Raw genomic sequence first — 72,089 nt, 5'->3', positions numbered from 1 at the left:
GTACTCAGCACTGCTTACATGTTTGTCACCATCCAGACATGCAGGCCTGTTGTTCAGCTGTGTCAGGGGCTTCCTGAAGGGAGACACAGGGATTCCTCTCATCTCATTATCACTTCTCCGTCTTTTCTCCTGTGAAACAGCAGTACATCTTCCTCAGGTCCCACACATTCAACTCAGTCATTTCAGTGTTTCACTCACCAAATCCAGCACTTTTTTTTTTTTTCTAAACAAGACAAACTTGTTATTGTGATGACAAACAAAACGCACCCCCCTCCAGCTGTACTCCTGTTTGTGCTTTGTTTATCTATGAACTACACATATCATTCATGTTCCACCTTTATGTGAAAACTTTGCTCAAACTGTAGGAACTCATGGCAAACATTCAGCAATTCATTCTTTAAACAATCTGCTTTGATAAGACATTCTGGGGATTATAAATACAGCAGTTATTAAAACATTCTTCGCAGAATTAAAGCCTGGTGAGTTTGTGAGATGATGCTGATTATAGTTCACAGTAAACAGTGTGGACACAGTAACAAAGAAAATATTTAACTGTCAGATATACTAACTTAGTCTCTATCCCTCCATACAGACCACACAACAACAGGGTTGTTCTGCCCTAATCTCCACATGCTTTCTCTTTGAATGTTTCATATTCAGAGCGGCCAAGTTTCCTGAATTGACTATGAGATTCACACAATTGAGCACCTCATAAAGTCACATGCTAATCCAAATATGTCACACCGTGAGAATCATAAATTGAACCTTTTTATATTTTCCCCTGCAATATATTTCCTTGTGTGCTGCTTGTCATACTTAGGCCCTATTCTGCCTCAATTTGGCTTACCCATATATCAACTCTAACCAATCATCAGTCCTAAATCTAACCAATCCAATGGAAGGCAACGAGTACCAACCAATCAGAGGCAGAGTAGGGCAGGCCATGCCATCTAATCTCAGGAGGAGAAGAAAACTTTTAGGCTGCAATCAAATTCAAAAAATATTGTGATCTGAATTTTGACCATCTGTCAGCAGAAGGTAACCATCTCATTTTGATATGAACTATGTTATTTTTCTAGATTAATAAGATGCTTCCTAAAAATGTCACCACAATTTACAGACCATGGAAAATGATAGCGAAACCGGACAATAATTTAAGTAATACAGATGATAATAGCTGCTACTACACAGAGGAACAGTATAATGAAACCATTAACCCACTTAAACTGCAGCAGCTTGAATGCAAACTCAGTTTACACAAACGTTCTACATGATTGCCACATTTGAAACTTGGATCAACCCTGATGAACAACACATTTTTAATTAGAACAATAGAGTTATATTAATAGAAAAAAATAAGAGTCGAGGAGGAGAGGCTATAAATGTAGACAAAAACCTGGATTATACAGTGCTTGAATAAACAACAATTGTGGTGGAGAACGCAGAGAGAAAAACGAAATTATAGTTAATATTAGGGCTGGGTGTCACCAGGTACCTCGCGATACGATACTATCAAGATATTTTGCCCACGATAATGATAATATCACGATACAGCGATTCTGCGATAATCGGCATATTGCAAGAAATTTCATTCACAATACATCACGATATCTGTGTCACTGAAGAAATTCAGAATTTATTGACTGCACTGAATCCATTTCACAGGAATTACAAAACATTGTCAATCAATTTCACATGCATGACAGCCAAGTAAACAAAGAGTATATTGCACAGTGTCTCTTCTTAACACACACACTGACTACAACTATCATTAAATATCTATATGTGTGGGTTTCAGAGCTGCTTAAACCATTTTTTAAAATTTTATTTGGTTGTATACCTATGTTTGAATAAAGATAAAGCTGTCCTCCGAAGAGGGGTGGTGGTGGTGGGCCAAAAAAAAAAAAAATTTACATTTTCAAATATCGATATTTGGCACCAGTGTATCGATAACGTACCTCAAGACGAAATATCGCGATATATCGTAGTATCGATATTTTGGCACACCCCTAGTTAATATAGTATAATTTTAAAATAATTAGTTGTGTATATTAGGGCTGGGTATCACCAGGTACCTCGCGATATGATACTATCACGATATTTTGCCCACGATAATGATAATAACACGATACAGCGATTCTGCGATAATCGAGATATTGCAAGGAATTTCATCCACGATACATCACGATATCTGTGTCACTGAAGAAATTCAGAATTTATTGACTGCACTGAATCCATTTCACAGGAATTACAAAACATTGTCAATCAATTTCACATGCATGACAGCCAAGTAAACAAAGAGTATATTGCACAGTGTCTCTTCTTAACACACACACTGACTACAACTATCATTAAATATCTATATGTGTGGGTTTCAGAGCTGCTTAAACCATTTTTTTAAATTTTATTTGGTTGTATACCTATGTTTGAATAAAGGTAAAGCTGTCCTCCGAAGAGGGGTGGTGGTGGTGGGCCAAAAAAAAAAAAATTTTACATTTTCAAATATCGATATTTGGCACCAGTGTATCGATAACGTACCTCAAGACGAAATATCGCGATATATCGTAGTATCGATATTTTGGCACACCCCTAGTTAATATAGTATAATCTTAAAATAATTAGTTGTGTATATTAGGGCTGGGTATCACCAGGTACCTCGCGATATGATACTATCACGATATTTTGCCCACGATAATGATAATAACACGATACAGCGATTCTGCGATAATCGAGATATTGCAAGGAATTTCATCCACGATACATCACGATATCTGTGTCACTGAAGAAATTCAGAATTTATTGACTGCACTGAATCCATTTCACAGGAATTACAAAACATTGTCAATCAATTTCACATGAATGACAGCCAAGTAAACAAAGAGTATATTGCAGTGTCTCTTCTTAAAACACACACTGACTACAACTATCATTAAATATCTATATGTGTGGGTTTCAAAGCTACTTAAACCATTTTTTAAATTTTATTTGGTTGTATACCTATGTATGAATAAAGATAAAGCTGTCCTCCATAGAGGGGTGGTGGTGGTGGGCCAAAAATTTTTTTTTTTTTTTTACATTTTTAAATATCGATATTTGGCACCAGTGTATCGATAACGTACCTCAAGATGAAATATCGCGATATATCGTAGTATCGATATTTTGGCACACCCCTAGTGTATATACACCGATCAGCTACAACATTAAAACCACTGTCAGGTGACGTGAATAACATTGATCATCTCATCACAATGCGATGTTCTGTAGGGAAACCTTGGTTGCTGGCATTCATGTGAATGCCACTTGACTCGAACCACCCATCCAAACACTGTTGTTAACCAAGTAGACCCCCTCATCACAACAATACTACCTGATGGCAGTGGCCCCCCAGCAGGACCTTGTGCCCTGACACCCTGCAAACACTGCTCAGGAACAGCTTGAGGAACTCAATAGAGGGCCCAAGGTGTTGACCGGGCCTCCAAATTCCCCAGATCCCAATCTGATATAGCATCTGTAAGAGGTGCTGGAGCGCGTCTGATCCATGGAGACTCCACCCCCCAACACACAGGACCCAGTGGATCCACTATAAAATACCCTGGTAGCAGTCACCACAGGACTTCCTCAGAGGTCTTAAGTCCATGTCTTGACAGGTCAGAGCTGTTTTGGCTGCACAAGGGGAACCTTGACAATATTAGGCAGGTGGTTATATTACTATGCCTGATCAGTGTATATACAGGGCACAAGGGTCTAATATTAATTCTTTCATGGACTGGATGGAGCAAATGTTTTCAAAAGTACGTCAGTGCTTTTCATTTGTGGGGGTTTCAATGCTGATCTATAAACAAAGACTAGAGTAAGATTTATTGGCACAGAAGTGGGATATATTACAAAAGGAAAAGGATATTGATGGTGCAGATGAAACATTCTTAAGAATATTGAGATCGTTATCTGATTCAAATTGTCCCATTAAACCATCCTGCAGAAAACATAAATATAGAGATAATCCATGAATCACCAGGGGATTACAAAAAGAACAAAAATACACTATACAAAGATGTTATAACACGGAGAACTAAAGGAACTAATATCATAAGATGCAGGAAAGATTTCTACAGTAAAAATATTCGATGATAATAAAAAAGAATGCTAAAGGACTATGGAATATATTAAATAGTGTTATCAGAAACGGCTCTAAACAAATAAGATAACTTCAGTAGCTTAATAGCTTTAATACATTTTTTGGTGAGTGTTGGACCAAACTGATCCACCGGTGACAACCAAATAAATGAATGATTATACTAGGGAAAGGAATCCCGGATCTGTTTCTGAGAGCAGTGGAAGAGAGAGAAATTAAAAATACTGTTAATAAATGTAAAGACAAGATGCATACCGACTTTAATGAAACAGATCACATGACAGTAGTGAAAGGGGTTCTTGGTGGGAGACTTGGCAGCCCTGAAGTTCATCCTGATGTACTCACAGTTTTACATGTCCACTCATCATCTTCACATGGATCTCCTGACTGCTTCCGTTTGGCAACCTGACTGGGGGCCAGACTCCGTCTCTGGGATTAGTAATTCATACGAAGATGGTGAAAGTTGGTAGACAACACCTGAATGCAACCTACAGCATCATAGTAACAGTTCGGCCTGCTCACCATGGTTCCTGTTTCCTCGACGTGCCTGTTCTGATTAAGCTGTCCGTAATGTTAGCCTCCTCTCAGCTAACGTTCAGTTAGCAGCTCTGCCTGCTTCATCTCCACAGCACAGCTCAGAGCAGCTATTGGCCGCTGACTAACACACAGTACTAGCAGCAACACTTACTGTCGTCTCATCTTCGGTGACAGAACAGTGACAACGGCTGTGCTTTTGGTTGAAACAGCAGTCTCCTCTCGGTTCAGGTCCGCTTTGTAAGTTCGCGCTAAATGTTGCACAACACTACGGCAAGCCGGTAAGGTCGAACAGAGCGCCGTGTGAGTGCAGAGCAGCAGCGCTTTTCCATCCATTCATGTCCTCGCTGTTCCCACTGGACACGCAGGAAATGCTGTAAATGGATGTGAAAACTGAAACGAGGCTATAACATTGGCAAGAATGCCCAAATATCAAACTCTCTGTCGGAAACAGCGCTTCTCGAAGTTTATAAGGTTCCTCCTAACTCAACAACTGACTAAATTGAGCGATTTTTTAGCGGAAGAGGACTGGGCATTTGTTGCTGACTGTAGTTGATACTTTGATCTACAGTACGTCGATGTTGCCGTTTACAACTTGCTTTGGTGCAAAACGTTGTCAAATTGATGTGAATGAGCGGTTAGCTAATGTTATCCTGTCACTGACAGGAACATGCTGCCAGCAGCAGCCTGCAGATTGTGTTGCTTGGATTGTGTGCCACTTCAAACCAGTAGTCCAGTTCACTATAGAGGACAATGTTGCACTTGCCTCCTCTCCATTAATGAGTTCAACATCAAATGTAGGCTACTGTTATGGATAAAAGTACTCAAATTGTAGGCTACATAGATTGCCTCAACCAGCTACATTGGGTTTGTTAATCAACCTGTGATTTACCCAAACATTTGAAATGATGCTTGCTCAGAGTTCTTAACATTCATTCCCCACAGGAGCCTGCATGTTTCAGACTCATATTTTCCATTTTTCTTTTTGTTATTACATGTAGTATCAGTATTTTAATTGCATTGTTTTCTGCAACTTTACTAGGATACAGTTTCCTCTTTATTGTATCCTAAGTACGTAACCCCCTTGTATTCTGTATTCATTTACTGGCCCAGCCTGCAAACAACACAATCATTTACTTGTGAAGGGATAACAGCCAAATAAAGAATTGCAGTCATGGTCATTCTTGTCTTCTGTATCTTGTAGCTACGTACTCATTTTGTTATTTAGCTCCATAGTTTTCTTATTTTCTGATGTTAACAGTCTTGAAACAAATAACTATTCCCCTTTTTCCCCATCAAATTCAATGGATCCCTTTTAAACTGTGTATTTGAGTTTGTTTAATGTTTGATAAATTGTGTCAAACAGTAGATGGCAGTGTCTCCTTTCTTTACATTAAGGTTTGTGTACATGCTGTAAGGTGCATACTGTGATGTTATTACCAGTAATACACTTTGTTCTGCAGAGGAGAGTGAAACTCTGTTTTGTGTTAACATCCTCATAAAGAGTAGCCATGACAAAGAATTCATTGTGATGACTGTTCAAAGGGATGAGGAGAGATAGTGCAGTCTGCTCTTTTTCCCATCACCATCATGTTGAGTTATAACATTGTGTCCTCTTCAAATGCAAGTTTTATGATTCAATGTCTCCTCCACCCTCATACCAGGTAAAGTTACACGAAATAATCAAATGCAAAGGTCCCAAAATGAAAAGTAAATTATTTCTGGTAAGGATGAAGAATGGATGATTTTTCTATTTTGCCCTCTGTTGGAACATCCTTTAACATGTTATTTGTGTAATAGATTACAAAGGACAAAAAAACAAAAATGGCAAATCCATAAATTGTCAAACCATAGAAACAGCATACTATCTGTGTAAAACTATATATTGTTGATGAATGGAAGATTTAAAAGGCCTTAATGAAAGCAAACTAAACAATTAATACAATTAAAATACTATACAATTGTATGTAAAGAAAAACAGGGTAAGAGATGCCAATTTTTACATTTGATGATTTGACTGCAAAATAAAAGTGTATTTGTTTTAAATAATAGTTACTATATATACCTCAGGTGGTTGTGTGCCCATGAAAATTAAAGCAAGTTATCTAACTATGATTCTTAGTTTCTGAACTAAAACCAATAAGAACAAAAGAAAGGAGTCGCAATCTGCTCCAAAGTGGGGTTAAATTGGGTATGCGTCATGGTAAATTGAGCCCTCTAGGGATAAACTGCCAATTATTAAATTCTGATACATAAATGACACAAAATCAAACAATTTTGCGATCATTTTAAACTCTTTTGATGGCATCGATTTAATAAGGACAAACTCATACTTTGTTAAACATGCTGTTTTGCTCACCACTCTCTCCATGCGCTTCAGTCCAACATTAATTGAATTATTTTAAGTATCAAATCATCAAGTTCTGTCTGAAGAAATTAAAACCTGTGTTGACTGTCTTTCCACTCATCCAGACTCATTTAACATGTTACTACAGCAAGTTGTTGCACCATGCTAACCTCAAATTTGTTTACGTCTGCTTCCTTGTGAAATCGCGTGTCTGCTCTGCTTAAGTCTGCAAAGCCATGAGGACAGAGTGCTGAGGCCACGCCCCCGTCGCCGCACAGAGCAAAGATCACTGTTTATTCCAGATTTCATAATGTGTCATGTCATATTGCACCAAATTCAACACCGCACCTGGGTCTCAGAAACAAACATGCCAAGTGTGAAGCAGATCAGATGAACGGACAGATGGACAGACACATTTAGCAGAGCCAGACAAGAGACTGTTCAAAATGTTTTATTCTGTATAATGTACAAAAGTAGTGGTCAGAAGACATTTTAGAAAACATTGTGAACAATTCTGAATATATCTGAGATAGTACAGTACTAGGACATAAAGTCTATGAACATCTGTTAAACTGACAGGCTCACAGAAGAATACCTTATGTCTTGTGTAATGGGTCATGACATACAGTACAGGTCAAAGTCACCATGTAAGAGCAGTGCACTGCAAATAGTGAATCAGAGAGGACTGTGGGTGCAGAGCATTGGCTATGTGGAGCCTCAGGAGGCTCAGGCACTCCTCACTGGGTGGTGGGACATGGAGCAGGACAGGCTGGATTACAGTTAAGTCTTTAACCCTCATCAAAGCTGGTCAAGTCCTATAGGTGAAGCCCTTCTCAGTGACACTTTTTTTGAAGCTGACTCATTCAGGATTATGAGACATCATATGGGACACAGTTTAGGCCTTTGATAAATAATTGTAATTAATGTAATAGTAAATCAAAATATTGTCTGATAAATATAAAAATTACATACATACATTCTGTACAAATGCATGCATTCATATTTTAAATGACAACTAAGTTATAACATTTGAAAACAGAATAGCAAATACATTCTGAAAAGTTTTTGACATTTTGTTGTTCCCTGTCATCCTGTTCCTCCTCCTACTTTGCTTTTCTTCAGTTGTCTCTCTACAATGTAAAGATGTATCGGCAGTGTGGCAGCCGATAACAGGCAACCGACCGAGCAGCAGCAAGGGGTGATTATATTAAGTTCAAATGTTTTAAATGATTAGAATATAACGCTGCCTAACTGTTATAGTGGTGGCATGCTCCAGACGGTTCATAACCATCATGCTATGAGACTAATGTCAAATCTGTTAGCAAGAAATAATACATTGATGGGTACAGTAGCCCAATATATCTACATAAATATAGAGGAAACTGCCTTCTGGGTGTCTCACAATGTACTTCAGGTAAAGTGTTACTGTCTTCTGACAGGTCCAGTTTGTAAGATAGTTGAGAAGGTCTCATTCCACACTCATCAAATACCAATGCTTTTGGTGGCCAGACTGACCTTTAAGCCAAAGTATGTGAGACTCATCAATCAACTATCCTACAAACTGGACCTTTAATTGAATATAGAATGTAGCAGAATATAATGACAACAGAAAAAAAGACATAGGTATACATGGCTACTTCATTAATAAAAATATACTCAGAGCAGGTTTAATGCAAATTAAGAATAAATAAAATAATTTAAAGAATAAATAATTGTATGTACATTAAGGCAACATGATGCATAGCATCTAACAGAGGAGTTTGGACTTGAATGGTGACAGAAGGCCTCAGACATGATGTTGCTAGTGATACACTGCACAGAACCCCATTCGACAACTGTATGTACACAATCTGACAGCAAGGTGTGTGTGTGTGTGTGTGTGTATACGTACAGTAGGGTCGAATAGTCTGAGAACACTAGAGAAGATACTTCAATTTGCTTTTGTTTTGGATGTAAAACTGTTTTTCATTCCAAATGATAACACCAGTTTAACCGTTTCAATGAATAATCCATGTTCCCCTTTATGCACTAGAGTTGCTTGGACTCCACAAGTTCATGTAACACCTGCTGACTCATGTTATCCCAGCATGACATGACAGTGTTCCACAAATGTTTCTTGTGATGTCACATGATTGATTGTGAGCCCTAACACACCTCAAAGCTTTGATACAACTACTGAAGGCTAAAGAAGACCAAGGAGCACTGAATGTCACTGACTTTCCTGCACAGTCATCTGACCTCAAGCCCATTCAACATTCGAGGCGATTGAAGGTAATTTCATATCTACACAGTGTACTTCTCATTTGCCTTATTTAATGTGCCCTGAATCATCTGTCCTCAGGTGACACAGAAATCAATGGATGGCTCACTTCTCTTATTTATGTTCTGAAGAGAAAGCTGTGAGGAGGCTGCCTGAAGGAGGCATGAGTGACCATACAAGAGACAGTCCTTCATGGAACTCTTTATTGGACTGACTGTCTTGTATCAGTCAAATGAAGGGAATGAGGGAAATGAAGACCCTGTGATAGAGATAAGAAGTAGCCCTTGTGCTTCTTCACACAGAGCAGAGGGTTAAATAGCCTAGCTCTGTAAAAGGTGACACGAGTCCCTTTACAGTGCGTATATACATAATGTATCGTGTGCATACATTTAATGTGAAGCTTTAAGTTATAAATACAATAGTTTAAATTTGTGGAGTACTACTGTAGTACTACTACAAAACTATGTAAGTCCAATTCAGATATAAATGCTTTGTGCAAAAGTGTGGACTAGAAGAGTAGTGTTGTGTTGTTTAATTAGAGAGGTTGTTTGTGGGAGTGTTCTGACCATTAATTGTGATAATTTTGTCTCAAGAGTCTCCTGAGAGTCTCTGTTTTGCTTCTAAGTAGTACAACCTCTATCTGCTGTCATGAGAACATGACTCAGTTTAATTGAAAGCAAATGTGAGATTTCATGCAAGCTTGGCTGGGGTCCGTTTCACAAAGCAGGTTCAACAAACTCTGAGTCTAACCCTGAACTCTGAGTTGATCTACTCTGAGATAGGAAACTCTGAGTTTTCGGTTCCAGAACAGCAGATTTGAGTTAGTTTGATCAACTCGGAGTAGTTTAACCTGGAGTTAAGCACGTGCACCACAAGTATAAAAAGACAGCATCAATGGAGCCCTGATTCGACGAGTCACCATGGCAACGGGGAAGAGGAGGGCTACGTTTTTCACCCCACTGGCATTGGAAATATTAATGCGCTCATACGGTGAGTTTGAGCACGTTTTTAGAAGGAAGTGTAACACCGCTGCAGCAGCAAAAGAGAGGGAGAAGGCTTGGGAGAACATTGGCGCTCGGGTCAATGCGTAATTTTAAATGTAGTCCTTTGCAATCACAATAATATTACAGGGGGAAACTGCTTGAGTGGTAGCCTATTAATTTATTTAATTTAGGTGCAACCCTGGCTGAGAAGCGCACTTGGCTGCAGCTTAAGATGAAACATAAAAACATTGTTCAAACAGGTAAGACCTCGGCATAATCTCATGGGGGTAACTCATTTTGATCATGTTTTACATTGTAAATATTAAGTGGCTGTTTGACTGTACAGTTGTTTTATCCCCAACACAATGCTGTTTTCACACACATAAATGTCTTCTCATCTATATCATGTTCTGTTAAATAATTAAGCCTATTTAAACTAACACAGACTTCTACTCAGACAACAGAAAGAAAGCAGATGCCCGTACAACGGGTGGTGGCCCAGCACCGCCACCTCTAACGGAGGCAGAGGAGCTGAAAATGATAAAAATGGGTAGTAGCCGTTTCAGGGCGAGGCACACTTTTCTGACCGCTCTGCATACAGTTGCCTTGCTCAAGTGCTCTGCATCTCCGACGTTGTATAAAAAAACTCCCATTTGCAAAAAAAACGCAGCGCAACACACAATATCTGCTGGGATGTGAGAGCATGACTTCGGTTGGTAATGTTGGAAATGTAAGGACGGATTAGGTTGTGTATGTAAATGATGGACTGTGACGTGAAACGGTACCGCTCAAAAAGATAACTGTCTGGAAATGCAAGAACATCTATGTACGGTCTGATAATCATCTCCCGACGAATATTTAATTCTCTGCGCAGTAATGCTGCACCTTCATCCACGGGATCATTATCAAAAGGACATGCCATGGTAGTGAAAATAGTCGCCACCTAATATAACTTCTAATGTAGCCCTACTGACTGATATTTGCAATGATTTTCTCAAAAAACAGACGGCAGAACTATACTACGCCAAAACTCGCCTGCTGACTGAATGAATGAGGAAATCAAATAGCGTGTGTGGCTGAAAGAGGGCGGAGACTGAGAGAAACTCGAGGTTTGTTGAGAGAAACCTGGTCCCGACCAGGTTAGTTTCACAGAGTATGTTACCATGGTAACTGACCGAGAGCTTAAGTTACCTCTCTCTGTGAAACAGGCTGGAGTTACCCCTCTTTCTCTGGTTTGAGTTACCTCCCTTTGTGAAACGGAAAACTCAGAGTTTCCCTCATTTCAGGGTTAACAGACTCAGAGTTTTCACTAAACCTGCTTTGTGAAACGGACCCCTGGAAGCATTCTTCACCTGATACTTTTTAAGAAAAACAAAAAGAAGAATGTAAGTCTTTACTGAGCACAACACTGTGTGAGAGAACCACCCATAGTAATCTTAATGGAGGAGGTGCTCTGTTATCTCAGTGTTATGTGCAGGAAACACACACTGGACAGATAAATACTGCTAAGACACAAAACAGCTGCACTTGGACATTTTACACTACTTCTCAATTCATCTGACACAAAAAGCATAAATTAATACTGACTGAGAACAAAATAAATATTTCATCATGTGCATTTGATAATTTTCCAGTGTTTCGGATCCAAATCCTTCTTTTATTGGCCAGATGTGGAAGGACTGGAAACTGAATGCTGCTTATCATGTCGAGGTATATGTGGTCTACTCAGGTTTGTCTCATAAATTTGTGCAGGACAGAGGGCTGGAATAGAGTGAAACAAAGCTTTCAACAAATGCGCTGATGTGTTGCAAAGATGACTTTAAGAGTGTAATCACTGCATATCAAACCTGTCAGCTGTCCCAATGAAGTTGCGGAGTTTAGCGAAACTGATAACATACAAATACTAACTGCAAATAGTGAAATAAAAAACATGTAATCATCTGCATATACAGTATTGTTATCATAAATTGTTGAACACATTATCTAATGGCCTTTTGTGTATTGTGTATTATATGTAAGAATTTTTGATTGAACACTTCATAAACTAAATTTATCAACAGTAAAGAAATCAATTTTGATGATGTCCAAGTAATGTGTTGCAGAGATTTCTCTTGAAGTTAGCATGCTAACGAACTAGCCCCTACACATGTTGTGCCTCTAGAGGTGACAGTAAACACAGCCAACGCTCCGCTGTGTTCTGAGCTCCCAGTCAGGGCGGAGTCAGCCAGTACAACTGCTAGCTACACTATTACCTCAACTTACTCGCGACAGCAGCTACAGTTAGCAGCAGTTAGCAGAAATGCTGTCCCTTATTTGTTTGGAGTATGAATTTGACAGGTGGCCAATTCTTACATTTTGTACCTCAAGTTAATACATTGTGATTGGTATTACTTTATAATATTACCATATTAACAAGAAAGTTTGTGATATTAAGCTAAAATAAGGGTACTTATTTGATTCATGGATACTTTTCAACTGCCACAGATACGGATTTGTACAACCAAAACTGTGTATTATAACCATGATCTTAATATTGCCAAAGTTGTGTCAGGCAAATGTTTTAAAAAATATTCTGTCACTGATGGTAATCTGGGTTTAGTTGAATCATTCAATATCAAAAACTGCTCTTTTTGTTTTAGTTCAAAACAGTATCAAATTCATATCATACTGTCAGAATTCACAGCCATCTGCTCTGACACTGATCAGTTGTAGATGTGTCCACATCACACGCAATTAGATACACAAGCACTAGTAATGACATTCAGACTGACTGTCTAAACTCCAGGTTGGGTTGCTATGAATGGTATCATGTCACACCTGATCTGAAAATAGAGCATGTGGTGAAAAGCTGTCACTCTGAGTGATGGTTGGCTCATGACTATATTTGTAATGGCATCTTACAATATACCATTTACAATGGATGTAAACAAGCTCTGCTGAAACAAGCTCTCCAGCGCTGCTGCGGCTTTTACAATTAGAGGACAGTGTGTTGTTATCTGATGTGAATTTTGAGAGCCTCTGGTATGTGTGTGTGTGTGTGTGTGTGTGTGTGTGTGTGTGTGTGTGTGTGTGTGTGTGTGTGTGAGCGTGTGCGTGTGCGTGTGTGTAAACAAGAGACCTTGAAACGTGAATACAGTTGCTGTCATATTGAGTTTTCCTTGACCAGTTGTAAGTTTTTGAGCTGCCCTGGAAAGAAAGGTAGAATGTTATCACAAGGTGAATGCAAGTGTTGGTCTTATGAAGACCGTTATACTTTACTGTACTAAACAGAAGAGAAAAAACTTCTAGAAACTTGTAAGTTGTTAAAAGCACGTCTTCACATAATAGACTTTGGTCTTAAAAGTGAGTTTTTGGTTGACTTGTGGTTGTCTTGCTGTATTTACTTTGTTTTAATGGAGGCTATGGAGACAGTTCAGGAAAATTATCCAGAAATCACATTTGGCTCAATCATGGAGGTTCACTGAATAACTGGTGTTTGGCAAATAATGGAATATAAATATTATCGGCTATAAAACAACCGAGCAGGAGAAAAAGATCAACATGTTAACAAAGCCATGGTGTGGATGTTCAGTAGGACAGTGATGTTCAAACTATAGGAGATAAGGTAGACATGTTTAGTGGGAATACAGTGATTACTGTGACCTGAACACAGGCTTTTGGCTTTGTTAGATAGCCAAGTTGTCAGCAGGCTAACTGTTACTGTTTCTCTTTTACATGCAGACATTTGAAGCTGATCATTCATAATTCAAACCATATTAAAACCAACCAACTCTCTCCATCTTTAAATCTAACTCTTATTTTAATTTAATGGCCAATTTCGAAGTAGCCAATATATTTCAGATACGGTTGTCATTGGACTGTTGCATTCCTTTCTTCTTTTCCAATAAAAGTTGTGCCCTCATATTCTGTGAGCTAAGCATGTTGATCTGTCTGATTGATATAGACCAAATATTTGCTCATATTTGTAATTATTTACACTGTGTTTTAAAAATTCTTATTATCTTCTAGTTATGTTTTTATATTGTTTACACTCCAGTCGGTTCAATATCACTGGTACTGGGACGTTGCTATGGAATAGTCTTTATTGTCATTGTACAGGAGAGTAAAATTTTTTGTATTGCAGGTACTATCCTTGTTTTAACTCATCTCAATATTTCATTCAGGGTTCTGATAATAATATGTTGTTTTAATGCAGCGATTGACAATCCATCTCCTCCACTCACAGCTGGAGGCCTTAGTATTTACAGAGACAGGTATCCAGAATCACAAGCGCTACTTTTAGTGAAGCAAGTATCCAAAAGAGATACAGAGGACAACAGCTGGCACAGTGGAGGTTGGCTGTTAGACGTTTCTCTGGCAATAACACAACAGCTGGTTTGTGTCTGTGCTGGGAGGTTGGGGATGATGGGAACTTTTGGTTAACCAACCCAAACTCTTTTTTTCCCCAGGTGTGCACTCATACACACAAAGTATCTTCTTCTGTTGGTTTTCCATGGCGCACCCCTACACTTAATACAATGAATGCATGAAGTGTGTGTGTTGTGGCTGACAATATTTTAAGGGGTCAAATTTCCCTGTTTCATACATACAGTATGTGGGTAATTTGTACCATCAAATAAAATGTGTAATTGGATTGGTGTTTTAGCCCTCCATGTTCACTCGAGTGAATTGTAAAAGCTGCCATAACCTGTAATCTGAATAAGCTGCCGACTTATTTATTTGGATTTTGGATTAAGATAAGTTGATACATTTTTGGGTTATGATTGTTACCTTTGATAACCCCTAAAGTTGAAGAGATAATGAAGGGCAGTGTTTTTTGGACTGTTTATTAAACGGCACAAATTGATAATTTTTTTAACACAAATAAAGAAAATATTCCCTGTCTGTATACTTACTGGAGCCACATATGTCTGCATGCAGTTTTCCTCTTTAAACGTTAGCTTCTGCTTGAGGAATAGCTAACATATTTGTTAGATAACAGATCTGGAATGATCTGCCGAAAAACAGACTACTGGTGGAGTAAACAGCCCCCAGTCAAAATAACAAGGGACTTGTTAAGGAAATATTCTTAATTACGTGAAATAGTGACACTGGTCATCAGTGAGCTTATTTTGCTGAGGGGCTGAAGACCTCAAACATGGCTGCTCGAGGGAAAGCCTTCAGTGGCTGAATGAAGGAAAATCCACTATGGACTGGAACAGTGCTGACTTCCTCCTCTATGCTTATTGCTGGTGGCAGACAACCTAGTGTCCTGCTGATGGCTTAAGACCTCTGTCTGAAGGCTTGTGAACCTCCACTAACAACAGCCAAGTGTTAGTGGAGGGAAGGACCTGGACACTGCACTGAACCACGGTTACGTCCCCCAATATGGAGATCAGACCTTGGTGCATCCTGCTCTTTCACACACACTCTTGTGTTTGTGTACTGCAGATAGACACGTATCTTTGCAGTCAGCCCACACAGCTACAGTTGGCTGCTGATAGCCACCGAATTGTCTGCCATGTAGTCGTGGTGTCCATGAATGACACAGTCTCATAGCGTGTCGGACGACAGCAGGGGTGACTGCTGACCTTCTTTTCTGAGATGCTCCCGTTGTCTATAAGAGCTTTGAGGGCCAGGTCATAGTTCTTACGGGAGCTGTGGCATGTGCCAACACAGTACTTAAAGAGGATGATCTCATCTGAATCGTAGCCAAGGCCGAGATCCCGTACCCGCATCTCCTTCCTCTCCAAGTGGCAGTCGTGACTACTCTTGGTCTTCTTGCGGTTCCTCCTTGATGTTCTGGGCGAGTTTGGGTCACGAGGAGAGCGTCGCCATCTAATCTGCTGGACCTCCTCTTCCTGCATCAGTGACCACTCTTCTACAAGACGAAGGAGAAACACAGGACATCTAGGTGGTCAACAATATTGTTCCATGTGTAGTATTTGAATAAGTGTGACTTCTGTTGCCCAAACCACCACACTACAGAGCAGCTTGTTTCATGGGCTGGTCATTGGCAATAAAAACGATTTATTTATTCATAAGATAAAAGGAAAATGTCTGGTATGCCAGAGCCAGTCTTGTGCTTCGTAATGAGAATTGATATTTCCTAGGATTTGATATTACTGTGTTATCATAGTATTGTGAGAAAACTGAAATATCCTTTCCTGGTCATACTGTCATGATTTTGATTTTTGGTGTGTTTTTTCATCTTTTATTTCGTAGTTTTATCGTCTTGTGTGTTGTCCCTTTCTACTCCCTGCTCACTTGTGTTACCAATGTTCTGTTTCCCTCAAGCATTCCTGTGCCCATCCCCAGCCTAGTTTAGTATATGCTTGTATTGTTCCCTCACTCTTTGTTGTCTGTTTCCATCCATGTGTCTCCTGGGCTGCCGTGCCTGTTCCCCGGTCCTCAAGTGTTCTCTGTGTTCCTGATTTGGTATTTGGTTTTCAGGTTTGCCTGTTTTTTATATTTTTCTTTAATTTTACCTATGACTTTCCTTTATCTGAATTTTGGTACTTGTTTTTGGACTTTCACATTGGACATGCTTCAAACCTTTATCCACCTACACTAAATTTCAAACTGTTTGGTGCTGCTGTTTAGTAAACATGAAGGTTCAGTCTGGAAGTCTGTATGAATTGAATAGTTAGTCCCCATTATGGTAATTGTGAGGACTCCTGTTGGCAAGAGAAGACCCTTTGTGAACACTTCATCAGATGTGTGCTCTGGCCTTTAGAGACTGAAAGGTGAAACACTTCTCACACTTTGTACCGGATTAGAACAGAGTTTTATGACCCAGCAGATGAGCGCATGTGTGATTAATTTGAAAGCAGACCTCCGCCTCTGTTTCTAAGCTGAGTGCTGCAACACATACTGTCACTACGTGGGTCATTACCAGTAGGGGAGCTGAGCCACTAGTCAAAATCCAACAGGAGCTGAGGTTGTTTTGTCAGTTGCCAGGAACGTTTCCAACATTTACCAACATTACACTGACCCAGGTGTTGGAATTTTGCTCCCTGACCTGAGGATGGCTTTTCCCTGCACTTTCTCTGATTGCCCCCATGCAGTCATTTCCCCTGAATGCCTCAGTACAGTAATTTCCTCAGGGGAGAGTTAATACCACTGCACAGTGTTCATTCACCTCCACACAGGCACTTGTCAGCTCATGCCATTGATGTTTAAAAAATCATGGGAAAAAATGCACAGAAATATTCCTTGAGGCAAACAGCACAGGACCATCTCAGCTACATATTCAGCCATGTTAAAACATGCCACAATATTTCATGTAATTATACAACTATTCCTGGTTACAATTGAATTGGGCAATGCTCAGACAGTCATGTCTATCTGTACTAAACAGTGTTGCCTTCAGTAGTGCAGTCACAAGAAAATCTTGTGTGACGCTTTAATGTGTCAGTCATCTTCCATCACAGTCATGAATACAGTTTTAGAAGGAAGAACAGAGAAAGAGAAACAGAACATAGGTTTGCCTGACAGCACTGCAAAATACCGTCAATGATTGAAACAACATTGCAGAAATGCTTCAAGCACTACAGTCACTGTACAGTAACCCTGTGTTTGTCCCTCTGTTCTGTTCAATTAATAAAGCCTTGGAGGCATCTCATATTGGAGTTAAACAAAGCTGTGCTTCTCAATGAAGGTAACGATAAAGAAACAATTTTACAAAATGACTGACAGATCTTCCACACTCTGCTTCCCTCATCTGTTCTGCTCCTGTACAGTCACAACATCCACAATGCTTAATCTTTACATGAGACCACATCCATCTTCTAACTTGTCTTTCATTTCAATCTGAACTACAAACTTATAAAGTTTCCTGACTGAATCTTGCACGGTTTTCAAACTGTCATAGTGAGAAAGACAGAAATTCAAGTTATCAAAACTGCTTCTGTTTTTGTTCCCATTACAGGTGTCTACAGCAGGGTTCCATGTCTGAGCTCCATGAAATCAGTAAAATCCCAGGACCGTATAGGTCGGTGATGGTGACACACGCTAGTTTGTGTGGTTCACTATTCCTTGTCTGCAACATTTTCCACTGTACTCCATTCAATTTCCATTCAACAAGAAATACCAGCCTTCAGGAATTTAACAATAAACAACAAAAGATAGAATTTAAGTTTGTGACAAACAAATGAAACAATCCCCAGTGTCCTCCTGTACCAGTCAGCTTATCATCTTCATCACACAGGAGAAGAGTCTGGAAGTTAGCTGCAGGCTAATCTGGGACACTGAATGGATTATTTTTACCCTCATGTACACAAGGGCCCCTGCTCAGTTGACCAAGGCCATTCTCAGTGTTGAAAAGTAGCAGGCAATTTTCCAGAGGCTATATTAGTCATCTGGGAGTGACACACTGTTATTTTATGTTCATATGGTCTACGTTTCAGATTTACGAGGCTTTGTTTTCAGCGACTGAGCAGCACATAACTGAGTAATGTCAGAATGAAGGATGAAGATGAAGAGCTTATACAAGGCCAGCAGTAAGTGGCCAGGCTAACATGTCCCCTGTGCACAAGTGTTCCCACTGGGCATGTCTTACAAAGGTCCAAACAAACTAAATAACACTATGGGCTCTATATTCAAACATCTATTTCTGTATTAGGAACTTTATGTATGTCACTTTCAAATGACATGGAATGAATTAAACAAGGTTTCGGTGAAGTTCTCTTCTCTGCAACCCAGTCGCCATTAAAAAATGTTGGAAGTCAACATTTCTGCAACCCACAGACGTCTGTTTGTGTTAAAAGCTACATACCATATTGACATTTTAACTAAACTTGTCTTATCACATTCTCAGTTTGTGTTTATTACCTGACTTAGTTATCAGTAGGTAGAGTGGATGGTGGCGGAGTTACAGGTAAGAAGACTGTCAAGTGGAGTTTTTAATGGCGACAGTACTATAAAAATTGCTTTACTCTATTGCATTATTTTTATTCTGTTGGTACAGATCAATTCAGACACCAACAGGGTCTTGCAGAGTTTTGTGAAAGTATGCAGTAAACAATTACAGATCATTCCCATTGTCCCTTTCTCATGTATGTTTGATTAATGACTTTTATATTTACTCCAAGCACCAAGCAGCAGGGGTACAGCTGCATATCATTATTTGTTGGATTAGCAAGGTAGACAGCATCATTCATTTGTGAGAATAAAAACACATAAGCAACTTAGTGACTTCAAAATGAACAAGGTAGGTTTCTAGAGGTTTCAACTATTACGGTGAACACCGATTTGAATTCTTTCTTCATTGGTCCCAAAAAACAATGACTTGTGCAGGGCTTTTGGCCATGACCTCCACCATTTTGTAACAGCCTAACTGAACTGTAAAGGTGACGTCATCATTTAGTTTGGGGAAAGAACTGCAGCTAGGCGCCCAAACAGTCCTGACTGTAATGACGTTTTGAACATACTGTTCTGAACACAATTAACAGTGATTGAGAGGTGGATAAAGATGTCGTTAGACACATTGCAGTGACTTACACTCTCTGGAGATTTATCCTGTCCTTTGCCAAAAAGTCTTCACCCAATCGGAACATTTTATCATTTACGCCTCTCCAATGGGAGATGATATTTAGGTTATGTATACTAATAATAACATCAACATAAGGATTTGAAACATAACTGGTTTATAGGATGTTTTTAGGATACATATCTCTCTAACCTCAACTTGCAGATTATGAGGCACCAGCATGTTTAAGTGAGTGAGGAAGATTAATTTCACAATAAACCGGGGCGCTGTTTAGCTCAGTTGGTAGAGCGCGCGTCCCATGTGCCGAGGCTCTGCAGAGGAGCCGGGTTCGACTCCCGGCCTGGGTCCCTTTGCTGCGTGTCACTCCCCCTCTCTCTCTTCCTGTTTTCTGTCATATCTTCAGCTGTTCTATCAATAAAGCCATAAAAGGCCAAAAAAAATCACAATAAAACCAGCTCAAGTTTGGTTTGTTCAATCTCAATAAATTGATACATTTTCTAAAATTAATCTGCATTTTATCATTGATGCGTGTTATTGTCAGCTTGCCTTATTCAGCACTGACGGTCTACCCCCACCTCATCACATGTCTTTGCAGTAAATGTGCACAACTGACCTGCCATTTGATTTCATCAGAGTTGATCAGTCAGTCGAGTCGAGTTTGATCATAAAAAAGTAGAACAAGAAGTCTGCTGATATCATGCTGATGCAATAAGAAGATGAGTTACTGACCAACAGCTTGAGGCCAGGGTGTATGGATGCTCCTGTCCTCTACCAGACCCTCAGCAGGAGACCAGGGCTGGCTAAAGACACGCTGGAGGTCTGACTGAGCCTCTTTTTTGTCATCCTCAGAAAACACTTCCACCAGTGTCAGCAATGACGCCACCACCCACAGCATCACCTGACAACATCAAGAAACACATACTGGAGTCACTTTGGTCAGCTGGATGGCAGAAGGTGCCAGGAGATTCAATGATTCACTTGTGCTTCATAGTTAATCCTATCATCAAACAGTATAAAATCTGCAGCAAAGACAGAGTGAAATGTAATGTTTTCACTGGAACACCTAAGTGCTGAGGGGGCAAGAAACTTTGATTCTGTGGTACTTTAGCAAGGGTAAGGATGCCAAGTATTCCAATGAAAAGCCTCTGCCTAGGCACAAAAAGCACTTGTGGAAGAACTGAAGTAATATATCACAGTATAAAAATTACAATCTAACAAGTAATTTTTTTTATTGTATTATATCTCCTGATGAATGAATATACATTCAGCTAATTCTAGATATGCTCTGTACCAGAAGTGGAAGTCAAGTGATTTGAATTGAGTTTGGTCACTGGGTTGGATGGGGAGATACTGCTGGCTGTCGTCTGCTAAACAGTTAAATGAGATATAATTTTACCTAATGGAGGCATAGAGATGGAAGTCCATCAAGTAGATCAGGATGTATTTAACCACCAGCTAGTGCCCCAAAGGTCTCTCTAGAGATACTTTTTTTTCTGAAATGGTTCTGATACAGAAGGCTTTATTGTAGATTTGAACCGCAAGATCATCTGTTGTAAAGAGCACAAAACAATCCCTGGATCCAGCAGGGTATGGGTTGGCTTTAAAGTAGACCACCAGTGAGGTGTCCTTGAGCATGATGCCCCAGTGGAGCTGCTCAGTTGCTGGCAGGTCACACTGTGGTTGTAAAGAGCCACTTCCAGGTGTGATTGTATAACTGTGCAAATGTGATCATAGCGTCCCTAAAACACATAGCATTGTTCTTAGTGAAACTACCCTGAATAATGATCATTTTAGGAGAATGGAAGCTGTTTTTCATTGAATGTGTAACTTGTAAGAACTAGACTTTAAAAGCAGCTCCAAAACTTTAGGGGGCAGCAAAACTGCTAACTGCAGCTCATTATACTGCTGTAGATTTTTTTGGCTACAGCAACTAGTTGTGCAACTAAGTGGCCCTATTAGCTGACGGCAGCAACACATCCTCATAATTTAACAACTAAATAGGCTGACTGTCAGCGTCTCCCAAAACAACACCACTGTTGCAGCATACCAGTGACAGGCCTACCAATGCTTTGTTGTACAGTCACAGTTCGGTTAGATTTAGGCAAGAAACCTGCTTGTTGAGGTTTAACATTACATTGTTGTTTGGGTTTAAATCCTGACATCACTTCTGTAATTTCAGTTACAAACATATGTACGTTAGTAACTTATGTTTTAGGACGTGTACATGTTCACGTTCATGACAATTGGAACGATCGCTTTGGGATTTGGAATCTTTATGCAATATTGGAAAATGAGAAAGATCGCTACTGAGCAGACCAGTGCGAGGGCAGACAACGCCAATACTCGGAGTGCTGTGGTCGGGATACGCTCTGACATCTCAACAATCCGCGAGTTCGTGATACAGATGCGAGTTGATGTAGCCACCAATCGGGAGGACATGGCGAAGCTAACAGCGATGAAAGCTGCAGAGGAGAATGATGATTAACATAAAAATGCATTAAAGGGCTCTTACACCATCCCAACACCATCTCAACGAATAATAAATACACTGGACTTTTGCTCTCTGTCGATTGGACATTCTGACTTTGTGGCAAGCCTGGCTATAAGATGAGGCTATAACATGAGACTGTTGTTCACTCATGATGGACTAATATGGACACATGTGCAGACACACACGTAATCTGTATGTACTGTCTAAAGCTTGAATTCAGCTCTGTATGCTACTGCTGTAATATGTTTTGTCAAAGGTCATAACAAAAGAAAAAAAGAGAAGAAAAGAAAAAAGTAAATTGCAAAAGACAAGAAAAGATCAGGATGAAGATTTTATCCTGTGGGTAATGGGGGCGGGACTTGATAAGCTTTGGCTTCTCCCGCTTTTCCCTTTCGGCCATGTGTGTTGTATTATTTGAACAATGATGAAATGTGATGTTTATGAATTGACATGCCCGAAATAAATAACATAAATAAATAGATAAATAAATGTTATGTTATATACATGACGTAACTAAAAGAAGTCAGCGTTGACTTCTGGTTTCACGCTGGACATGAACAGCAGTCTCCGGAATGAAAGTTCTCTGCTTGTTTAACCTGACCACTCATCCCTGACCTTCTCCCTATAAAGGCTTTTCACTCTCTTAACTACTTCTTCTCTACTTACTACCTCCTCCTTTGCAGATGTAATAATTATTTGTTACTATAGCCGCTAGAAACCACTGCCTAGCAACAAACATAGATATGGGTCACAATTAAGGTTGGGTAGGTCTGTTTGGTCTTGTGAACAAACTTCACCCAGTTTGATTTTGTGCCAATCAAACTTTGAGCATTTGTCAGGTGTTACTTAAGGTGGAGGTAACTAGCAGCATGTGGCTAGTTAGCAAGAGCCAGGAGATAGCTGATTAGCTTAGCTCCACAGGTAGTGGAATGCTTATGATTTGTTATGGTGTAGTAAAGCTGAGATTTGTGAACACAATGGCCCTCATTTATTAAAAGAACGTACGGCAGAAAAACGTGCGTACGACCATTTCCACGCAAACTTCGGCATTTATCAATTTGGACGTGAGCGGAAGCTACGATCAAATCTCACGTCAGGTCTGAGATCGTGTACGCAAATTTGAGTCTGTGGATTTGCGGTGCAGCACAGCAAAATCTGGCTGAGTCTGAAAATAACAAACCTCAGCTGTCATTAAGCATAAGCAGTCACATATTTAGACCAGATCAAAACGGATTCTTAAAACGAATAAAACAAAAACATTTTTTTAAAAGCCCACGTTTTTACTGAAAGGCTACCACTTTTTTGTAATATAAAATATAGGCTAAATAACCTTACGTGACAACTAATTAATGGAATACCTAATAACCCCGCTACAGAGCAGGAACGCAGACACAGTAGTGCGCACACACGCACACGGGTCACAGTGGAGCTGCTTCGGGTTGCTGAAGGGCAGGTGGCTCCGTCTCGGACCAGCAGGGGGAACGCTGCTGTACACAGATACAGGTGAACAGTCAGGTGTAGTGCCTTTGATGTGCCGGCGCAGTAAGATGAGCCAGTGCCCATGGAACCGTGGCCAGCACATCCTCCACTGGGGGCTATACGGAGGAGACAGGACCTCATTCATCGCCTTTAAAACGTAAAGTATACCTTAAACTCTTGCAAATGCTCTGCAGTATTTAATCAGTAATGTGAAGTATTGGTGGAATTGGCTAAAGGCATAATAAACATAGAAAATGGACAACATTTAGTCATTTTTACACTTTATTAAGACTTTAGAGTTTCATTAATTTCTTTTAATGTGTTATTTATTGCCTCATGTGCGCCGACAACTGAGGCCAATAAACTGCATATTTTTGTTTGTCTGTCCGCGACCTCTGCCGTGATGATGTTTGGTCTGGGCGCAGCACCGGGGCCAGAGGGCACGCGCTCTGGGGAGGAGACCTGGCCGACATGATGCTGGTGCCTGGCTCTGAAACATTTAAAAATACAATAAAAATGTAAACCCATGTAACATGTGTAAGCCTAATTATTTTGAGAAATGTGAACAGTCAGAGTTTGATAGATTTTACAATGCAAGCATAAGGGGGTTGTTAGTTACCATTCTGCTCTGGCTCTGACGCGAGTGCGTCTGCGTCACCTCAGCCGGAGTCCGTCCTCTGGCAACGCTGTTGACTGCCTCCGTTATTCTCTTCCATACAGTGTTTTTATGAGCTCCTTTAATTCCATTTTTCAGACTGCCAAATAGCACATCTTTGTTTTCTCCACCTCAGATGTCAGGATGCCGATCTCCATCTCGGAAAAGTTTATTATCTTGCCAGTGTTTCTTCTCTCCATATTTGACCTCAGTGGGCGAGGCCTCCGAACCAGGAATATTTAAGGGCGTAACATGTTAATGACGATCGAAATCAGCCGCCGCATTTATCAAGACCCGATCATTCGCACACTGAGATTGGTCAGATACGAATGTTTCATAAATCACACGTGTGTCCTGTCGTACGACCAATTCTGCGCTCAGATCTGCGCCCGTTTTCATGCAAGATTGATAAATGAGGGCCAGTGTTACTAGACTACTCAGACCAACATTCACAAGATAAGATTCTCATCAGTAATGAGCTGGTGCAGGCGCTACTTCAGCCTTTTAGCTTTACATGCTGGTTGTGGAGCCTGCAGTAAGGAACCTCTTTTTGACCCACTGCTCATGTTTGACCTGTTACCATTGCTGCATTGTTATGTTAATACAAACTCAACACCTGTATCTGTTTTGTATTGAAAGCCCTCTAACATTTCAGTGGAGAGAATCCCTTAATTTCCTAACAAGATTTCTATTGTGAGACATTTGTATTATTTAGGACTAAACCTGACATAAGTATAAATAAATAAATAAATGCATAAATAAATACATACATACATAAATCTCTGGTCTCTGGGGAACAAGACGGACAAGCTCGCCGCGCTGATAAAGGCTCAGAGGGAATATCGTGAGTGCAGTGTGTTGTGTTTCACGGAGACATGGCTTCACTCAAACATCCCGGACCACAGCGTGGTGATTCCCGGCTTCAGCACTGTTCGGGCGGACAGGGACGTGACAAGCAGCGGAAAGAAGAAAGGAGGAGGGATTGCACTGTATGTCAGTGAGAGGTGGTGTAATCCCGGACATGTTCACGTGAAGAAACGTCTCTGTTCCCCGGACATTGAACTGTTGACTGTGGGGATGAGGCCTTATTATTTGCCCCGGGAGTTCACATCCGCCATCATTATCGGTGTGTACGTTCCTCCTTCAGCTGATGCAGCGGTGGCCTGTGACGTCATCCACTCCGCTGTTGCCCAGATACAGACGCAGCATCCTAATGCATTTATTGTCATCACTGGGGATTTTAATCACGTCTCACTGGACAAAACCCTCCCAACATTTCACCAGTATGTTGACTGCCCCACCAGAGACTGTAACACACTGGATCTGTTGTATGCAAATGCTAAGGATGCATACAGTCCCACAGCCCTCCCCCCTCTTGGAAGATCTGACCACAACCTGGTTCTGCTGACCCCTAAGTATATGCCTCTTGTTCAGCGGCAGCCTGTCCACACTAGGAGCGTGAGGAGGTGGACTCAGGAGGCTGCTGACGCACTACAGGACTGCTTTGAGTCGACAGACTGGGATGCACTTGTTGAGCCACATGGAGAGGATCTGGACAGCATGACCGACTGCATCACAGAATACATCAGGTTCTGTGAACACACCACCATGCCAACCTGGACTGTACGCTGCTTCCCTAATAATAAGCCGTGGATCACCAATGACCTGAAAGCCCTTCTTAACAAGAAGAAGAGGGCGTTCAGGTCTGGAGACAGGGAAGAACTGAGGAGAGTGCAGCATGAACTCAGGGATATGCTGAGGGCCTGTAAAGATGCCTACAGGAGGAAGCTGGAGGCCAAACTCCAGCAGAACAATGGGAGGGATGTGTGGACTGGTATGAAGCAGATCACTGGGTGTAAGGTGAGCGGCAGACAGTCATCGGGCAGCCTGGAGAGGGCAAACGAGCTGAACAGATTCTTCAATAGGTTCAGCTCACAGCCTTCTGTTGTCTCCCTGACACCTCCAGACCCCCACACACCCTCACTGCCCCAAATGCTTCCTCCCCTCCTCCCTCACTCCTCTGATGTGAGCTCTCCTGTGCAGCACCTCTCCTCCTCCTTCTCCTCCTCCTCCTCCTCCACCTCTTCCTCCTCCACCTCCTCCTCCTCCTCCTCCACCAGCAGCCTCCCCCGCATGACTGTGACTGCAGGCCAGGTTAGGAGACAGCTGGAGAGACTCCACCAGCAGAAGGCTGCAGGCCCTGACGGTATCAGCCCCAGGATCCTGAAGACATGTGCCAGCCAGCTGTCTCCTGTCCTACAACACCTCTACAACCTGAGCCTGGGTCAGGAGAGAATACCGGTGCTTTGGAAGACTTCCTGCCTGGTTCCTGTTCCAAAGAAGTCGACACCATCAGACCTCAATGACTATCGACCAGTGGCCCTCACATCTTACGTCATGAAGGTGCTGGAGAGACTGGTTTTGGCCAACCTGAGGCCGCAGGTGAGAGCCCTGCTAGACCCTCTGCAATTTGCTTACCAGCCCCACTTGGGAGTTGATGACGCTGTCATCTACCTGCTGCAACGAGCCCATTCGCACCTGGATGGTGGAGGAGGCACTGTGAGAATCACATTCTTTGATTTCTCTAGTGCTTTTAACACCATTCAGCCACTGCTACTTGGGGAGAAGCTGCGGGTGATGGGTGTAGACGACACAATGATCTCCTGGATTACTGACTACCTGACAGGCAGGCCACAGTTTGTCCCTATGGGCAGTGTTCTGTCTGATGCGGTGGTTAGTGATACAGGAGCTCCACAGGGGACTGTACTGTCTCCTTTCCCGTTCACCTTATACACCACTGACTTTCAGTACAACACCGGGTCGTGTCACCTGCAAAAGTTTTCTGACGACTCGGCTGTTGTTGGGTGTATAAGTGAGGGACAGGAGTACAGGGCACTGGTAGACAACTTTGTGGAGTGGACTGGACAGAATCACCTGCGGCTGAACATCAGCAAGACCAGAGAGATGGTGATAGATTTCAGGAAGAAGAGGAAGACGGCTTTCCAACCTCTGTGCATTCTGGGAAGGGATGTGGAGGCGGTGGAGGATTACAAGTACCTGGGTGTTACCATCAACCACAGACTGGACTGGAGATCTAACACTGAAGCTGTGTACAAGAAGGGGATGAGCAGACTTTACTTCCTGAGGAAGCTGAGATCCTTCAACGTGTGCAGCAAGATGTTGGAGATCTTTTATCAGTCTGTGGTGGCCAGTGTACTTTTCTTTGCTGTGGTTTGTTGGGGAAGCAGCATCGGAGCCAGCGACACCAACAGACTCAACAAACTGATCAGGAAGGCTGGCTCTGTGATTGGCTGCAAACAGGACACTCTGGAGGCTGTGGTGGAGAGGAGGACACTGAAAAACTGTTATCCATCATGGATAATCCTCTCCACCCTCTCCAACTCACACTGGTCAGACAGCGGAGCACCTTCTCCGGAAGGCTGCTTCAGCTTCGCTGTCGTAGCAACAGATACAGGAAATCTTTCCCGCCACAATCCATCACTTTATATAATAACTCTCTCACCTCTGCCTGACAGAGAACTCTGGTCTCTCTACTGTTTTGTTGTATATATTATTATTGTTATAGTATATTTTGCATATTTTGTTTTGTTGTATATATTATTATTGTTTATTGTTTATAGCACACTGTGCACTGTATATATACACTATGTTTATATTGGATTCTATTTATGTTATGTACGAAGTGTTTTATTTGCTGACCCACTACTGCTGTAACAAAATAATTTCCCAGTCTGGGATCATTAAAGTAATTATATCTATCTATCTATCTATCTATCTATCTATCTATCTATCTATCTATCTATCTATCTATCTAAGTTTAAGGACATGTTAACATTTTGACACTATATATATATTTTTTTTTTTTTTGGCATAACAGATATGATCTATCATGCCCAGATCATAATGTACTATAGGAGACAACACCAGACAATAAATTTTAACATAATAGAGTTTAATAATAATGTTATATTGAACATGGGAATATTGTTCTGATGTATATGTGACAATTGATCATTTGTCATTTCATCACAAATAAATACAGACATCTATTCACCTCTTATCTTTTAACCATAGAAGACCGTCTGTGGTTGTAATTATCAGATCAGTCAGATTCACATCAAATAAAAGACAGGATTTTTTTTAATTACTCACGACTCAAGTCATTTTAAGTACATTTGTATTCTGCTTTAAGTAGCTAGTTTGATCACAAGTGTACTTTGGCAGGCCTACTTGTTTTTGTAAAGTAACAGTACTAATACTTGACAAGAGTTTTTGGCTACTCTTCTCCATTGTCTCTGCATGTTAATCTGCCACTAAAGTATAGGACAACAGAGTCTTAACAGGTATTAACAGATAAGAGCTGCATAAAAAAACAGTTCCATTAAAAAAAAATAATAATAATAAAAAAAAAATTAAAATGAAAATAGGGAAAATAAGAATCTGGACCTCACTAATTTCTTGCTACTGGGTCAATAGGAATACAAGTGCCTCGTTCAACTATCCCTTTATATGATCTGAATCTGGTTTTATATATTTAGTTGACTTTATGAAGTCAACTTTATGTTTTATAACTGGGCATACCACATGCATATAGTGTCAGAGTGGCTGAGGTATTTTTTTTTTTTTCTAGACACGATATCCATATTGACACCTGGCACTGCCCCTTTTGCTTCGCCTTGTCAGGAATGAAACATCCTTGCCACCCACTGAGGTTGGGAAAGGATTGTGAGGTTTACCCAAAGGAAGGGTCCCTTTGCAGTTTCTCATCATACCATACAAAGTTTTAGTCCGTGGATTGGGAACAAATTGAATGCTGGTATGAACAATGTATTAAGATTGTTGGTGATTGATTTGTCAGAAAAAACACTACCATTTGAAAAATTTGATGCCAAACATGGAATACCTTCTAAATATTTCTGTGGTTTTCTTCAGTTCAGAAACTTAATTAACAGTCTTAATTTCTCTAAAGCTTTTCCAAAATCTACTGACTCATTTTTGCACGGTTTCGCCACATTAAAACATCATATAAAACAATCATATCCTACAGTTATTGAAAACTGTAGTCTGTCAGTATGTTCAACATTGACAGAATCAAAAGTGTATGGGAGAGGAACCTGGGAACTGAGTTTCAGGAGGAGACATAGTCCAATGCAGTGGAGTCAGCGGTAAAATCTTTCCGTGCAATAGGCTGACAGAGAGTCGGTATAGGATCCCTCACAGATTGCAGCACACACTCCAAGCCTTTCACACTTTCTATCCTGGGATCTCTCCCGTCCTAGTCATGTACAAGAAATAGGTTGGATCTTACATACATTGCATTTGGAGCCGCCCTCTGATTCATAAATTCTAGGAAAAAGCTAGACTGGAATTTAATTTAGTTTTGGTTAAGAAAATACTAAATAAATCCTGGTTTGTTTCTGTTGGGTATCTCAGGGGGAGGGTTCCCACTGACTAGTGTCCAGCAAAAACTACTGAACAAACGCCTTGTATTAGTAAGAAGATGCATTTTATTCCAATGGATTAAGACCAGACCTCAAACTGTTAACCAGTCTTGAGCTCAGTTTTGACAGGGAATAAGAAGGTCTTTGATAAGTTGTAGCCACCCTTTTCTAAACCATCTCCCGTCTGCACAACAGACTTAATACGCAGGGGGCGCTGCAGTGTGGACTGACATCCTGCCAGTACCCCTGTGAAGACCTAATGCTTCCTCCTGGGTATCCTGTTGTGTGATGCAGGAAGGCTCCTGCTGTATTCAGTAATCTATGTGACATATCTAAGCTCAATGAACCATCCATGTTATGTACCATGTAATGCTGCCATGTGTATCTGTTGTTTTCCTTTTTGATTTTTCATCCCACATGATTTGCTCATACCAGATGCTGTCACGTATGTTTTGTTCTCTTTTTTTCTTCCAAAACGTCAATAAAATATCAATAAAAAATATAAGAAAATGACAGGGCATTGTTATCAATAAACCATTCACTGTGAAAAAATAAAGCATTAAAAGCCAACACATAATGTGTCACAGTTGTCCTGATGGACTGTAGTGCTGCTGTTGTTAAGGGGGCTCTCATTAAGATCCATCAGGTGTGGCTGAGTTACGTGCAAGAGCTAATGGTGAAACACCTTAGAACTTTAAGTAGCTAATGTCACATTAGTGAGCTCATTTTTTATGTGTTGTTGAGAATAGACATACAGAAATGACTTAGTTGATTCAAATAGTATACTTTTGAATTGTTTTAAAGAAAACTATTTTGCATGCCTTTTTATCAATAAGTTAAAAAACTAGTTAGAATTCAAAGTGTAGAGACATGCAGTTGTTTGTATTTGCATTGAATGTTTTGGTGTACAGTGTTACATACATTGAGCAAACTGAGCTGGCCTGGGTAAGCGATCTATCTCGTCCCAGCGGCTCTTTGACATGGAAATTGTGCCTGGATTCCCAGTGACTGGCTTTGAGCCTACACAAGCCCTGTCTACCCTCAGCCATCACCTGGACCTCTTTAATTACTTAATTGACAAGTGACACCTTCTCACTGTGCAGGTAAGGTTAATATTTTAACATCACTTATGAAATGAGTTTCTCTGCGGTGTCTGGCAGTGACTTAGGGGCCAGATCAGTATAGTGGAAACAGGCTGATGATGAAACATATATGACAGTCTGCCAACAAACCCTACTGGCCTACTTTTACTTCTGATTCTCATGCATTCACAAACTCAGGCTCACCTTCCAGTTCTTCAGGTGATGCTGGGTAGTCGACACCTCCTGCCTCCACCACCAGGTTTTTCCATCTGAAAAAAGAATAACAGCAACAACAATTACAAAGAGGAGCACTAGTCAGCCATCTAATAAACCGCTCTACCAGCTTTCCCTCACTTTAATAACAAGATACAATTAATCTTTACTCATCAAAAGATCTTGATGATAATTCATTCTCTGTTTACCACAGTGCCTTGGCTACTGAAATCTCATTCCTATCACTTAGACACAAGTATGACAGTTTACCCACTGGATTAATAACAGGAGCGAAATGCTATTCTGAAAACTCACAATTTAGCTGTCAGTGGTTGTGCCTTCTTCATGAAGCTGTAATAGTAATGCAGTCTTCTACCAATCTTCACAAATGCAATATGTGCAACTTTTATTTTAAAACATTAAAAGATTAACTAACATTATGAACAGAGTGTAAACAACAGTTTTGGCATTATGTCTGTGTATTGTCTTGCAGGCTACTGCAGATAGTACGCTATCCCGGTCTGTTCTGTCTCATAATACTGCATCCTCAATAGTCCAGTAGTATAGCTCAGGCCTCTGGGGGTGGGTGCTGACTGATGCTAGATCTCCCTCTTTATGGCCTTACATCTGTTCCCTCCTGCACCTGACCTATCATATCATACTCTGGCCTCACAATGACAATACAAAATTTACATTATCATTCATGCAGTTTTGTCAGTGTCATCAGCTCTGGTGGTTTTGTATAACTTGTTAGCAAGCAGCCAAGATGATAAAAGTTCTATCAACAGGACCACAACAGCACATGAAGTGGGACAGTAAATATGACGTGGATGCTTCATCTCCATAAGGGATGTGAGAATGGACATAGATGAGACAAAAGAGTGGGTCATACATAATGTACTCTCTGTTTCTTTCATAGCTATTTCCTCTCTGTGACTGGCTGTGCCTATCTATCTTCCTATCAATCAGACACATCATATAGCCCAGTGGTTCTCTCTGGGCTATCACCCCCTATTGCCCAGGTCCCTTACACTCCCCCATCACATAAAATGTAGGCTACTATCCTCACTAAATGTTGATGACTCAATATAATTATGATTATTACTTTTGCTATTATTGTTATTTATTATATCAAATGTATCTATATTATCATACTATTTGCATTTATTTATTTATCTTCATATTCACTTACAGTTGGAAGATTATTGTCATTAGTTTCCCAGGGAGCAACAAAGCTCTGTGAAAATAAATAATCTTTATGAACTTAACCAAATGCATTGCAAACAGCAGCCAATCAGAAATGCACAACAAGAAGCATTACTAGGTGTAGTCAAAAAAAATAATGGCACTAAAAGTGAAAAGTGTTATAATGTATTTCTAGATAATAGACTGAAACAATTCTGCTTGTTAATTTGTAAGCATATCAATAACAAGGCATTTACACTGTATCACCGGGAAAAATTAATGCTTTCAGGAAACTCCACTTTTCTCCACATTGAATACCAAGGAAGAGTTGACAATTGTTTTGTGATGGAACGAGACACCATCTCATCCTGCCGTGCTATCGCCGGCGTTGAGAAACACTGATATAGCCTAAAGAAGTGTAGTTGTTGTGTTGAATATTCTGCGGTGTGCTGACTGAAGGCATCCAGCGGCAGGGACAAAGCCAGATACATCATGAGGTTATTGGTCCGTCAGTCACCACAAGCCTAGGGAGTGGATCTGCTGGTTGCGTGTGACCATTTCTTCATTGTTGTTTCTTTTGTGAGCTGTATGTGCTACATAGTGAAGAATGAGCCTAAAATGAGCAGGACACTTACTTTCTGATCTCAGAATGTTTTCTGCACTGATATGTACCTGCATGCAGCATCAGAGTGGAAGCTTTGCTGTACTGTCTAACCCGTGTATTCTGTGTCTCACTGTTTATTAATTGAATATAATGACATCACAATAAAACTATAATATATTTGAGGTTGTTAATTTTATATGAATATCCAAACAGCTATTTCTGACTGAATGTATGAACGCACCATATTTATAGATAAACAATCACACACAATCCCCATTGAGGCAGCCCAGTTTTTTTTTTCTCATTTTAGATCATAACTGATGTGACACAATCATAAAATAACATTTATTTTCTAATCATTTCCCTGAAACAGCTGCTCACTCTCTTCATTCACTCCGTAACTTGCTCGACCACTGCCTCTCTGTCTCTCTCTGTCTCCCTTGTCAAGGTGGTGAATCAGTCAATTTGTGTGTTTTAACAAATGGTAACCAACAAACCCTGTACGGTATCCCTCTAAATTAATGTTTGATAATAATAAAAAGCATCATCTTCCACCTCCTTCTCATTCCAGCCAAGCAAAAGTTTGGTCACTCACATCAAAGTCACTGATCTGCTTAGTGACACTAGCAGCTATGAGACACTAACCCTTTTTACACAGCGTCTCCACATTATCTCCGGAGCGGTAGTTCGCCAGTTCTCCGCCGATGGTGATTCACACAGAGCGAAACATCTCCGCCTTCACATGTGTAATTCATACAGAAAGCCGGCGCTGCGGCTCTTAAAGAGGCGTGACGGTACACGTCATGTTGATGACGTCGGTGTTTCCCCAGGTGTTCCCCAGGTGTTCCCCTGTCCATCTAAACCCGCGGACAGTTTATAATCATATGGATGCTGTTATAATGTGTTGTAATTGAGATTCTGACCCACCGAACATCCTGGAAAGTGATGAAGTTACATTTTTAGTGCTAAATTACATAATTACATAATCACCATCAGTAAAACGGATGCTGAGTGACTCCCTCACTTGCAGGGACGGAGGCTGTTTTCTGGGTTAACCCTGAAGTCTCGGTCTGGAGGACTGACCGTCGCAGTGATTTATTTTCATCATAAACACATGGTGAATTTTTTTTGCAGGTGACAGACACTGGTTTCATGCAGAAATGTGAGGAAGAGTCGGTAGGACAGGCGGGAGGACAGACAGGAGGACAGACGCTTCTCCACGTACAGCTGTGGTATTTGTTTTCCGCATATAAGTTGCCAACGATAGTTACAGTTACTACGTTACTTTTGTTTGGTCCTGTAACGTTGCTTTGTGGGGCATTTCTCTGTATTTAGTTGAGTGAAGGACCTGTGCAGTTATCAGACTGTCAGACTGACATGCCCCACAGCTCCGGCTTATCCGTTCACACTGGTTCGGCTCACCAATAATGAGGCCCTGATACTACCTCCAGAGGCAGATTATCCCCCTCTCCGCATCTGAAACTTTCACATGAACGAGGGTGCGGAGAATTGGCGCTGGTTCCCTGCATGCAAACAGCAGTGTGAATAGTGCTACTGAGACACATCCTACAAGTAGCTACAAAAGTAAGGTTATGGAATAACCACAAAGCCATTGACAGGCCATTATATTACAAGCTGTACCCCGAGGAAGCCATCCCATGTACCTTTGGAGCCTCCATGATACATAGGAAGGAGCATCATTCAGACCCATCAGCAGCAGCATAAATTCAGTTACTTATAATATATCCAAGCATTTAGTCAGTATCCTACCTCCTTTGTTCGGTAACACTCAACACCACATCAAAAACTCACAGGATTTCGCCAACAAGGTGAGAGAAATAACACTGGCACCAGACAAAACAATGGTTTCTTATGATGTAACCTCACTTTTTACATGCATTCCTACTCAAGAAGCTGTTAAGATGGTAAAGAAACGCCTGCAAGAGGACAGCAGTTTGTCCAGCAGAATCAACTTCAACCACGACCACATTTGTGCCTTTCTTGAGTCTGATGACTACCTACTTCCAGTACAGTGAAGTTTTCTACAGACAGAAGCACGGCTGTGCAATGGATGCTCCCAGTGGTGGCCAACCTAAACCTGGCTAACCTTCGATAAACATCATATCCTGGTTCACTTCAAACCTACCAACACACTGAGGCAGAAGCCTGACCATCCTAAGGACAAACCACCCAGGCACAAGCAGAGTAAAGTAGTTTATGTTCAATGTAGCCAGGACTGTACAGATTTGTACATTGGGGAGACAAAACAACCTCTCCATAAACGAATGGCACAACACAGGAGGGCCAACTCCTCAGCTCAAGACTCTGCTGTCCACTTCCATCTGAAGGAGAAAAATCATTCCTTTGAGGACGACAATGTGAACATCTTGCCCAGAGAGGACAGATGGTTTGAAAGAGGAGTAATAGAATCCATCTATGTTAAACTGAAACAACCAAGGTCGGACTGTAGAGATAGGAATTGATAAGAATTTAATGATTCCGATTCCATTATCGATATTGCTTACCGATCTGATTCCTTATCGATTCTCTTATCGATTCTCATTGGGTGAGGCAATAAGTATGAATTTGTTTGTTTGTATGAACTCCCTTTAATATCTGATCAGAAGAGGCAGCACAGAGTATACACAAATTATGTGTAGCAACCTCAGAACAAGCCTAAAAGTAGGTGAGCTACTTCTCAAAGTAAGGTGCAGGGACTCATAGCTTAGGGCAGTGTTCCTCAACCAGTATGCCATGGCATGCTAGTGTAGAGCTTAGATCGGGCCCAAAACATCAAGCCCAAGACGAGCCCGTGCATGTTGTGTTAGAGCCCGGCCGGACGACACATGAACTGTAATTATGAGTTGTTGTCACTGCCCACGACTTGTTTAAAATGGTTCCATACCTCAGACTTTCCTCCAAACTAGCTCAAAGTTAATTCTCCTGTTTTTATTTTTTTCTTTACATCTTCAAGCTCCATGTTGCACTTACACAATCAGTAATGCCGGTACCGCTTTACTAATCTGACCACTTTTTTCAGTAACGAGTGCTCTAACGCATTAATATTTCCAAAACAGTGATCAGATTGAAGTGACTTATTCAAGTCACTGTGCGTAACTATTATTTTTGTCATTTTCCTTAGTAAAAATATATATTTTCGCTTTCTTCTTACATCTTGGGAAGTGATGTGACGTATGCCAAAAGTCACGTTTTCAGCATGAGGGACACTCACGTGTACCCCACGCAGCGACACAAACACAAACAAGCCCGAGGTTCGGGTCGGGCTCGGGCAGAGAATCTAAACTCTACGCTAGTGTGTGCCTTGTCAGATGATCAAGTGTGCCTTACCTGAGTAACCCTGCCTCTGTGAAAGGAGTAGCTGGAGGTGCACGAGAGCTGCTGCAGCCCCTGAGCCAGCCAGACTCCAGCCGTCAACATCATCTCAATTTGACGGACAATGACAATGGAGATTATTCGTGTAGTAAAAGTTGACACAATGAAATGGCGCTCACATTAACTAAGTAGACAGAGCCCTGTCTGCCTAGAGAGTTTAAAATTACCTTCGGCATCAATAACGGATGGCGTCCCGTTAGCTCTGCTGCTGCTTGTCTCACTTGCGTCACTATGTAGTAGTGTATAAACACTCCGTGTGGCCCAATGTTTCTGCATACTGGAAGTAGTTCCCCCCTTTGATGAAATGGAAACTTTACAAGTGTTGCAAGTGACCATATTGTTGTCTTTTTGTGTAAACTATACCCAAAACAACGCAGCGCTTGTGTGACGTCATGATGCATTTGCAACGAGCGGAACCGATAAGCGGAATTGTTAAGCGGGGATGGTAACGATTCAGAGGAAACGACTCACTGGGCACCGGTTCTGAAGAAGAACCTGTTCTCGATTCCCATCCCAAGTGGACTGGCGTACAGGCACACTGGGGATTTCCCCGGTGGGCCGGGCCATGAGAAAAAGAAAAAGAAAGGGGGAAAAAAGTCTATCGCGACAGCAAACAGCGTTGTGGTCCGCTTGGGGGCTGGGTCGAGCGGCTATTATTGTGATAGGCTACACCTGTGTTCACGTATCACTGCCTATGCTCAGGAGCGGACTGGCCATCTGTGTGTTCTGGAGAATCACAGAACGGCTGGTACTCCAGGACGGCCAGCGGCCACCACGCAGTCATCCTCAGTTTTTTTGATTTTTTTCATGTTAATCTACTTTTTCACACTCCAGACTGATAGGTGGCCAAAATGCGTCTTTAAATTGGATGCCAGCCGGCAGCCGCCCGTGCCCAACAGCAGTGACGGACTGGTAATCTGGAACTGCAGCAGATGCTGGAGCCCTCCTAGGCCGCTTGGGCCAGCCGACCAATCAGTGAGCAGCAGAAAAGTCGCAAACATGATCATATCTGTCTGCCCCCTCTGAAGCGTCAATGATGTTCTAGTGCTTAATGACAACCAAATTTCTCCAATTCACTCATACATATTATAGTAGCAATCTGATCAGTATTTCTTTGCCACATATGACTCTCTGTATCACAGTCATGGTTACCCTCTACAGTCACAAACTTTGACATCAGTCTGCATTGTTTTGTAGCGAAATGTCTTATTCAGATGTTCAAATGTGTGCATGGTTTGAAATAAAACAAATCTACCTGCATTTTTTTATTTGATTCTTTGTTTGCAAAAGTTAAAATGAAGCAATGCCTTCTGGGAATTTCAAGACTGAATCGAGATCCCACCTCTTTGCATCTGAACTTTCACACACACTGCAATGCTGAGAATCAGCGAATGATCCCTGCGCTGAAAGGGCAGTGTGAATGGGGCTACTCATTCACTCACTCACTCGACAGTTAAGTCCATAGGTGAGAGAAATCCTTCGGATTGGCTGTTCTCAGCGAATCAGTGCACAAGAAGAGAAACAGACACAGAAAGTTCATTGAGCCTGTCGCTGCAGTTTCCATGATTTTACCTATTTAGGATTCACCTGGTGGAAGCCTTTAAACAGTACAGTTCGAAAACACCCTGAAAGGATGCAATCAAAAATACTGAATACATCTTAAAACAGATTTTATAGCATAATAGCATAAAAGAGTAACTTGAGTATTTCCCTACCTACATCCTGTTAACCCAGGTTTTGTTTTGATTTTTTTTACATCAAAGTGATTAATTCTAAATTTCTAAAATGTGTCCAGCAATGAGTCTGACTCTGCAGCCAGCTGCAGTTATAATATAATCCTCTGGGGCGACTGCAGCCATTCAAAGAGCTTCTTTTCTCCGCTGACACACTGTTATAGTTGAACAACATGATTGAAAAAATGTGAGAACATAGACTGTACCTGCACATGAATTGGCACTGGCCACTGCTCGCTCTCATGTCATCTGTGTGTTCTCTGTGTGCAGAGTCATCAAGGAAACAGAGTGTCATCATGAGGCAGATGGCTCCCCTTGATTTTAGTTATATTGTAAACTAAGCTTTTAGCCCTTCCTGTCATTTGTTTTTTTCTCGTTGCTGAGACTGTTAGTTACATCAAGAACTCTATAACAACTGAGTACTGTGCAGTACAGATCAGCAGAGAGACCAGCTGATCTAAAGTCAGAGACTGTAAAGACATGAACAGTTAAACTGTTATGTTACATAAAGTGATTTTCTACTGTTAAACCTGGGGAGCAAAATGTGTTCCTTTTGAGAATGAACTGACATGTTAAATTTGCTGTAAGTGATATTATTTGATGACATCACTGTTGGAGAGTGTTTAGTCAGTAACACATGCCTCTACTCCCCCTGCTCATTCAGTAAAAGAGAACATTAGTCTTCTGGTATCCCTGCCCTCCTCATTCAATCAGGACAGAGAATGCCACAAAGAGGCGGTCCTGATGAACACACAGAGAGCAGGATCCTCTTGTTTTGGAGGGTCACAGAAAGCCAGCACTCCTGGTGACAGCTTATTACCAAACAGGCCAAGATGAAATGAGAGGTGCTTGAGAAAGGATAGAGACAAAGAGAGAGTGAGTCATGATGTGTGTTGATGAGGAGAGGAGGGAGGGTACTGCTCTGCACAAACCGGACAGGAAGTTACATATTCAAATACATGTCAATGAAATACTGCCCAGCTCTTGTAATGTCTCTGGTCCACTGCGCAGTATAAATCAAAGTTCAGAGTGGCAGTTTTACTAAGACTTCAGAGATGAGCAGTGCCTCATCCCAGAGCCTCTTACACTGTAAACCCGAACGTTCAAAAATAATTAAATAGATTAAGTACTGTATACTGAAAGTTTTAGAAAAAGTTCTACTTACTTAATTATGTCAAGTTGGTGTAACATGTTGTTCCTTTTTGGTTTTGACTAATCATTTTTGATTAAATGGAACTATTTTGTATTTAAGTGAGCATAACTTAAAAACATCTCTTAAGCACAACTTGATAGAATTAAGTTATTACATGCTAAGAATGATAAAGTCCTGTTATTTCAATGTTTTTAAATAGGGATGATTTACAAATAAACATAATTTATATAGCACATGCTTAAATACAATAAAATCTCAAAGTGCTTCTCCAAATAAATAAAATCAGTAAAAAAAAAACAGTAACAATTCGATTGGGACAAATGGTCTACAATGCATTTGACATTTAGTGGAGGACAAAATGTATTTTATTTAAGCATCAGTTTACTCTAGCCTATATGTTTTTTTATTTTTACTTAAGTGTTGAGCAGCTGCAGGGATAATGTTTTATTTCGAGTTAATCTCTGATTCACCTTCCGAAGCAGACGGCGCCACTAATGTGCATACTACACTGATTCCTTACCGCTCTTTGAAAAAACACAGAAGAAGAAAAGTTGGAACTGCAGAGATGGTTGGCGGCTGGAAGCAACAGAAGGCAGAAAGTTCGACCTATGCGGCAGCAGTCAGGACTTACTGTAAGTTTTGAAGTTGAATATTTATTCACTTTTACTTATTTAACCCCATGGATTGTAATAAACTAAGTTTACAGCAGAGGCAAAACTCCACTGGCCACCATGGTGCTAACTAGCTAACCAATTACAACAAATGTAATGGTCAGCTGCAAGAACTAGCGAGCTAACATTAGCTAACCTAGGTTACAACCTAATCTTTCAGCGGATCCAAGCTCACAAACAGTATATTTTGTTATGTGATGAATGTATTTCCCATCATTGCATCTCTCTCTTCCAGTTTCAAGAAGTTAAGACTTTAAGATATAACTGGAGATGTGATAAAGATAAATGATATGTCATCTGTTCTGTTCCATGTGTTAGTGTGTGATTAGTGTCTCTTTTTCATCGATTCAGGACAAGTTTGATGAGCTAAAGCTTGATGGTGTTGCCGTGGGCCTCCTTACATCAGTGACCATGATACAAGTCCAGTTCACTACCACCCTGAGAATCTCTGTCCTCACTGAAAGGAATTAGCCAGGTCGCCAAAAGCACTTTTATAGCTGATAACGAAAGCTAATTTCATTTGTGTATCATTTATTTTTATTTATTATTGTTTTTGATTACTCCAATTATTTTCCTGACTATCTGATTAGTTGTTTGGTCAATATCAGAAATTTGTGAAAAATATCTATTTCCTTAAGTGACCAGGAACACACTTGGAAGGCTAGAATCAGAGAATTTTTAGTTATATGAGAGAGATATTAAGTTTGTTAAACTCAATGTAATTGAGACAATCAATTGCCTCAAAAATTTTAAGTTTTGAATCACATGTTTTTAAGTAAACAAACTCAACATATGTGACTAATGTGTACTTAAAAACAATGACAGCACAAACTAATAAACATTGAGTTTGCTTAACATAAAAATGGTGTGGTTGTGTAATTATTTTTTTAAAGTTCTGTGAAGTTATTCCAGTGGTTTTGAAAACTGGAAACTGTAAGTCATATTAACTGAAAATAATTGAGTTGCCTTAACAGAAAACTTTAAGTCATATTAACTGCACATTTTTGAGTTGAGCTAAATGAGCACTTTAATTTAACGGTTATCAAAAGGTACAAGTAGCAAGTCATCCAACCTTTTAAGTTCTGGAAAATGTTGATTTTGAGTTCATCAACTCAAAAAAATTGATTGCCTCAGACATTTTAAGTTTGGAGTCACACGTTTTTAAGTAAACAAACTCAATATGTGTGACTAATGTGTACTTAAAACAATGACAACACAAACTAATAAACATTGAGTTTGGTTAACATAAAAATGCTGTGGTTATGTACTTTTTTTTTTAAAGTTCCGTGAACTTATTCCAGTGGTTTTGAAAACTGGAAACTTTAAGTCATATTAACTGAAAATAATTGAGTTGAGCTAAATCAGCACTTTAATTTAACTGTTATCAAAAGGTACAAGTAGCAAGTCAATCGATTGCCTCAATTCTTTTGAGTTATGGTAACTTATTCGGGTTTACAGTGTACTACTACCAAACTGCTACAAGGTGCTCCATTACTTACAGGATATTCATGTGGAACAGTAGTACTGAAAGCTTCCACCAACACTTTCTCACTTCCAACTCATTAAATTATCTAGTGTCAAGTTAGCAGGAATGAGTCCTAAAAGCCTGAAGTCAATCAGCTTTTTCTCACTTCTGGGTCCCTCATCTCAAAGTCAGTTGGTTTCTGAATGGGTTTTCAGTTAAATGTGTGAAATAAGGTGTGGCGGTTGGAGACATTTACCCATTTTGTTCTTTGACATAAAATACACCAATAAATGTTCCACAGTTTAATTATTCAGCTCTTCTGCATGTTAAAAACAGTCAGTGCGTTTACATGACACTCAAGAAAACCGAATTACTGCGTTAGTCTGACTATGATCGGATTTTAAAGATGCATGTATACACCTTAGTCTGACTAAAATCGGACCGGATCGGATTTCTCATAGTCGAATTACACCACGTAGATTATTCGATTGAAAGTCGCATTAACTCCTGCATGTATATGTTTCCAGCAGATCGGATCGGATTTTGCATTCTGCGCAGACGCGAGATTTTTCCCCGGGGCCGTGAGCCGGAAGTAGACGGAAGGACGGCGGCGGCGTCTTTCCTCCGAAATCACCACAAGAAAGAGCGCCATTGTGCATCTAGTTTGTGTAATTATCATGTACACCATATACGAAGTGTACAAAGATGTAGCTTCGTCTCGCTCTTTGTACGCCATCTTTCTTGAATGCCGAGGCAGCTGGTGACGTAAAGAGGTCAGCCGGAGGTGGCCCCGTTAACACTAGTTGAAATGGGCACAGCGCCACCTAGCGTACCGGGGTATGACATGCTTTCGGCAGTAATTCGATTTTCTCACCGGCATGTATACTCGGATAATTGCAGTTGTCCGATTGAGCAGCATAGTCGAACTATGGCTGTAATCTGACTAAGCTGTGCATGTAAATGCACTGAGTGGTTGCCCAGGTGTCTACATGAGACTACAGAGGAGTCATCTGCTCACTAGTCTATCTACAGGCTCACTTTAGTTACAAACTATTCTAACTCTGACTTTACAACTTGTACATTGATCAGTTTATAGAAAACCTGGATAGTAACTGTGTAGCTTAACATGAGCTTTTTACTGCCACATATTTCATTTACACTTTAAACATCACAAAGTGGTATTCATCTTTGGAGATTCTCTAAATGAACAGCTAATGTACAGGTAGATGGTATTTCCTGCTTGGCATTGCTGCCTGACGCACCTCCTCCGGTGCCTACGGGTCAGCTGCAGGGTCATCAGCTAGGAACCACCGTTCACCAACGCTTCGCTCCTTTAATCACTAGAACGTCTCCTGGTGGCGGAGCAGTGACAAGGACATCTCCCTGTCACTCCCTGCAGCTGATAGCGGTTACTCCCTGTGGCTGTTGTCGGGGTTAGGTGTTCTTTCCCCAGTTCCTGTCCTTCCTCCTCAGCCAGAGCCAAAAGCTGCCTTTCTCTGCCTCCTCTGCCAGCTCCTTTGTGGCCTTCCTCAGCTTCCCTTCAGTCACTCCTGCGTCCCTCAGAAGGCGTGTGGTTGACAGCCCCACGTAGCCTCGGCAGCCAACCTCCACTGGGTAGATGGTGGACTTCCAGCCAGCCTCCCGGCATTTAGCAGCCAGCTCGGAGTATTTGGCCTTCTTGCGCTCATCGGCGGCCTCAATCCCCTCCTCTGAAGGCACCGTCAGCTCAATGAGGTGCACCGCTCTTGCCTTGTTGGACCACACCACAATGTCAGGGCGGAGAGATGTAGTTATGATCTCCGTGGGGACCCGGAGCTGCTTGTTTAGGTCAATCCTCATGTCCCACTCCAGGTCGGTGGAAAAGGGCCTTGATGTCTCTCTTGGCCTGGTGTATCTTTGCCCTCCCTTTTGTCCCCTTCCGTGACAAAGCTGGTGTGGTTCTCTGCTGGTGGTGATTCTTTGCTGCCCTGTCGACACCCCTCCAGCACCTCGGCCAGTTTCCTCAGGACCTGGTCGTGACGCCATCTATAGCGCCCCTGGGAGAGTGCGATCTTGCAGCCTGACATGATGTGCTGGAGGCTTGCATTGGGGGCATTGCAGAGTGAGCAGCTTTCCTCGTTCCCGAACCATTGGTGTAGGTTACGAGGACAGGGAAGCGTGTCGTAAGTTGCTCAAATGAGGAAGCTGATCCTTGCCTGTGGGATCTTCCACAGGTCAAACCAATTGATGTTCTGGTTGACAATTCCCTCCCAGGTTGTCCAGCATCCTTGTCAGCCCTGTGACACAGCCTTGATTTTGTAGCGCTCTTCCTCTATCCTCGACACCTCCGCCACCACCATCTCCTTCCTCTGCTTGTGGTTAGCCTTGGACCAGAACCGTGGCGTTTCTCCCCATCCTAGCCCTGCTCTTCCTGCCTGGACTATGCCCATGATCTCTCGGTGGTGCAGCCTACTGACAGCTTGGTCGACCTCAGCTTGGGCGTTCCACTTTCGGCCAGTGGGAACCTTGGCGTTGGCCTTCCTCACTGACTGGTCAGTGGACTCTCTTAGTTCGAGAACCAGCCTGGTCTTCTCCTGCATGTAACCCAGACTGATGGACTACAGTGGAAGCTGCAGTGCGTTCTTCCCGAAGAGGCCCGTTTCAGGAAGGCACCGTGGCAGACCCAGCCACTTTCTGATGAATGCGTTGGCTTTTCCATCCATCTTACTCACGGTGGATGAGGGGATCTCACTCATTTTCAGGGGCCACATCACCCTCCTGTAAAGTGTAAACTGGTAGCACCAGACCTTGTACTTCCCAGGGAGTTGGCTCTGGTCGATCTTTGCCAGCCTATCCGTTAGCTGTTTCATTACGGTCCTCCCCATCTGTTTGTCGGACAGCTCTGAGGTGTACTGCCTCCCTAGGCTTTTTATCGGTTGCTCAGACAGGAGGGGGATTTTCTCTCCCCCGACGACAAAGATGGCGTTGTCATTTCTGACTCCCCTTCTGAGTGACAGGCTACGGGATTTGGAGGGCTTGATCTTCATTCTGGCCCATGACATCAACTTTTCCATCCTTCCCAGCAGTCTGGATGTACATGCTGCTGTCTGAAGGAGGCTGGTGACGTCGTCCATATAGCTCCTCAGTGGGGGTAACCTCTGGCCAGATGGTAGTTTGATTCCTCCAACCATTTGCTTTGCTCCTATGAGAATTATCTCAAAGGCTGCAATGAACAGGATTGGAGAAATGGCACACCCCATTGCGATTCCCACTTCTAGATGCTGCCACCCGATGGTGAAGCCCTGGAGGGCAAAGCACATCTGCAGATCGCTGTAGTAGAGTGCTACCAGGTTCTTGATGCAGGGAGGCGTGTGGAAAAACTCCAAGGCGTAGTTGATCAGCTGGTGTGGGACAGATCCGTACGCGTTGGCGAGGTCGAGCCAGATGACGTGCAGGTCGTTTTTTTCCCGCTTGGCCCTCTGGATCTGGTCCCAGATCATCGCAGAGTGCTCTACGCACCCTGGGAAACCTGGGACTCCTGCTTTCTGGCAGCTAGTGTCAATGTAGCCATTCTCTAGCAGGTAGGTGGTTATCCTTCTGGCCATCACTGCGAAGAAGATTTTTCCTTCTACGTTCAGCAGGGCGATGTTTCTGAATTGGCCAATGTCTTTGGAGTTTGCTTCCTTCGGGATGAAGACCGCTACAGCCCTTTGCCACTCTGATGGAATGAGCTGCTTTTTCCAGGCAGTTCTCATTAGGTACCATAGCAGCTCTAGTACCTTGGGGGAGTTCTTATAGAGCTTGTACGGGACTCCATTGGGGCCTGGTGCTGATGAGGATCTCGCCTTCTTCACGACTTCCTTGACTTCGCTGAGCTTGGGGGGCTTGATGTTGAACTCAGTCGTCGGTGGCGCAGGCCGGGGCACATACCCTGGTGTTCCTAGTGGGACGTTTCTTAACGGGTCACTGTACTGCCTTTTGACGTGCTGTTCCATTTGCTCCCTGGTGGTTTCAAGCTTCCCGGATTTCTTCTCCTCCAGCAGTTGCCTGGCGTGCTTGAAGGGATCTTTGAAAAAGCTGGCTCGCTCTTTCTGCTTCCGGTTGCTACGCTTGCGGATGCGTTCAGCTCTGCGGAGCTTGGATAGCCGTTGCCTGACCTCCTCCCACAGGACTTTCAGACCTTCTCTCTCCGGCTGGGTTGCCTTCCTCCAGTTCTTGCGGAGTTGTCGGCGTCTTTGCACAAGCTGGGTGATCTCCTTTTCCCTCCTTCCCCTTTCCCTTGGGGCGGTCCTCTGCTTGGAGAAGACTTCTCCAAACCTGTCTTTGCAGGTCTGGTATATGATGTCTCCAAACAGGTTGAGCTTGGCTTCTACACCTCCGTGCAACCTTTCCTCCAAGATCTTGATCAGGTCTGTATCCAAAGTGCGCCATGCTTCTGCTTCATTTGCCTTTGGCCATTTGAGCTTGTTCCTTCTAGCTGCTTTCTTGGCCTCCGCTTGTGGCTCTGTTCTGTGTGAGGTGGTGGGGATTGGGTGTTGGTGCTCACGTGGGGGCAATGCCTCCACCGAGGGGCTTTCTTCCTCTGTGCCATCTATGCTATCGGCGACGTTGGGTCCATTTGCGCTGTGGTTTCCTACCTGGCTTCTGGTCCCTCTTGTCTCACCCGCTGCCGCGGTGCAAGGTCGCTGTTGGCCTCTCTGACCACACTTTACCTTCCCCTGGTGGATTCGCAGTCCCCTGTATGTGGTCACCTTTTCCCATCCGCATACACACTTTCGGAGGATCTTCTCCTCATTAGCTGGAGTTCTGGTGTTCTCGTTATCCGTTTCCGTTGCCATCGTCGTTGCCGTGTAGTCCGTCCTGTTAGGCCCATCTCCCATCCCGCCTCTCGGAGGGCCTGCGGGAAGCTAGAAGAATCATAAAATTGTGTTTGACACAGATTATTTTTCTGCAATAGTCCAAAATATAATTCAATAGTCCCCCAGAGGAAACCATGAGGATGCTAACTGCCTGTTGGCACACAAATTCGTCATTCTTGCAGTTCTCTATGATACCTCTAATAAAACGTTTGATTAGACTTTCAAAATAAAGCTTGCTGACAAACAGTTATTTCAATTATGACAAAATACTCTTGGACTGTATTGTGTGTGAACAGTTGTGGTTTGGTTAGGATTAGACACAAAAAATGCTTGGTTAACTTTAATATATAGATAATAAACAACTAGTTACAAGTTACAAATCTCTCTTGACCCTAGGCCACTCACTGAACATGGACCCCAATATCTGGAAAGTCCAGTGTATTGACATTTGTTTGGCTGACACTCCATCTAAACACTTTTCCCTGCCCTCACCATTACATGAAAACTGCGGTGCACCAGACACTAATATGTGCCGACTGATTCAAAACTGGCTGCCCCTCACAATCAGGCTACATTTCACAGCTTAGCTGTTGAGATGTAAAACAACATCAGTAGCCATGAAGATGTTGCATGATGAGTCACGAGATACTTTAAACTATCATGGTTTCATTACACATGAATGTTTGTACATGATTACATCTCTTGGTAACACCTCTTATCAGAACACACACACACAGGACAAAGATTTCAGTCGACTCTGCAGCGTTTGAAGTGCCTGTAATAGAGTGAAAACAATGGAATAACTCAGGAAAAGAAGTGAAGCCAGACCTCATCCATTACACACACTTTGTAAATCAGTGTCCAAATAGGTCCGCTGTATACATCTGAGTGAGACAACAATATGAAGCATTCAGACAAAAATGATTCCACGTCATCATGTTAGTATTTTGATGAATCATGAACTGACCAGAAAAGTCTGTTCTGTCTGTAACCTTTCTGTGATTACCTTTAAGATTCACCCAAATCATTTTATACATTCCTTTAATACACGACAGATCATTTAACATCCCAAACGTCTGAGGCTGTTCTTCAGATACAATTCCAATCCAAATGTATTAATTAAGATCATGTAAAAACAACAGCAATTGGTGAAAGTGCTAAATAGAGTGTTGAACTCCTAAAACAACAATGAGCCAAAATGGCTGGATTTCCATGACAGCATGAGCACAAGAGACTTCCATCGACCGACCTTGAATCAAAATAACAGTTATTAATAACAATTCCAATATTTTTCAGCCACTTCCATGGACTTCTCTGATAACATAAGCGTAAGGGAAAAAATGTAGCTGGCCCACAATGCATCTCATGATGATGCAATGGCATGTTTTTTTTACAGCCTGGTGCTCTTCCTGGGCGGCTTGGTAGCAATGCAGTCCTATGATGGCTAACTAATACTGAAGTAAAAACAGGAGCATTCACACTCTGTGTTGTCTCTGTGCTAGCTCTCTTTATTCGAATACATTCAAATAAATTGCCTGTCATTTCAAATTCGTTTGAAACTTGATTTTTTGAAAAAAAGGCAGCCCTAGTCACTTGTCAGTGCTAACAGTAGCTTGTCTGCCCTGACTAGCTTCACTCATCCTCCATCTTCTCAACGTGTTTTTCCATATGTTCAGTCACAGTAGCTCTTGCTGGCATAAAGTACTTAGGCTGAAGGTAGAAAACTAGCTTTTTATATCTCTCATCCTCTAGAACGATGATTGGCAGCATACCTGCACAGACCAGCACCTCACAGTGCTTCTCCATGGCTAGCAGTGACACGACCTTTGTCTGGGAGCCACCCACTACAGGGTGACAGTTCTTGTGTGGTACAGTTTAGTTCAGTACTATTACTGCAGTACACACATTTGACCCTGCTGCATTTCTAGAAGACATGATCCCACACTGAGCCTTGCTTCACTTTTTACCTCAGTCTGCTCTAGTGAAGCAGACAGTGTAGCTGGTCATAATTACGGGTGGAAACACTTCTACACTTCATCTGTGGTTAGACTGGTGTATGTCGATGAGTCCTTTGTGATCATAGTGTGATTGTGACCCACAAGGCCTACACAGTCAGTTTTATTTCCATCATTATTTCCTAACAGTGCATAAACACTGGCATCCAATCACACACTTTTGGAACACAATACATAATATCCATGTTTATGTGTGTGTGTGTATAAAATGAGCTTTTATAAATCAAGTGCACACTGTTTGGAGTGTTTGGAGTGTGAGTGTGACTGGTGTGGAGCAGATGCTGATGTGAGCTCAACACCAGGCATGTGGCAAGAGCTCCCTATTTTCCTATGTCTTCACACACAAGTCAGGAGAGTTTTTTAACATGTGAGCAGTAGACTGTCCTGACACTGTAAGCCTGAGCCTGACCCAGGCTGATCAGGAGGTCAGGGCCTCTGACACTCTTTTAATTGTCATGCCTATGAATTTATAGAACTTAATGTTTGTGGATCTGAACTCTGCTTCCATATCGAGCCTTCCTCACTACTAAGCAAAACACAAACGACCACAGACACCGCTTTCACATTCTGCAGGTGCTGATATAATACACACTGTATGATCCAGTGAGCTCCAACAGGCCAACACTGAATTTTAGCGTGCAGATAAATCAACAGCCCCTATCCTGGTTCAAGGCTTACTCTACTCAGAGTAAGCTGATTATAGGCATCTCCATGCCTGATTCAGAAATATCCTACTTAGGTTTGTATGATCTTTACAATATTCAGAATTACTAAAAGTATGACTATACAGCTACAGAAGAAGCTACATGCTCTTTCCTCCTAATATTTCCTCCCATATTCTTCCCTAAGATTATTTCTTTCAGACGTTCCTGGTTATGAATTATGATGGTTGCCAATCTGCAATAAAACACAAACAACTTGTTGAGCACAGGCAGGGCCACCATGTTTGTCAGTGGGAAACAGAGCTGCAGTATGGACCTCAGAGCCGTTTCTTGCTATATGCGGACTATGCGGGTGCACAGGGCCCCCACACCACTAGACCACTAGACTTGAAACTCCAGTTGCGAGTCCGGACTCAATATCTGAGGTGTGACCAGATGGAAAAAGTGTGAAAAGTACCTGACACTTTTTTTCAGCACCTCTGCTGAGGTTCTATGCGAGCCAAGGCGATACGTATGCCTGCTGATTGGTCAGATCTGGTCTCTACCACACCACGTTGTTATGACAACCAGTACTACTAAGCAAGGCGAGGTGAGGTGAGTTGCGCTGAGCAACTTCCTCCTAGACCTCCTCTGCTGTTAAAGTAGTCATCACCTGGTTTTTTACATATCCAGTCCCCTCAGATCGCTTTGGATCAACTCTTAAAACTTATTAGAAAAAAAACAAAAAAACAAAAACAAACATAGAACTGGTTCTGACACTTTTTCATACCGCGACTTTCTCACGCGAGATTATGCGCGAGGTTTTGACCGGTCCGGATGTGCATTGTATTAATATGTAATGAGGCGCGCGTTGATTGGCCGCAGGAAGGACAGAGCCGGAATCGGGGGCGAGCCTGCATGCACACAGACTCCAAAACATAAACAGCCCCCTGTTATGGCGCACACACTAAATGACGAACCTTACAGAATTCAGGCATTATGTACGAGTCGGAGTCGGAACCCGAACCCGATGCTTATGCGTTTCAACTGAGGTCCAACACCAATATGCACGATTTAACAAGAGAAATTGCGATTTCCGGGTGATGACTCCTTTAAACATTTTTAACGTAACATTACTTTAGCATGTCCTCAGTTTATAGGTCTTTAATATGAAATGTGCTAAACAACACTAATACATAGTAGGCCTATTGTGGATTATTATGGACTATTGTGGCAGTGGATTATTGCTCTGAGTGTATTATTGTTACCTCTACTGAGTTAGTTGTGTCTTTCTTTACTACATTTATGAGAATATTTATTGTGAAAATATAACTTGGCAACATTCCTACAGTTTAGTTATGTTGGGACCCACAGATGAAGTCATTCATTGTGGATTTCAAAATGGACTCTGAACTGAACTCAGTGTCCCAGAATTCCCCATTCTTCACACCTAGGTGCAGAATTCAGGTTTGAGCTACTATTGGTCAGGGTGACAGACCCCCTGCTGATCAGGTAGTCAAAACTCAAGAGCATACATTGTTCTTCCTCTCTCACTCAACACCCTCTACTCCTTCAACATCGGATCTTCAAGGGCTCCTCTCCACCTCCCCCCACGGGGCTGCCTGCCTTCAAGATCCCTTCTTCTGGGCCCAACAAGCTGTGGAGAGCTGCAAGCTGCATTGGCAGCAGGCCCAAAGAACTTCTCCTCACTGCAGTGACACGAGGTCCTGCCAATCTGAGGATCTGAGGAACACCAAGTAGGTTAGCACTGAGCTGCTATCCTTACAAAGGAAAGGAGCGACCAGTTTCCTCCTCTGCCAACTTTCATCAAACCTTGCACAGCAAGAACAGCTTGTTCAACATTGGAGCCCCAACTTTCTCCTGCAGCCAAAAGCAGCTTCTCTTCAAAGACTGGTAACGTTGAACTGGGCTTAGATAGCAAACCATAGCATGGCTAAGCACAGGACTTTAAACTCTGGTTGATGTAATGTGTTCAATTTATGTGTTTGTTCAATGTTTTGGTGTTATTGTGACCTCAAGTCAAGTTATTGGTAGTTTGCTTTCTTATACGGCTAATTCGACATTAGTCGAATTATGCTTCACACAGACTCAGAGTCTCTGCATGCAACTAACCATCTTCTATAACCTGGCACCACGTCACACACACACACGCTCACAGGCACACACATTCCTTGAGGCTAGAGCATATCACACCCACATGTGATATCATTGACCACCATTGTTTCTTTGTTCTGCTAGGCACTCACACACACTCACACACACACACACACACACACACACACACACACACACACTTGTATATAGTACATGTTAGTTAGATTGTGTGTTTCCATCTTTGTGGTAAATAAAAGACCTTGAACTTTCTTGCTGTCTATTTAATATTGTACAAGAGTGAATTTTGCCAACCTCTACACTGTCAAGAACTCCAAAATCCTTCATCCATTACTATCTGTTATGGTAAATTTGGTTGTAGTTATTAAGTTAATTATTAACCAGAATTATAAACAGTTCAGTACATTTTTATGAGACTGATTTAGTAAAATTGCTACCTTTTCCCTTTTTCAAGGGTGGTGCCCCGAGGTGATCTAATGCAAATTGGATCATATTATTTTTTTATAATTAATAATTATCCCAAATAATCATTAATTATTATTGATAGCCAAATTTAACCTAAATCCCCCTTTTATTGTTGTTAAACACTCCTTAACCGGGCCTTGTGTAAGGCGAGGCCCAACAGTTACGTTTTTGATGTATTACTTTGTTGTATTAATATTATCAGTTAGGCACAAGTAGTCCATTTTGTAATACCCTGTGAAATATACACAAACATATTCCTTCAGTATCACATAATGCCCATCAGTCATTTATCTTTGTTTTATAACTCTAACAAGTACAATGTGTTGAAAACTGCTTCAAAGTGACAACTTTGAAATTGGGTGCATTCTCCAAAGGGACACTGTACTGTATATTGCAATGTTTAATGTAAAAAACAGATTATGAATTTCTGCATTAGTGCATAACATAACTTAATTGCAGTATATAGTATAAATATTAGCTAAGGATCTATATTGCTTGGTATCCTGAGCAGTTTTGTCTTTATATAAGCTAGACTTGTAGTTCTTGAGACCGGTCTTGGTCTCAAGACCGGTCTCGAGACCACTTTTTTGTGGTCTTGGTCTTGTCACGGCCTCTACAGTCTTTTTTCATTTTTACTATTGTTGTTATAGTTTTTTATAATACCACTGTCCTTTGGCTGCTGTGGCAAACAAATTCCCATGTTTCCCCAGGGACAATAAAGGAATACTGATTCTGAGTCTCTCTCGCTCTCTCATGGACTTAAAGTCCGTGTAAACCAAAATCAGCCATTTTCTTCTAAACACATCAAACAGGTCATAAATGTGTTTACTTAAAACATGTAAAAGCCATTCGGCCATGTAGAATTTAATTTTGGAGCTAGGCTCACAAACAGTTTTTCAACATTTCTGTGTTCAGGATTTAATGGGCGGGTCAGAAATCATGCAAATCATGGCCGCGTTACGTAACGCGGCCATATGATTTGCATAAACCCGGCCCTGCTGCGGAAGTGGTATAAATACGTTCAGCGCTTCGGCTTCAGGGTTCTCCCACTTGCTCTCCAGTCTCAGATAGCATTGCTTACAATAGTTTGCAGCTAGCTAACCAGTCAACCAGTCAGCTAACCAGTCATGTCTCCTCCACATCCTCTGCATCTTTCCTGGATGCCACAGTGTGCAGGGTGACGGCGCTTATTTAAGTTTCCTTCGGATGACAACGTAAGGAAACGGGGGAGTCCGTTGACGCTGGTCAACTCCGTCCCCGGCTTGCATCCTCTCCTCCTGCTGACGAGGAGATGTGGCCACTGCTGACCGCCGCTGACACTCTCCGTCCCGCTGACGGCGGGTCCCACCGGCATAATGTGGCCGCCGCCGCCACCACCGCAGCTGCAGCCGACCCACTCCGTCCCGCTGACGGCGGGTCCCACCGGCATAATGTGGCCGTATTATTGGTGAGCCGTCACAGTGTGAACAGATAATCCGGAGGCGCGGAGCGAGGGCGTGTCAGTCTGACAGTCTGATAACTGCACAGGTCCTTCACTCAACTAAATACAGAGAAATGTCCCACAAAGCAACGTTACATGACCGAACAAAAGTAACGTAGTAACTGTAACTGTCTTTAGCAACTCATATGAGGAAAACAAATACCACAGCTGTACGTGGAGAAGCGTCTGTCCTCCTGTCCGTCCCCTCCCTGTCCTCCCGACTCTTCCTCACATTTCTGCTCACAAAACAGCGTCTGTCACGCTTGTCACAAGACTTTAACTCAGCGAGTGTTTGACGAAAATAAATCACCGCGACCGCCAGCCCTCCTGACCGAGACTACAGGGAACTGTCCCCCAGAAAACAGCCCCCGTCCCCGCGAGTGACAGAGTCAGACAGCGTCCTGTTTACTGATGGTGATTATGTATAATTATGTAATTTAGCGGGAAAAACTTCACCCCGTCACTTTCCAGGATGTTTAGTGGGTCAGGATCTCAATCACTACACATTATAACAGCATCTATATGATTATAAACTGTCCGCGGGTTTAGATAGACAAGGGGAACACCTGGGGAACACCTGGGGAGACACCGACGTCATTAACATGACGTGTAGCCCCCGCCGCATGGGCGTGGTTCCAGCGCCGGTAACTGACACGCCCCCAGTGTTTCACAGCAGAAAGAAGTGCTTGTTTTTCCATGATTTTGAGACCTAATTTTATATACTTAACAATTTTTTTAATATTTCAAATTTGGCTCAGTGGTCAATGATACATGTTTCTTTGGTGTGACAAGCTCATAACTCAATTTTTTTGCCGCTTTACACGGACTTTAACACCTCTAAGGAAGTCCTGTGGTGACTGCCACCAGTATTTCATAGTGGATCCTCTGTGTCCTGTATGTTGGGGGGTGGGGCCTCCATGGATCAGACCTGCTCCAGCACGTCTTGGTAATATGTATTTTTTTCCTCACCTGCAGGAGGTGGGAATCCTTCACCAGCAGCCGTAAAAAATTCAAGTAAAAATTCCAATGTGTCTTAAATATACATTAACATGAATCCATCATCACACTATTGATGATTGTCTACCCATGATTCCTTGTACAATCGTGTGACTGATTAATCATATGCAAAATCACCGTGCCACACCTATCCATAATGGCAAACTAGTCAGACAAATATGTACTACTGACACATATTAGCCATTTATCTGTTTTATTATCTGTATTATGTATGGACATTCTGGAGCCACAGTTCATCTTTCGGTAACTTTTCGACACACCGTCCACCTCAGGAACCACCACAGAAACTTCAGAGGGTAAAGCTTACATTAGCCATCAGAAGCCACATCTGCTGCTGACTTGTTTACACAGAGCACATTATTATAGATATATGTAGTGAGGGGTCCCTGCTCCATCTCTCTATCAGCCTGAAATACATTGAAGACCCCTGGTCTGAACCGTCTCCTACATGTTTTGGCTCTGGTTGTAGCAGTCGTGCCTGCTATTGTAATGTTTCAACAGAAAATACCTGATATCAAACTACCCAGGTAACCAGTTTGAGGTGTAGCTTTACCAGTTAGTTCAGTAAACCTGACTCACTGTAGAAAAAAGATGGCTCAATCAGCATAGCAATCAATGAGCCCTATCATTATGACAGCGCTCTGAGAGTTAGGAGGAGAGTTTCCTGAATTCTCTCAGCCTGTCTGTGTGGTATTTTAATGCTGAGCACAGTTTGCAGTTTACAGGTGGAAGCAGAGCAGCACACATCATCTCCACATTTAGGAGAAAACATTTGATGTGTTCACTGTCTTTATCTGCCAACTGCTCCACGATGTTAATCAGCTGGCTTGGTGCTGCTGCTTGGCGTTGGACAGGTGGTGCACAGTGGGTTAATCACAGCTTGGTGACTGAGAGCCACTGCTTAAATGCTCAGACTAAACCATGGCATATAAAAACAAACTACAACTTAAAGAGATGGAGATGGAGAGACTGGAGCTGCAGAACTGGGCGTTAATACCAGCCTTAATCTGTAAATATCAATGAATACAGCTTCAATGATGATGTGCTGTGATATCAAAGTAAGAATATATCAGGTATCAACACAAGGCTGAGGTCCTCCTGTCCACATTAGAGCTTATCAAGTGAGAATCTGATGTCACATTCCTACACTTGTAATATTCTTTGCAAACAGATGTGGTTGTGTCAATGATTGAGGGAGCTGTTAAATGTTGCCTTAACACATTACAGTAATGTACCTAAAATAAGTCTACTTGAGTTGGACAGAGAAGCAAGTGGCTGCTGAGCTGGAGCTCAGTCCAACAAATGGTTGTCTGTAATGTTGTCCCAACAACTTCTTTTCATCAGAGTCTGCTCCCTCACCAACAGGCAGCACTGCTATCTACGGTACATTCTATAACAAATATTACAAAATGGAACAATGTAAGTGATAAGAAATACACAAAGCTGCCATCATAAAAAATAAATGTTACTGAAGCTGTGCATATGGTCTGGACCATGAGAGCCAGCTCTCTCCAGCTCCCTGTCTCCAGCTCTTTGTCTGTCTCCAGCTCTCTGTCTGTCTCCAGCTCCCTGTCTCCAGCTCTCTGTCTGTAGCTCTCTGTCTGTCTCCAGCTCTCTGTCTCCAGCTGTCCCCATGTCTGTCTCTCGGTGTGGAGCAGTCTTCGGTGTGCACGTGTAGTAAGAGGAGAGGTCCGGGTTAGGACCGTGGCGCTGCCGCTGGACATCAGCACAATGTCTCAGCGTCATTCTTGTTTTTCTCCACACAAACTTTATAACCGAGCATGAAGCCTCTCTAAGGATTATTTCTGACCCTGAAACTTTGAGGCTGAACTCAGGTCGGGGCTCACACACTCACATTATTATGCCACATCAGGCATTAATAGTCTCCTTACCTTTGCCGAGTTTGCGCGCACCCCCGATCATGGACGTGAGTGTAAAAAGCAACGTGTCGTCGTCCTGCTGCTGTAATAATGATAATGATTATGATGATGATAATGATGATGAAGATGAAGATGATAATTATAATCCCCACACACTCGAACAAAATTCTCTGCAGAGCCGTGCGTCGCTTCCTCTGTTATATCCCGGGGCATAGTGGCGCAGTCCTGGCCTCACTGCTGCTCATGGCTGGAGACCCTGTCAGAAAGTGACAGCACTGACCGCCCCGCACAGCACCGCACCGCACCGCACCGTAGATCCTCCTGCGGGACTGAGCCCACTGCTCCACACAGCTGCCGTACCCGTGCTGTGGGCCGGCCGACTCAGCTTCACGTCTAGGTGAGTGTGTGTGTGTGTGTGTGTGTGTGTGTGTGCAGCAGCAGTGTATTCTTCACATGTTCACAAGTACTCTTCAGACTGTTTAACCGACAGTTTCTACTGCTGGAGACGAAACATCATAATCAATATTCATATGTCTATGAATGTATTTGGGCACTTGTAGTTACATGTCCAGGACAGTGTGCTTGGGGGATGTTGAGGTCCTACAGACCCCCACCTTGTATACCTCTGTGTTCTGTTCCTCCCAGTTCCGGTTTAGCCCAGCACAGCCGGACTGCCTGCAGCACCAGTGTGTCTGAAGCAGCCCGGGCCACAGAACACAGATTTATTGAAGAACACCCTCAAAGAATAATTTGCCTGATTCTATCATGGTGAGTCAGTGGTCAGTGTGTATTGGCTGGTAGAACACATGATGTTTATGTAGAAGGTCCCCTTCACTTTATCTAGTGTATGTATTCACATTGAATCGACAGGACAGGAAAACATTTGCATTAACTGTAATACTAATAAAATGTACCTGTAATTCAAATAACTACAGTCACTATGAATGCTAAAATGAATAGTGATGGTGATAATGATAATGATAATACTATTTTTTACCAATTGAATCAGAACATATGGTGCAACATTTGTTATTAGAACCTGCAGATGGACAGATGGACAGACAGAAAGTAGAATTTGTGTGTGCAAAATAGAGTAAAGTAACAGAGTGGACAAAATGATTTACCATGAAGATAACATTCTAAATGTTATATGTTGTGCTTGTTGAAGTTATTTAGTAAACAGGGAATATGTAATATGTATGTAATGTAATAAGTGAAATGTGTTTTATTTTCCAAGTGTTATACATTGCTCTTATCTTATATGTAAAAAAATATATCTATCAGGAGTAAAATGTCCTCTAAGTAACAGTGTAGATATTTCAGGTTGGATTTAAAAAAACATCTTTTAAATCACTTGAACCGAGACAGAATCCTGCAGACTGCTCTGGTTTGGTTGAGGCTTCTCATGTGCTCAGTTTATTGAGGTTGAGAGCCCAATGGAAGAAATGAAAAAACAAAAATTCGACTGGTTCCATAACCTCAGCCTCCACTGGAGCACAGCTGCATCAGTCACAACAAGGCACATCATCCTGCTCATCACAAAACTCTCCTGCTTGTCACGCTAACGGACACTTACAAATAACCTTTTTAAACAATTCATGTAGAAGACTTGGTACTGATACATATACTGTCTCAGTGATGTTATTAGTGGTCAGTAGTCTTATGTTATGTGTGTGTGTGTATGTGACTCTCCATCTATCTACCTGAGATTTATTAAGCAGCCAAATGTTAAAATATGCTGTAAGTCCTCAAACATAGTGTGTACACTGCATATGGTGCATTTGTATGTACATGACTATTTACTCATCCGTAGTTATGTATTCATGCATGTACCAATGCATACATGCTTGTGTGTATGTACAGAATGTCATCAGTGTAATGCAGCGCACAAATGCACACACGTGAACATGTATGTTGTGTCCCTTCAAACGCAGTATGTGCTTTTTCTTCTATCTCGGCTCCTGTGAAAAAAACAATGTTGAATAAAAGCCAGACAGAACAGGAGCCTTCAGGACCAGCGCTCCCTCTTGGTCGATCGTGTGCTGATCTAACAGAGTCTCCAACAGCTGGTGCTCCATCTTGTGGGGATTTTTAAAAAGAGAGCTCAATAATAATAATCAGGACTAATTCTGTGTAAAAATGTCAAAGGACCAAACCATGAGTTCATTTTATCATTATTCACCCTAAAGCCAAGTCAGCAGGCCAACCAGTGCTTGTACGAAAAGGGACACTTCACCAGTAGAGGTAAAAGAAAGAAGTGAGATCATATCTGACCTTCTGAAGTCCCTAAAATGTTCTTTTAGATAATAAACTAGCTTTGAAACAGCAAACTGTTTGCGCAGAGAGCACAATAGAAGAAACAACACATTTCCCACTAGCGAGTGCTGGTGTGCAACCCTCAATCCAGTGTGACTTATCAAGATTGGCTTGGACTCAAGTAAAACTCCACTGCAGCCTTTTAAACCCGTCTCCTGATTGTCAGGAACAGCCCTCCACCCTCTCCTCTACACAGCATCTCCTGCCGCAGCTGAGCCAAAATCACAAGATTAAAACCCTCTGAAGGCTGCAGCTCCTTCTATGGGCAGCAACGGCCTGTTGATCACTGCTGTAGCCTGACCCCGCCACCCTACAACAACCAGGGACCACTCTTAACTTGAAGGGCTGTGTGATGAGCGGGGCTAAGGTGATGGTGGTGGAGGCCTGGCAGGGGCAGCAGGGCAGGAGACAACAGCTCAGAGGGGCACTGAGGAGTGACGTGGAACACATATATTCATGACTAACCTGCTCAGTGAGCTGCATCTGCTGCACACACCACAAAAACCACCTGCCACTGCCAAGTCAGCCCGAGACACTTGTTAAAACTTGTGAACAAAGGAGAGAAAAGCTATCTGAAACACACAGAGACCTCTTCACTTTTAAACAAAAATGATAATTCATTTTATTTATATAGCGCTTTCCAATGACCCAAAGTTATTTACAGAGATGAAGACACAAGAAAAATTATAGCTGCTGCACAGCGATGGGTCGGGTCCGGGCTATTTTTGACAAATTTAGGCAATTCTGAGCAACAAACAGGAGAATAGGAAGACAAGACAGTTGACAACAATGTTAATTTTGGACTACTTGAGGCTTGAACTCACAACTTCTGGAACCAAAGACTGTCATCTATCGCTTTGAGCTAATTGGCAAGTGGCAGTACAACAGTGGCTTCACAAATTGAGTAAGCCATTCACTGTTGATAAATTCAGTTATCAAGACAAAAAACTGAAAATACACATATTGCAGCATGGAGATGTTGGTAATTTGTTTTTAAAAATGATTGATTTGCTCCATAAGTGAATAACTAATGTTTAAAAATGCTGCTTGCATTGACTGCAATTATTCACATGACAGCAGAATTCAAAAAGTTCTCAAAAATTCAGTTTTTGAGGTAAAATTCTGATATTTGTCAAACATCATCTACCATGACTCTAAAAAATGTTCAATTTTGTCATGAACATTGAAGATTTATTTATCAATTTGCAGGTATATGTTTACAGTAGTGTTCACAGTCAAACATTTTCATGCACTGTAGGCAAAAATTGTGGGAGGAGATAGGTTTTTATAAGTTTTACAGTTTAAAAAAAAACAGAGTGATGGACTTTTTAATAGGTTTAAATGTACAAAAGTTTCTTTAGTATTGGGGCTACAGTTTGATGAAGTGTGAAGTTCTAGCGGGTTCATTTGTTATGAATTTTCAATGTTTTGAAGCCACCAGAGAGGGGCTGAGACTGGACCTTTATGCAAAATTTGGTAAGCTTTCACCCATGGTCCGGTCCAAGCTATTTGTTTTTATTTAATTTAGAGGCTTGCTGTGATGCCACCATCAGGACAATTGTCTTGTGTTTCATGTTGAGGACATCTGGATCTGTCATCATCATCATCCTTGCTGGGTCTCGAACCCACAACCCCTGACACCTAGAACCAGCTCCTCACTCACTGAGCTAATTGGCTGGAAATGAAACCTTCTGTGTAGTTTCATTTGTCGACTCAGGGACTCACTGTCCAGGCAGCTATTGTCAAGGCAGATTTAAAAAATGGTCAAAATGTCAGAAATTCTGTTACCTAAACAAAAATCTGATAATACATAAATTGCATCTTGACAGCATGGAAATGTTGGTGATTTGTTTTTAACTCTAAGTGTTGTGCTTCATAAGAGAAAATCTGATGTTTAAAAATGCCACTCTTACATTGACTCAAGTTGTTCCCATGAGAGCAGAATTCAAAATGTTTTCAAATCAAAAAACATTCAAATCAGATTTTGTAGGTATTTTTAAAGTTTTTAAAATTGAAATGCTTAGCTTAGCTGCCCGGACCCTAATAATTAACACACAAAAAGGGCAATGACAGGCAGGGGGGAAAAGCAGGAGACAGCACAACGGAGAACAGTTTAAAGGTGGCAGGGGTGGGTTGAAGAGCAGTGGGGCCTGGTGGGTTAGGAGAGTGGAAGGAGTGTGTAGAGGGCAGGTCGAGGGGAGAGGGTAGGGATTAAGGTAGTTATGGGTATGGGAGGTCATAGGCTTGTGAGAAGAGTTAGGTTTTTAGACGGGATTTGAATGTGGAAAGTGAGGGACAGTCGCGGACTGGTTGGGGGAGAGAGTTCCATAGTCAGGGTGGTGTTCTGGAGAAGGCTCTGTCTCTGAAGGTTTTGAGTCTGGATGGTGGTACGGTCAGAGTGAGAGTGGAGATCGGAGGGCTCGGGAGGGGCGATTGGGGATAAGGAGGTCAGACAGGTAGGGTGGGGCCAGGTGATGGAGAGCCTTAAAGGTCAGGAGGAGTATTTTGATATCAATGCGTTGTTTGATGGGGAGCCAGTGGAGAGTGGAGAGAACGGGGGTGATGTGTTCACGGGACTGGGTGTGATTAAGGAGGCGAGCAGTAGAGTTTTGGACCGTTTGGAGTCTATGGAGGGAATGAGAGGTGATGCCAGTGAGGAGGGAGTTGCAGTAGTCAAGACTTAAGGAGATGAAGGCGTGGATAAGGGATTCAGCAACAGGGGGGGAGAGGCAGTGTCTGATTTTGGCAATGGCCCCTAGGTGGAAGTAGGAGGTCTTGACAATGGAGCTGGCATGGGGATCAAAGGAGAGGGTGGGGTCCAGGTTAACGCCAAGATTGCGTGGTAGGGGGGAGGGAGAGAAGGCCGAGCTGTCAGTGGTTAGTGAGATGGGTCCAGTTTTGTTGAGAGTAGATTTGGTGCCAATGAGGAGGAGCTCTGTTTTGTCACTGTTGAGTTTGAGGAAGTTCTGGGACAGCCATGTTTTTATTGTAGAGATGCAGGTTTTGATGTGGTTGAGGGGAGGATTTTAGGTGGGTTTGGTGCTGATGTAGATCTGGGTGTCGTCGGCGTAACAGTGGAAGTCCAGGTCGAGTTTGCGGATGATGTGACCAAGGGGCAATAGGTAGCAGATCTGAGCCCTGGGACCCCCTGCGTAACAGGAGAGGGTGAATGTGTGGCCAGAGAGGGAGACGAACTGTTGCCTGTCAGTGAGGTAGGAGGTGGGCCAGTCAAGTGCAGTGCCCTCTGTTGGCGCAGCCTTTAAAGGAGGATGGAATGATTGACAGTATCAAAGGCTGCGCTGAAGTGGGTGTGAAGTTGGGCAGCGATAATGCGTTCCAGAGTTTTGGAGAGGAACGGCTGGAAGAAGGGTGGGCTTTTTGAAGATGGGGGTAATGGAGGCAAGTTTGGAGACAGAGGGAACATGACCAAGGGATAGGGACTGATTGAAGAGGGTGGTGAGGTGGGGCATGTGGACAGGGAGGCAGGCCTTGGTTAGAGTCGTTGGGAGGGGGTCGAGAGAGCAGGCGGTGTGTCTTGGACACATTCAGTGTGTTTACATGACACTCAAGAAAACCGAATTACTGTGTTAGTCTGACCATGGTCGGATCTTTAAGATGCATGTATACACCTTAGTCTGACTAAAATCGGACGGGATCGGATTTCTCATAGTCGGATTAAAGCACCCAGATTATTCGATTGATAGTCGCATTATTCCTGCATGTATAAGTTTAGGGAGGCGGAGCAGACTATGTCGGGGATATGGCCTTTGGTATGGGTGGGGAAGTCAGTATGTTGGGTAAGGTGGAAACAGTCAAGAAGGGAGAGGAAGTCAGATGTCAGTGGGGTGTTGGGCTGATCAATGTGGATGTTGAAGTCACCGGTAAGTAGAATCGGGAAGAGAGAGAGGACGCAATAGTGAGGAGTTCAGACAGTTCAGAGAGAAAAGCTGGGTGTGGCTTCGGGGGACGGTAAATTAGAACAGCAGTGATAGAGTTGGGGAGGGAGAAGGCAAGTTGTTTGAACTTCCACACTCACAACTCTTCCAAAGCAACAGTGTCACTTCCATCCTGTCAATGACTGAACGCCTTATAACACATCACCTTCTCTCCACTCTCACAATGCTCCTCACTCATTCATGTGAAAAGACTTTTTTACTTCATTTGTATGTGATATTTTGTTTTTATAATTATAATGTCATCTTGCCATCAGCAAGATGGCGCCGCTCCAGGTGGCTGCCTGTAGCTGCAGCTCCCGTCGTGTTTTTTAAACTTTGTTTATTTGTTGTTTTATTCTTTTTCGTTTGTTTTCGGATCAATCACAACTTGTTCAGAAAAGTTGCGACAATGGCTGGACTAAGTTGTGTTACCCTTCTCTGCGTTCTTCTGTTACTTTTTCTAATATTTGTAGAAGAGAACCTCGCCGGTAGTAGTAGGTCGTTGTTTACTCGCGTGAACAGCTGATTGCGCTGTGTAAGCCTGTGCTGCTGCCCGGACACAGACCTGAGATCTCGCAGGAGTTACGGAGGAGACGTCGGGGCTGCAGGTCTGGAGCCAAACGGAGGGAGAGAAGGAGAAGATTTAAGCCAGTGGTACCGGCGATTAAAATGGCAAACGTGAGGTCTCTGGGGAATAAAACAGACGAACTTACAGCGCTCGTGAAGACCCAGAGGGAATACCATGAGTGCAGCATATTTTGCTTCAGTGAAACTTGGCTGCACTTGCACATCCCGGACAACAGCATGGAGGTTCCTGGTTACAGTTTGGTACGGGGAGACAGAGACTGTTTGAAAAGTCGGAAGAAGAAGGGTGGCGGGCTTGCACTTTATGTGAGTGAGAGATGGTGCAATCCTGGTCATATCAACATGAAGGAACGGCTCTGTACCCCGGATGCGCCCGTATTATTTACCGAGGGAGTTCATGTCCACCATTGTTATCGCTGTTTACATCCCCCCGTCAGCTGATGCAGCGGTGGCCTGTGAGGTCATCAGCTCCGCTGCTGCTAAACTGCAGACTGAACACCCGGATGCATTCATGTTATTACAGGTGATTTTAATCATGCCTCACTGGAAAAACTCTAAATAACTTCCACCAATATGTTGACTGCCCCACAAGAGACAATAAAACGCTGGATCTCCTGTATGCTAATGCCATGGATGCATATGACGCCACAGCCCTTCCCCCCTCGGCAGGTCAGACCACAACTTGGTCATGATGACTCCCAGGTATGTTCCTCTAGTGAGAAGGCAGCCTGTGCACACCAGGACGGTGAGGAGGAGGACACAGGAGGCTGCTGAGGCACTGCAGGACTGCTTCGAGCTGACAGACTGGGATGTACTCTGTGAGCCTCATGGGGAGGACATTGATCAGATGACTGACTGACATCACAGATTACATCAGATTCTGTGAGGACACCAACATGCCAGCCCGGACCGTGCACTGCTTCTCCAACAACAAGCCCTGGATCACCAGTGACCTGAAGAAACTTCTGAACAAGAAGAAGAGGGCTTTCAGGTCTGGAGACAGAGAGGAGCAGAGGAGAGTGCAGCACGAACTCAGAGAGATGCTGAGGACATGTAAGGACAGCTACAGGAGGAAGCTGGAGGCCAAACTCCAGCAGAACAGTGTGAGAGATGTGTGGACGGGAATGAAGAACATCACGGGGATGAAGGGGAAAGACAGGCAGACATCAGGAAGCCTGGAGAGAGCTAACCAGTTCAACCAGTTCTTTAACAGGTTTAGCTCACCTCCTGCCACCCCCCCGACAACCCCAACCCGCCAAACACCCACACTGTCCCAAATGGCTCGACCCTCTCCCCAGCACTCTCCTGTGCAGCATCTCCCCATCTGCCCCCCCTCCTTCCCCCCCTCTCCCTCCTCCTCCTTCTCCCCCTCCTCCTCCTCCTCCTCCACTGAAGACATGTGCAACAACCCCCGCCCAACAGTGACTACAGGCCAGGTAAAGAGGCAGCTGGAAAGACTACATCAGTGAAAGGCTGCAGGCCCTGATGGCATCACATCCAGGATCCTGAAGACCTGTGCCAGCCAGCTGTCTCCTGTACTGGGACATCTGTACAACCTGAGTCTGAGTCAGGAGAAGGTCCCGACGCTGTGGAAAAATTCCTGCCTGGTTCCAGTCCCCAAGAGGCCATCCGACCCGGCAGACTACAGACCAGTCGCCCTCACATCTCATGTGATGGAGGTCCTGGAGAGACTGGTCTTAGCCCAGCTGAGGCCACAGGTGAGGACGTTTCTGGACCCTTTGCAATTTGCCTATCAGCCCCATTTAGGAGTCGATGACGCACTGTGAGGATCACATTCTTTGATTTCTCCAGTGCTTTTAACACCATCCAGCCTCTGCTACTGGGTGATAAGCTGCGGATGATGGGAGTTGATGACACAATGATCTCCTGGATTACTGACTACCTGACAGGCAGGCCACAGTTTGTCCGTCTGGGCAGTGTTCTGTCTGATGCGGTGGTCAGTGATACAGGAGCTCCACAGGGAACTGTGCTTTCGCCCTTCCTCTTCACCTTATACACCACTGACTTTCAGCACAACTCTGAGTCATGTCACCTGCAGAAATTTTCTGATGACTCAGCTGTTGTCGGGTGTATAAGAGAGGCAGAGGAGGGTGAGTACAGGACACTGGTAGACAGCTTTGTAGAGTGGTCCGAACAGAATCAGCTGAGGCTGAATGTCGACAAGACCAGAGAGATGGTGATTGACTCCAGGAGGAAGAGGATGCCTTCACAGCCACTACGGATCAGAGGGGAGGTGGTGGAAAAGGTGGAGGACTACAAATACCTGGGAGTGGTGGTCGACAACAGACTGGACTGGAAATCTTATACCGAGGCTGTGTACAAGAAGGGAATGAGCAGACTCTATTTCCAGAGGAAGCTGAGATCCTTCAACGTGTGCAGCAAGATGTTGGAGATCTTTCACCAGTCTGTTGTTGCCAGCGTCATTTTCTTTGCTGCTGTGTGTTGGGGCAGCAGCATCAGAGCCAGCGACACCAACAGACTTGGTAAAATCATCAAAAAGGCTGGCTAGGGTTAGGGTTAGGGTTAGGGTCAATATGTCTAGGTTGTTCCTCTTATTTCATTGTGTTGTTATTGTCTCTGTGTGTAATGCTGCTGCTACACCGGAATTTCCCAGCTTGGGATCAATAAAGTATATCTATCTATCTATCTATCTATCTATCTATCTATGTGGAGGAGGACTTTAAGGGAGTGAAGCCTTAAAAGTATAATAGAAGAAGTAAAATCAATTCTATTAAGTCTGTGGTGTAGAGTCTGAAACACATTGAGAATTCATCTCAGAAGCAGAATGACAAAAACAATCATATCAGGGATTTTAAACTGGATGTTACTGTATCTAACAACACCAACTGAATAGAAATGTTACACTCTTTTTCTCTTACTCAGTCTAAAAAAAGAGTTCCTGAACTGCAACAGCAGGAAGTGTCATCGTCAGCTCACACATCCAGCACACTGAAATACTGGTCCAGGTGCCGGTGCATCACTGTAGAGGCCGATTCACCAATAACAAGACGAGGTTTCACAATATTTGATCTATAGCCATTGAAAACGCTGAAGAACACAAACAAAAGGCTCCTCTATAATAACTGCAGAAGATTTTTACAGAAAAATACCACTTTTTAAAAAGAAAACCTTGATTTTTTCCTGATTTTCACTGATTTTCTTTCTTTTCTTACTGCAAGCTAAAGACTAATCACCAAAGTTCAATGTAAATGAGACACTCCTTCAGTGAGGTCAGTTCCAATTCATGCTTCTGGTGTTTCAGGTCATTATGCTAATTCTTAGCACACTCAGCCACACTTGGAACAGAGCAAAGTTTCGGTGGGCAGAGCAGATGTAGCAACGTTGCTGGCAAAGCAATATCTCTGCAGAGAAATTTGAATAAAAGGTTTGGGTTTTTTAAAAATTATCCTCCAGCACTGGCATGTCAGTTTATGAACAGTCAGCTGTCCATAAGTCGACCAGCTCAGCAGGCCTCCCTCCTCATCCTAATGTATAAGTCTGACCGGCTGCACCTGATTATTTTCCCATAAATCTTGACCTAACACAGAGCACTACATCATCAGTGCGCTCCTCCACACTTCCCAAAGGAAATAATTAACTTTTCCCTGCCAACAGAATGATGGCTTAACCCTTCAGAGAGGAACTGATGGCTGAAATAATTTTATTTCAATACTCATTTAAACTCAATTTAGCCCCTGTCAGTATGATGTATTTTCAGGTGTATGGTTATCAGCTGCACAAACAAGATGAATAATGTGGAGGAAATGAGATCTCTGGAGAAGTTGCACAGGCCACGACCTGACCTCGTATCAACAGGAACAGTTATTTGTTGTACTTTTGCTTGTAAGCTGCTACTTTCATTTGACATGACCAAGAGCAACACATGCTAGGTTTTATAGAGCAAAGTGGATGAGTGACGGAGTGATACGAGTGGCTGCCAAACCTCACATGCTTCTTCAGTCATGGCCAATTACAACTGGCAGCTGATGCTAAAGAGCCGGCAGGCACAGACAAAGCCTTCCTGAAAAAATAACCCTGATCATCAGCTCAATCTGAACATTACCCTGCAATCAGCACACACCCTGAGGTCAGGGCCTGCCACTCATGCCATACCTCCCAGGATCTCACTGGGACTCACATTGCTGCTCCCACTATCAACAAGGTTCACAGTAGCTGGAAGGACCTGATACCTTAATGTTGCTTTGTTCAAGACAACCTTGTCACACTCCAATGGCCCCCTGGGGTCCAGCCAGAGTGCAGGGAGTGACATGGGGTCACTGTTATACTGGGTGGTCAACACATGGCTCTCTCAGTGTACTGCTGGTGGCAGCATGCAGGCTGTAGACGATATATCTTACCAGTAGGGATGTCGATCTGGGCATTCTTCCGCTGATCGGAATCGGCAATTTTGAACGTGGACCCAAGCCCGATTTCTTTTATTTATTTATTTATTTATTTTTTCTTAACATCAGAGCACAATTTGTGGCAGAACGCAGACGCAAGCGTAGCCTTACTCAAACCTGTGAATAAAGTGTCGGAAGTGTGGAAATAACTTAAATTAGAGAGCAAAAGCAGTCCAACGGCGACATGTAACATCTGCTATATGGCCGTTTCGCTGAGCTGCATTGAATACTACTCATTTGATACAGAATATACAAAACAAAAACTCAAAGAATACAACGTGTTCACTCAAGAGTACAGGCGAGGACACCGAAGCAGCAAACAGTCGCGGATACTTTCAGTTAAGAGAAATATCCTCAGCGACATGTCCACAAATATTACAGAGAGGGTCATCAAATTAATCTCACTGGAAAACCAGCTCATCTCCGTGGTAGAGGATCAGGGTTTTCTTCATCACCTGGAGTTTTTGAACCCCCGGTATGCCCTACCATCTCTGCATTACATTTACTCCACTTTCGAGTTACAACATGCCAGTATATGCGCACTAGTTTCGTGGGTGTCATACAGCAGAGCATGTAAAGCAGGCAATCCAGGAGATGCTGAATGCGTTTGAAATAGACAGGCAACGTGTCCACGTCATTTTATGTGACAACGTAAAGAAAATGAAAAAAGCAAAGGATAATATGGAGAAACCAAGCGTGAGCTGCATCTCACACACTTCTGCTGGCTGTACACGAGGGTCTGCTGTCACAGTGCAGCGTCACACACTCACCTGCTAACACCAGTAAGGTGGAGGCCATGGTTGTAATAGCATATGCAGAATAAGAAAGAGCCATATGAAAGTATTTACTTTGTTTCAACAAAATAAAAAAAACTATAAAGGAACAGTTTAGATGCAGGTACTTTTTTTCTTAATGCAGCTGTATTATCTAGGAAAATATTAGTTAAGGCTAAGTATCAGATCGGGACGCGGTATAGGCAGATACTAAATATTAAAGGACTCGGATCTGGATCGGGGTAAAAAAAACCTGATCGGGACATCCCTACCTACCAGGTTTATACTCCTATGCTCAGTCACAATGTTGGACTGTTATTGGCGCAACAATTCTGCTGCCGGGGTCTGGCTAAGAACTGTCCGGTTCCAGCGCCAGGGGTCCAGCCGACAACTGCTCCAGATGCAGTCTACTATCCCTGCCTACCCACTGCCAGGCCTCCCAGACCATCTGTCAGCAGCCTTTACTGACAACCAACCAGACCAATCCTGGTGCCCACTCTCCAGTGTTTGTTAATGAGAGTTAAGAATAATCTAATCTGACAGCTGTCTGTGTTGGCTGTTTATCTTACCACAAATCTTAAACTTCTTCCAGATATTGAGTTTACTGTGACTTTGCTGTTGTAAACATTGCTGTTCCTACTAACAGTCACAAGTCATTTCTTGGTTTTGTCACATGTTTAGATGTGTAGCCTATATTTGTAGTTTGCACTTGCCCTCCAATAAATAGCCTAATAATAAATCTTATTAGCTTTTTAAGAATTGCAGCTGAATTGCATGTCTTCTAAACCTCAGTATTATTATAATGTGAATAAAATCATGTTGACAATAAATTGTTGACACAAAAGAAATGGCAATTGCATATCACTCACAGCTACACAGGATACACAGCCAAGTAGTTAGCTTTCTATAAGTACTTTGTTTCTTAATTTTACATTAATTAATCTACATATTGGGTTATTAAGGCCTAAAAAACAAAATTGGTGTGCGCGCATGTACTGCCTTTTTCTGACTTTGAGCCCCTGCCCCTCTGTCATCATGTGCACATCCCTGCCTCTGCCCCTGTTTTTCCTCTGGTTGGTCTGGCTCTGCCCCTAGTCCCTGCCTCACCTTTTCCCCCCAGACCTGCTTTGCTCTCCAGGCCTGTTTCACACTTCAGTTCTGTCTCCTGGTTCCTCTGATGCTATTGCCTTTCACATTAGATTCCTAGGTGCTCCTTTTCTCTTGCTGTCAGGCAGTATGACTTTTTAAAAACAAGTTTCCATTTCCTTCAGTTGTTAAGGAATGTTGCTGATGTTGATTTAATTTAATTTAACAAAAAAATTTACATAAATGTGTAAAATCCTGCACATTGAATCTAGTGCAGGTATGTTGCACTAAGTTGTGAATAATGAGCCAGAGCTGCCTAAAGTGCTGCTAACAGGAGCAGCTTGCCAGCCCAGATCAGCCCACATTTGCATCCTGGTTAGGACCTGGTCTCGATTTCAAAGTCTTGTTACTGTCAGAAATGCAGCACTGGTGCATCTGTAGAAGACTTAATTTGTGTTACAGCATATGGGGCAACAGGTAAACACATGGACACGTCACAGATACTATATAGAAAAAATATAAAACCAGCAAGAACAACAACACACCATCATGAACAGGTTCAAGCTGCTGCCAGAACCACTGAGCTGTCTGAACGTATAAATCAAAACAAATGACTGTTGTATAGTGACTTTGATGCCAGAGCAGACTTGTTGTAACTAAGTACATTTACTCCAGTACTGTATTTAAATACAACTTTGAGGTACTTTACCCCAGTATTTCAATTTTCTGCTACTTTACACTTCCACTTCTATGCATTTCATGGGCAAATACTGTACTTCTTACTACATTTATTTCATAATTTACTTTGCAGATTACATGCTGCATGAGTGCACAAGCAACACATTATGAAATTAATTTATAGTTATTGGCCAGTAGATTTGAAAAGAAACTGAAACTGCTGATTTTGTTCATTAAAACAAATGCCTAACATCTGATCTGAAACACCGACCCATCGTACACAGTATTTTTTTTTTTTATCATTTACTTTTACTTTTTATACTTTATTAAGTACTTAAGACTTTTACTTGGGTAACAGTAATTTAGTAATATTAGGACGCGACTCTTGTGTTATTCCGTATCTTTACTTGGTCTTAAGTATGACTTTGGCGTACTTTTTAATTGACACATTTTTTTAGCCACTCAGTGTACCCCCAGTTAGATGAAGACAAACCCCCTGTGAGATCAGAACGGTTTGAGGAAAATAAGATGTCAAATGAAACATTATTTCACATCTTATTTTCCTCACAAGTGTCATTCCACAATCCAAAGAATATCACCTACAATTCACACTTTTCAAACTCAGACTTACATAAAGCATTACAGATACTCTGTGCAGTGTTTTCACATGTTGGGCACCATGCAGGAACATTTTCTTATTTTTATTTTTTTCTAAACCTCTCTTACTCCACCTTAAAAGTGCTCCAGTCTGGACACAGCAAGCCTGCTTCTAAGTGCTCCATGCTTGTTTGGGCCTGGTGTTGTGTGTTCTTGAGATCCAGCCTAACAACTTTATGTAGGTTGAGTGTGTATGTGGGAATCTGACAGTCAGTCACGTTTTTGTTTATGTCTTTCAAATGGTTAGGAAACCTTAAGTTTACTCAAAGAACCTCAGGAATAACACTGTAGAATAACTCCACACAGAAAGGTCTCTGTCAGCCGGTTTGTTAAAACCAAGAAATGAGGGAAACCACTGCACTACCACTTCCGTCTTCACATTCGAGTTAGGAGTGAGGCTTCCTCTGCTGTTCACCTCAGAGTGACATTACATGGAGTTTGCAAGGATCCTCCTGAGAGGACGTTTATGACAGGTAAAGACAGATGCATGGATTCCATCTGCAGGGGCCCTACATGTGCCGCTGTGGAGTGCAGGTTTTCACAGGGGAGTGTGCTGCAGAGGCGCTGTCGGTGGAAATAAAGGAGAATGCAACCTGAGCCTGTACAGATACACAGTGCTGCAGAGTGAAGCTGAGCCAGCCCCCAGCTCCACGATTAATTAAAACAAAATGAAGGTCTGGGACGACCGGCCTGGATCAGGTTCCACAGATGAAAAGAGAGGGAGCGAGATGAAAACTGCGTCTGTAACCAGAGCCGGTCTGTCCATTGTAGCTGGTTTGTGGATGCCGTCCCTCAGTGTCCTCACCATTCCCATGTTGTCATACCCAGGCCACCTACATAGTATTGAGGAGCTTCTGTTTGTGTGCACTCGCCCAGTGACCCCACAAACACACAGCCTGAGAGCACATCCAGGTCAAGGCTCCTCTTATAATAGTGGCCACCTGCTCCTTCTGTCCATAGCAAAGCTGTTTGGGATCTCACGCTTTCTAAATCTGTTTTCTATTGACTGCAGCGCTCCAGTACACAGCAAGGCTGAGGGCTGCCATAACACACCATCAGTGTCTTTTCTGATTTTAATGTTTCAGCTCTGATGCATTATGTTTGTTGTTGTCTGCTCAAAAATCCTATAAAACATCTAACCACTTGCTCCTTCAAATGTGTGCTGTTCCTGCTCAGTGCAAATGTTTGGCATATGGAGGAAAACAACACCATTTTATCAATCCATCAATACCTTTACCAATGGGCCAGATACTGTCACACAGCCCAGTTGGTGAACAGACATTTTCTCTGGAGCCAGTGGATACCAAGCCAGAGTGACAACTGGAACCCATGATGTGAACCACATTAACATTCATTGACTGCTAATGTTGCTCTGTGTCTGCTGGACGTTTGGTATCGTGTCACATAAACTTGATAAAGTAATGGATTACATCCAACTATTAAGCAAACCCTCACTGTTTGTTTGAGAAGAATGCTGACTGTTAGATGGGAAAGAAACCTGAGGAGGGGGCTTTAAAGCAGCTTTGACCAAGACCCCGTATCGAAGGACTATGTTGTAGAAAACCTTTTCTGGTTTTCCTTCTGTTGTCCTCTGGTTGCTCAGCCCGAGCTCTGAGTGATTTACAGAGTTTCATGATAAACAGAGGGTTTAACTTAATGTTCAGGTAAACAATCTAAGTAGGCACATTCATATAAAAGTAAATAAATACAGAAGCAAGTTTAAAAATGTTTTTTTAACATGTTCAAAGAAATATCCATTTATGTCACATTCTTTAAATTAATTTATGTCTACAGTTATTTTTGATCCACAGATTGATCCTGTATCATACAGTGTCATACAGTGCATCACTGAAAT

General features: G+C 42.5%; 2 protein-coding genes across 2 annotated transcripts in view; both read right to left on the bottom strand.

Moving 5' to 3' along the window:
* Window positions 1-4,978, bottom strand: part of rad54l (RAD54 like) — a 9,802-nt gene extending 4,824 nt beyond the window's left edge. Inside the window, exons 1-3 of the mRNA XM_030432394.1 lie at window positions 4,655-4,978; window positions 4,478-4,561; window positions 19-129 (exon numbers count right to left, since the gene is read on the bottom strand). Coding sequence (XP_030288254.1) covers window positions 19-129; window positions 4,478-4,561; window positions 4,655-4,657 — 198 coding nt within the window. The 5' untranslated portion in view covers window positions 4,658-4,978. The remainder of the gene's footprint in view (window positions 1-18; window positions 130-4,477; window positions 4,562-4,654) is intronic.
* Window positions 4,979-13,397: 8,419 nt separating this feature from the next.
* Window positions 13,398-56,109, bottom strand: artn (artemin). The gene is made up of 4 exons (XM_030432595.1): window positions 55,793-56,109; window positions 31,099-31,163; window positions 20,455-20,623; window positions 13,398-16,116 (listed from the first exon to the last, which is right to left on the bottom strand). Exons 1-4 carry the CDS (start codon window positions 55,821-55,823, stop codon window positions 15,707-15,709), a joined length of 675 nt encoding a protein of 224 aa, XP_030288455.1. The 5' UTR covers window positions 55,824-56,109; the 3' UTR covers window positions 13,398-15,706.
* Between the last annotated feature and the right edge of the window lie 15,980 nt (window positions 56,110-72,089).

The sequence above is a fragment of the Sparus aurata genome, chromosome 11 (genome assembly GCF_900880675.1).
Source record: "Sparus aurata chromosome 11, fSpaAur1.1, whole genome shotgun sequence".
In the NCBI taxonomy this organism is placed as follows: Eukaryota; Metazoa; Chordata; class Actinopteri; order Spariformes; family Sparidae; genus Sparus; species Sparus aurata.
The sequence above is the reverse complement of the archived record's forward strand: the minus strand, read 5'-3'. Positions and strand labels throughout refer to the sequence as shown.

Coding starts and splice junctions, on each gene's coding strand:
- artn (XM_030432595.1), bottom strand. CDS start 55,823: ATGATCGGGGGTGCGCGCAAACTCGGCAAAG. Junction 31,164..55,792: donor TGCGCGCAAACTCGGCAAAG/GTAAGGAGACTA, acceptor TTCTTTTTTCAG/ATGGAAAAACCTGGTGGTGG. Junction 16,117..20,454: donor ACCCTGGCCTCAAGCTGTTG/GTCAGTAACTCA, acceptor TTCGTCTTGTAG/AAGAGTGGTCACTGATGCAG.